At 33.1% G+C, this 72,089-nt stretch overlaps 2 protein-coding genes across 3 annotated transcripts; both read left to right on the top strand.

The window, feature by feature from the left end:
* The first annotated feature begins 17,231 nt into the window (after positions 1-17,231).
* LOC142232407 (protein white-like) lies at positions 17,232-39,362 on the top strand. The gene is made up of 7 exons (XM_075303218.1): positions 17,232-17,532; positions 33,847-34,081; positions 34,148-34,802; positions 34,875-35,006; positions 35,072-35,261; positions 38,449-38,580; positions 38,648-39,362. Exons 1-7 carry the CDS (start codon positions 17,452-17,454, stop codon positions 39,260-39,262), a joined length of 2,040 nt encoding a protein of 679 aa, XP_075159333.1. The 5' UTR covers positions 17,232-17,451; the 3' UTR covers positions 39,263-39,362.
* Positions 39,363-42,936: 3,574 nt separating this feature from the next.
* Positions 42,937-70,839, top strand: LOC142232405 (transmembrane protein 120 homolog). 2 transcript variants are annotated; one of them, XM_075303208.1, is made up of 9 exons: positions 42,937-43,090; positions 44,248-44,600; positions 44,680-44,798; positions 57,821-57,950; positions 60,805-60,944; positions 68,132-68,349; positions 68,434-68,660; positions 69,625-69,777; positions 69,843-70,839. In XM_075303208.1, exons 2-9 carry the CDS (start codon positions 44,529-44,531, stop codon positions 69,954-69,956), a joined length of 1,173 nt encoding a protein of 390 aa, XP_075159323.1. In that variant the 5' UTR covers positions 42,937-43,090; positions 44,248-44,528; the 3' UTR covers positions 69,957-70,839. The 2 variants fall into 2 exon arrangements, with proteins under 2 accessions (XP_075159323.1, XP_075159322.1); XM_075303207.1 differs by lacking the exon at positions 42,937-43,090 and adding an exon at positions 43,175-43,911.
* The last annotated feature ends 1,250 nt before the right edge of the window (positions 70,840-72,089 follow it).

Genomic DNA, 72,089 nt, shown 5'->3' with positions numbered 1-72,089 from the left:
ACATAACATGGTTGCGACAATATTACATGTTCTCCGTCTAAAAATAACATTTTGCTCTTAAAACACATTTAAAGTGATCATATTCCTCCTCTGACGTCTGTAAGTCAATTAGTTTGTGAGATAGAGCGTCTTTTGTGAAGCAACTTTTGTTATTGTGAAAAAAATGAAAAAAAAAAGGAATTTCGTGTTTTGTTTTCTGAAGGGAAAAAATACGGTGGAAGCAAAAACTTGGCTTGATAATGAGTTTCCGGACTCTGCCCCAAAGAAATCAACAATAATTGATTGGTATGCAAAATTTAAGCGTGGTGAAATGAGCACGGAGGACGGTGAACGCAGTGGACGCCCGAAATAGGTGGTTACCGACGAAAACATCAAAAAAATCCGCAAAATGATTTTGAATGACCGTAAAATTGAATTTGATCGAAATAGCAGAGGCCTTAAAGATATCAAAGGAATGTCAATATTGGGAGTTCACATTTGACCGAGTTCACATTTGACCAAAAACAACAACGTGTTGATGATTCTGAGCGGTGTTTGCAGCTGTTAACTCGTAATACACCCGAGTTTTTCCATCGATATGTGACAATGGATGAAACGTGGCTCCATCACTACACTCCTGAGTCCAATCGACAGTCGGCTGAGTGAAGAGCGACCGGTGAACCGTCTCCGAAGCGTGGAAAGACTCAAAAGTCCGCTGGCAAAGTAATGGCCTCTGTTTTTTGGGATGCGCATGGAATAGTTTTTATCGATTATCTTGAGAAGGGAAAACCATCAACAGTGACTATTATATGGCGTTATTGGAGCGTTTGAAGGTCGAAATCGCGGCAAAACGGCCCCATATGAAGAAGAAACAAGTATAAACGGCCGTAAGTTCGGCCAGGCCGAATCTTATGTACCCTCCACCATGGTTTGCGTAGAAACTTCTACGAAAGACTGTTATACACAATCGAATTACTTGGGTTGTGGTATCTTAAATCGTTTTCTAAATTGTGAGTTAGTCCACACGTGGTATATATTAGACAAAAAGGTATGTAAGTCTACAAATAATTACGAATCGATATGGACTTTTGCACGGTACGTAGGGAGCCAGAATTGAAATATGGGGGTCGCTTATATGGGGGCTATATACAATTATGAACTTGATATGGACCAATTTTTGTGTGATTGGTTATCGATTTATCTGAAGGCTATATATTACTTTAGACCGATATGGACCTAGTTAGGCATGGTTGTTAACGGAAATTTACGCCTCCAAAAGGCTCCAAAACCAAATCTCGGGATCGGCTTATATGGGGGCTATATATGATTATGGACTGATATGGACCACTTTTGGCATGGTTGTTAAATATCATATACTACCACCTCGTACAAAATTTCAACCAGATCGGATGAATTTTGCTTCTCCACAAGGCACTAACATCACGTACCAAATTTCAACCGAATCCGATGAATTTGGCTCTTCCAAGGGGCTCCGGAGGTCAAATCTGGGGATCGGTTTATATGGGGGCTATACATAATTATGGACCGATTTCGACCAAATTTTGCTTGGGTGTTTGAGGCCATATATTAACACCACGTACCAAATATCAACTGAATCAGATGAATTTTGGTCTTCCAAGAGGCTCCGGAGGTCAAATCTGGCGATCGGTTTATTTGGAGTTATATATAATTATGCACCGATGTGGACCAATTTTCGCATGGTCATTGGAGACCATATACTAACACCATGTACCAAATTTCAGCCGGATAGGATGAAATTTGCTTCTCTTAGAGGCTCCGTAAGCCAAATCTGGGGATCGGTTTATATGGGGGCTATGTATAATTATGGACCGATATGGACCAATTTTTGCATGGTTGTTAGAGACCATATACTAACACCATGTACCAAATTTCAGCCGGATCGGATGAAATTTGCTTCTCTTAGAGGCTCCGCAAGCCAAATCGGGGGATCGGTTATATGGAGGCTATATGTAATTATTGACCGATGTAGACCAATTTTTGCATAGTTGTTAGAGACCATATACTAACACAATGTACCAAATTTCAGCCGGATCGGATGAAATTTGCTTCTCTTAGAGCAATCGCAAGCCAAATTTGGGGGTCCGTTTATATGGGGGCTATACGTAAAAGTGGACCGATATTTTTGCATGGTTGTTAGAGACCATATACTAACACCATGTACCAAATTTCAGGCGGATCGGATGAAATTTGCTTCTCTTAGAGGGTCTGCAAGCCAAATTTGGGGGTCCGTTTATATGGAGGCTATACGTAAAAGTAGACCGATATGGACAAATTTTTGCATGGTTGTTAGAGACCATATACTAACACCATGTACCAAATTTCAGGCGGATCGGATGAAATTTGCTTCTCTTAGAGGGTCTGCAAGCCAAATTTGGGGGTCCGTTTATATGGGGGCTATACGTAAAAGTGGACCGATATGGCCCATTTGAAATACCGTCCGACCTACATCAATAACAACTACTTGTGCCAAGTTTCAAGTCGATAGCTTGTTTTGTTCGGAAGTTATCGTGATTTCAACAGACGGACGGACGGACGGACGGACATGCTCAGATCGACTCAGAATTTCACTACGACCCAGAATATATATACTTTATGGGGTCTTAGAGCAATATTTCGATGTGTTACAAACGGAATGACAAAGTTAATATACCCCCCATCCTATGGTGGAGGGTATAAAAAGTGTTGTTCCACCAAGACAACGCACCGTGCCACAAGTCATTGAGGACAAAAATTCATGAATTGGGCTTCGAATTGCTTCCCCACCCACCGTATTCTCCAGATCTGCCCCCAGCGACTTTTTCTTGTTCTCGGACCTCAAAAGGATGCTCGCAGCGAAAAAATTTGGTTGCAATGAAGAGGTGATCGCCGAAACTGAGGCCTATTTTGAGGCAAAACCGAAGGAGTACTACCAAAATGGTATCAAAAAATTGGAAGGTCGTTATAATTGTTGTATCGCTCTTGAAGGGAACTATGTTGAATAATAAAAACGAATTTTGACAAAAAAATGTGTCTATCTTTGTTAGACCGGGGACTTATCAGCCAACCTGTTATTTGTTTCGTTACACAAATACGAAGTATTTTTCAAATTTCTATTTTATCGAAGTCAAACCAAATATCTACGACTGCGACTTTACAGCCCTGGTTATAAGCGTGGTCGAAAAAGCATTTGATCTCCGTTTCGAAAAGAAGATGAACGGAACTACTAACTCTTTAATAATCAATTCTTTGAATTTAATTGGGAAAATGTGTGATAATTTTTGATTATACCAATTTCTGTAATACAGTACATTATAGGATAACATTAATTTTCTTTCTACCATTTGATGGTAACAATGCCACTGTGTATTACTGCATCAATGCTGTACGCAAAATACTATTGTGGATTTTTTGCAAAGAGCATTTATTACGGAAATTCAATGAAAACAAAAAATGCCTTTTTCACTCTTCTCAGTTTTAATCAATGCAGAAAACAAAACTCAAAAATTAACTTTATTTACTTGTGGAATATTAATGAACAGATACTTGAATTGACTACTGCGGCATGACATGGTACCAGCAAACTCAGCTATCGCTCTGTCAGCTGTTGGGTAACTGCAAAGAAATCTTACAAATACAGCAGATTGTGGATTAACGATGAACAGATCTGACCATACAACCTCAAGTGTTAAGGCGAAAGAAACGTTTTGTGCCGATAAATGTCATCTCATCACTATAGTGCAAAAACACTTTAATAGGCATCTCATTCAACTGGTTTAAATAACAATATGGACGTTGAAAAAAGGAAGCAGTGGATGGAAGAATGTTCTATAAAGGAAAGCGAAAGCAATCATTGAGGTATACGAATAATCGTTTATATGGTTCAATTTAACATATAAACGATTGTACATACAAGTTTTTTCCAAGGCCTCGACTTGGAATATTCCACTATGGTTAGGTTAGGTTAGGTGACAGCCCGATGTATCAGGCTCACTTATACTATTAAGTCCATTGTGATACCACATTGGTGAAGTTTTCTCTTATCACTGTGTGCTGCCCGATTCCATGTTAAGCTCAATGACAAGGGACCTCCCTTTTATAGCCGAGTCCGAACTGCGTTCCACATTGCAGTGAAACCACATAGAGAAGCTTTGAAACCCTCAGAAATGTCACCAGCATTACTGAGGTGAGATAATCCATCGCTAAAAAACTTTTTGGTATTCGGTCGAAGCAGGAATCGAACCCACGACCTTGTGTATGCAAGGCGGGCATGCTATCCATTGCACCACGGTGGCTCCCAATATTCCACTATGCAAGATTGCAAACTGATAATATGCACTAGATAATAAAGGGTGATAAGGTCAAAATTTGGTCAAGGGAATACACGCGTTTTCGGTGAAATCGTTTATTTAAAAAATCAAATTAAATTTCCTTTTCAAGTTCAATTAGTATAAAATTCAGGAAAAATATTCAGATAGGCTTTCGCTTTTCCAAATCCGAATTGCCGGGCCTCACGCTTGACACCTGCCATCAGATTTTGTACAGCCACCTTGTCCACCTTCTTCGCCGCAGAATGCCAGTTTGCCTTGAACTGTTGCTCGTCCTTAGCAGTTTTTTGGTCTTCTTTAGGTTCCGCTTGACAATAGCTCAGTATTTCTCAATTGGGCGGAGCTCTGGCGTGTTGGGAGGGTTCTTGTCCTTGGAAACCACCTGCACGTTGTTGGCGGCGTACCACTCCATGGCCTTTTTACCGTAATGGCAAGATGCCAAATCCTGCCAAAACAGTACGGAACAACCTTGTTTCTTCAGGAAAGGCAGCAGACGTTTATTCAAACACTCTTTCACGTAAATTTCTTGGTTGACAGTCCCGGAAGCTATGAAAATGCTGCTTTTCAAGCCACAGGTACAGATGGCTTGCCAAACCAGATATTTCTTTGCGAACTTTGACAGTTTTATGTGCTTCAAAATATCTGCTACCTTTCCCCTTCCTTTTGCCGTATAAAACTCCTGTCCCGGAAGCTGCTTTAGTCGGCTTTGACGTAGGTTTCGTCGCCCATTACCACGCAGTCAAACTTCGTCAGCATCGTCGTGTACAGCCTCCGGGATCGCGCTTTGGCCGTCGTATTTTGTTTATCATCGCGATTTGGAGTCACTACCTTCTTGTAAGTCGATAGTCCGGCTCGTTTTTTGGCTCGATGCACGGTTGTAGACGATACCCCCAGCTTATTTGCGGCATCTCGGAGAGAGAGGTTAGGGTTTCGCTTGAAACTACCGGCAACTCTCTTTGTCGTCTCAGCGGCTTCCGGTTTTCGATTTCCCCCGATCCAGACTTCCTGGCTGTCGACAAACGTTCCCCAAACACTTTAATTACATTTGTAACGGTTGATTTGGCAACTTTTAGCGATTTTGCCAGCTTTGCGTGCGAGTAGCTCGGATTTTCGCGATGCGCGAGCAAAATTTTGATACGCTGCTCTTCTTGCTTGGACGGCATTTTGACAACTGAAGAGTGAATTCCAAAATCAAAATAGGAGCAACATTCTACACACACACACACCTTAAAAATGAGGGGTGTTCAGGTTTTTTAAATGCATGGAATTGTCATTGACGAGGTAAATTTACACTTCAAGACACGACTTGGACTCATTCTAAAGGACATATACTTGGGACAGTTTAGTAGGTCGTCCATAAAAAGCAGGCAGTTTGGGACAAACTCTTGGCAACCTGGTTAATTTGGAGCATCCGTTAGTGGCAATTTCTACCAATTAGCGACTACGTTCATCTACAGGTGTGTTATTCCCAGGGAAATACCTCTCGTCATTTTATATTTAAAGAACATTTTAAAATAAGGCCCTACATCCCATAACCTCTGAGAATATATAGAATCCAAACCTGAACGATATTCCTGTTCCATATATGTATGTATGTACGGTAATATCATAACAATTTACCTTGGCATAAAAATAATTGAAAAATGCATATCCTTAAAATCACGTCCTTTAGAGGGTAGAGAAAATTACCTTATTATACGAGAAGATTGTATTACTACAACTACCATATATGTGGCCTGTTATGAGACATGACCACATTGATGAACATCAAACGCTAGACCACACATTCATACGTTCGTTCAATGGGCAAATATTTGATGTGATGATATATGACGGATATAAGCAATGGAGCTGTGTGATGATGAATTATAACCATCACACCACACCAGCCACATATTGAAAATTTCCATAAATTCTTCCTCCGTCTGTCTCGGCCAACAGCTCAGCGATGAAATCATTAATAAATTATCGCATTAATGGATATTTTTAAAATTTATTCTAGGAATTAATTCCACCAATGCAAATGATGCCAAAAACACAGTTGGCCACAGCGGTCAGTGGCAAACATTGAAAATTGTAGCCAACCTAGGGAATTCAATTCAGGGATAAGAGCAATAAACACTATTACGTGTAGCATTAACAACCACCTTGAACATATGAGGGAAGCCGAGATATCCCCGCATTCATGTTAAGGATTAACGGAAAAACATTTGCAAAAACCGAGAGGATGAAATGGTGGCACGCGGAAACTATTTGTATTCCATTAAAGCAAACAAAAAATGTCGTTTTTTTTATTTAAATATTCATTAAGAATTAAAATATTTACAATTCTTGGCAAAAAAAATCGTTGTTAATGGCTTCACATATATGGGCTTGCACAAAAATTTGAAATAAAATCATGGCCCTTGACTTGTTTTTTTGTAAACTCCTTATTCTACTGGGTGGCTGGGAAGGATCATCTACCAAATATAATTATTTCTCTGAAATATTTCTGGGTTATTGTCGTGCTTCATATACTAAAAAATTATTGTCTTATTAAAATTAGTGTGGGCAGAAGTGTGAAAAATTTACACATTTAAAACAAAGTAATGAAATAAATTAAATTTACATCAACTTTGTAAATGTTGTTTTCTTCAAATCTGCTAAAAAAACACAAAGAATTATTTGTAGTAAATGTACTTGAAATTCCTTACTGACCCATACATAGAGTCAGGCAAGAAAGATAAAAAATTAGAGCATTCACATTAAGATAAAGCAGATCTGTAGATTAAGGTATTATCACAATACAAACAGATATTCCCAAAGTATACAATACATGCATGTATGTTCATACTGCTATTGAATTGATACACATAGAAAAATTCACAATGCATATGAAAAGTTTGGTGCAGTGTTGCCAGTATTTTTCGGGCTCTTGTCCCCAAAATGGGACGCTTTCATATCCAAAATCCCCCAATTCAATTTAAAATTCCCCAAAAAATTCCCAATACATAGAAAATTCACAATGCAGATGAAACGTTTGGTGCAGTGTTGCCACTATTTTTCGGGCTCTTGTTCTCAAAATGCGACGCTTTCATCCCCAAAAATCCCCAATTCAATTTAAAATTCCCCACAAAAATCCCCATTATATAGAAAATTCACCATGCAGATGAAAAGTTTGGGCAGTGTTGCCAGTATTTTTCGGGCTCTTGTCCCCAAAATGGGACGCTTTCATCCCCAAAAATACCCAATTTAATTTAAAATTTCCCACAAAAATCCGCAATACTTTTTTAACAAGTTTTTTGAAAAAAGTAAAGGAATAGGCTCTGCTGTAGAAAATCCCTCATAGTTTAAAAATTGAAAAAAATTTGCAATTTTTATACCCTCCACCATAGGATGGGGAGTATATACATCGAAATATTGCTCTAAGACCCCATAAAGTATATATATTCTGGGTCGTAGTGAAATTCTGAGTCGATCTGAGCATGTCCGTCCGTCTGTTGAAATCACGCTAACTTCCGAACGAAACAAGCTATCAACTTGAAACTTGGCACAAGTAGTTGTTATTGATGTAGGATGGTATTGCAAATGGGCCATATCGGTCCACTTTTACGTATAGCCCCCATATAAACGGACCCCCAAATTTGGCTTGCGAGTCCTCTAAGAGAAGCAAATTTCATCCGATCCGGCTGAAATTTGGTACATGGTGTTAGTATATGGTCTCTAACAACCATGCAAAAATTGGTCCACATCGGTCCATAATTATATATAGCCCCCATATAAACCGATCCCCCGATTTGGCTTGCAGAGCCTCTAAGAGAAGCAAATTTCATCCGATCCGGCTGAAATTTGGTACATGGTGTTAGTATATGGTCTCTAACAACCACGCAAAAATTGGTTCACATCGGTCCATAATTATATATAGACCCCATATAAACCGATCCCCCGATTTGGCTTGCGGAGCCTCTTGGAAGACCAAAATTCATTTGATTCAGTTGAAATTTGGTACGTGATGTTAATATATGGCCTCAAACACCCGGAGCACTTTGGAAGAGCAAAATTCTTCCCATTCGGTTGAAATTTGGTACGTGATGTTAGTATATGGTATCCAACAACCATGCAGGAATTGGTTCTTATCAGTCCATAATTATATATAGCTCCCATATAAACCGATCGGCAGATTTGACCTCCGGTTTTGGAGAAGCAAAATTCATCCGATCTGGTTGAAATTTGGTACGTGGTGGTAGTATATGATATTTAACAACCATGCCAAAAGCGGTCCATATCAGTCCATAATCATTTATAGCCCCCGATCCCCAGATTTGGTTTTGGAGCCTCTTGGAGGAGCAAATTTCATCCGAGTGAGTTGAAATTTGTGGATGACAGTCTTTCGTAGAAGTTTCTACGCAATCCATGGTGGAGGGTACATAAGATTCGGCCTGGCCGAACTTACGGCCGTATATACTTGTTGTTTTTCCAGTTTGCGAGTTAAAATGAGACGAAGATTTCAAAACCTAAAACCAGAGGGACGGGTGCTCAAAACATCAATCTCTCATCAGAATTAATAACTGGTATAAAGAGTCATCGAATTTTTATAAAATGGCGTTTTTGCCCCGATTTTAACTCTTTTCTATATGTATGGTATGTACTTTCCAAATCAGTGATGTACGCAGATGAGGGGCCAAAACTTCAACCCGAGTCCTTAGGAAATAATTACACAATAGTAAAAAAATTGTAAGTAGCTCTTGGAATAAAGTGGCGTGGAGTAAAGATGATGAAAGTTTCTTTTATAGTTTGAAGATTCCTGTACTTCTTTAAGGTCTGTACTATGTTCGCTTTTCGCGTTGAAATTTTCGCGGTTACTTTATTAAAACAGTTCAATACAAAGCAGATAAATTAATTCACTTGATTCGCAGTTTCTTGTTCCTCTGGATTTCGACAGGACTTTACTGGAATATGTTTCTTTTCATTAATAATTTTGATTATTTCCGGAATAGTAATCGCACAGTATCCACCTTTAAACTCTTTTTTTAAGCATGTAGAAGTAAAGAATTTCATATAAACCATATCTCTAAACCTGATTTATTATACTGAACAGATTTTGAAAATTCCCCAAAAAATCAACAAATTTGTGGAAATTCCCCAGCAAATCCCCAAGTTCCCAACTCAAAAATTTTGTCCCCATCCACAAAAAAATATATATCACCGATTTTGGAAAAAATCCCCAATAACGGCTACATTGGTTTGGTGTGTCTTAAAAATTTACAGCTTTGAAAGTTTTTTAATCAATTGTACTCTTACATGGCTACATGCACTGAAAAACAAGCATACTCGGTTCCAAAGATTTTGTCTTTACTTTAAAAAATTTGATATTGATTTCGCTTTCTCAGATTTTTTTCTTCATATGCTATCAAAGTCCTTTAAAAACGAGTTAACGGCAACTTTATTTTTCAAATTAAGACTCGACTTCCAGTAGAAATTATGCTATGTTTGAAGTAAAAAACTTCTTTAAAATAAAGTTTTGAAAAACATGTCCTATATTTGAACGATTTTTTGCTTTGTAGTCAAGATGCAAAAAGACAACAAATTTAAAGACAATTTCATTAAATTTAAAGAATTTTTCTGAATTATTAAAGTCAAGTTGACCTTAGCCTATAAATTTTTTCTTTCATTTAAGATACCAATTTTTAAGTCAAATCACTTAATTATAAGGACAATACGACTTCATTGAAAAGTTTATCGACTTTTGGACAAGGAAAATAACTTTATTTTAGAGAAATGCGTCTTCTATGCTAAGCAAACTTTGTATTCGTATTTTAAAGACATGAAATCTTTGACCTCACGACAATATTTTTTTCAGTGTGAGTGGTAAAAGCCCAGTAAGGTTTGGTAAAGGACAGTCAAATATTTTGCATAAATTATTCGTTACATTAAAGGACCATAGCCCAACTGCGAAGGCATACATCTTTAGCCCAGGAACGAATGTTTCAAAAATGACCATCGTAAATTTAAAGATTTAAAAAATTTACAAATATTCAACGTACATTTTTTAAATCTTTAAATTTACGATGGTCATTTTTGAAACATTCGTCCCTGGGCTAAAGATACATTCTTTTAATGAAACATTCTTTGGTTTAAAGTATGTTTTCCTTAATATTTTATAAATGCTGTTCATTCGTTATTAGATCAATTTTTATAGTGTAGATATGTAGATAAGACCGCTACTTGTAATCGCATATCTTTGACTTGCTCTAATCTCTAGTCAATCTCTCTTTACCCTCTTCTAACACAATTGCTCTTATTGGACGGTCGTTGTCATTGCGACTATCTGCGATGTTAGTGGTGATGGAACACAAGTCATTCATCGTCATCATTTTCATAGAGTGCACCCATAAAAGTTCTCCATGCCACACAGTCACTAGCAGCAGCAAAAGCAGCTTGCTAACTCATAGGGCTGGCTAATAGAGGTACACGGCAAAATAAAAAAAAAAGAAACATGCATGAATTCATGAAATCGTAGTTAATGCGTTGCTATACAATATGTTTACCTACAAATTAATTATATAAAATTCGGAAGCTGAAGATTCTAGATGATGACGACTACGGCCATTGCGAAAAGGTCAAAACCGGATATTAAAAAAAATTGGCATTTTCTGCTCATTCGAAACCCTGGTTTTGAACATCGATTAATCGGTATTCTGTATTTCAATGAGATTTCTATTTACTATGTCATATGTTTACTATAGGGCTGTTTTCTTTTAGTACTGGATACCCTAAGCCGTGAAGGACTAAAAGAAAACAGAGTACTTGTTTATCCAGGACATCTCCAAAAATATGCAACACTGTCATCAGCTGTTTAAAAATAATCACAGAAAAAAGTGAAATCTTACATTTTAAAGTGGGTATTAAGTTCGAGTTTAGCCGCTAAAATCGCCATTTTTATACCCTCCACCATAGGATGGGGGGTATATTAACTTTGTCATTCCGTTTGTAACACATCGAAATATTGCTCTAAGACCCCATAAAGTATATATATTCTGGGTCGTGGTGAAATTCTGAGTCGATCTGAGCATGTCCGTCCGTCCGTCCGTCTGTTGAAATCACGCTAACTTCCGAACGAAACAAGCTATCGACTTGAAACTTGGCACAAGTAGTTGTTATTGATGTAGGTCGGATGGTATTGCAAATGGGCCATATCGGTCCACTTTTACATATAGCCCCCATATAAACGGACCCCCAAATTTGGCTTGCGAGGCCTCTAAGAGAAGCAAATTTCATCCGATCCGGCTGAAATTTGGTACATGGTGTTAGTATATGGTCTCTAACAACCATGCAAAAATTGGTCCACATCAGTCCATAATTATATATAGCCCCCATATAAACGGACCCCCAAATTTGGCTTGCGAGGCCTCTAAGAGTAGCAAATTTCATCCGATCCGGCTGAAATTTGGTACATGGTGTTAGTATATGGTCTCTAACAACCATGCAAAAATTGGTCCACATCGGTCCATAATTATATATAGCCCCCATATAAACCGATCCCCCGATTTGGCTTGCGAGGCCTCTAAGAGAAGCAAATTTCATCCGATCCGGCTGAAATTTGGTACATGGTGTTAGTATATGGTCTCTAACAACCATGCAAAAATTGGTCCACATCGGTCCATAATTATATATAGCCCCCATATAAACCGATCCCCCGATTTGGCTTGCGAGGCCTCTAAGAGAAGCAAATTTCATTCGATTCGGCTGAAATTTGGTACGTGGTGTTAGTATATAGCCTCAAACTCCCATGCAAAAATTGGTCGAAATCGGTCCATAATTATATATAGCCCCCATATAAACCGATCCCCCGATTTGACCTCCGGAGCCCCTTGGAAGAGCAAAATTCATCCGATTCGGTTGAAATTTGGTACGTGATGATAGTATATGGTATCCAACAACCATGCAGGAATTGGTTCATGTCAGTCCATAATTATATATAGCACCCATATAAACCGATCCCCAGATTTGACCTCCGGTGCCTTTTGGAGAAGCAAAATTCATCCGATCTGGTTGAAATTTTGTACGTGGTGGTAGTATATGATATTTAACAACCATGCCAAAAGTGGTCCATATCAGTCCACAATTATATATAGCCCCCATATAAACCGATCCCGAGATTTGCTTTTGGAGCCTCTTGGAGGAGCAAATTTCATCCGAGTCAGTTGAAATTTGGTACATTGTGGTAGTATATGGCCGTTAACAACCATGCCTAACTAGGTCCATATCGGTCTATAGTTATATATAGCCCTCAGATAAATCGATCCCCAATCACACAAAAATTGGTCCATATAAGCGACCCCCATATTTCAATTCTGGCTCCCTACGTACCGTGCAAAAGTCCATATCGATTCGTAATTATTTGTAGACTTACTTACACATATTTTTTTTGTCTAATGTATGGACTAACTCACAAGTTAGAAAACGATTTAAGATACCACAACCCAAGTAATTCGATTGTGGATGACAGTCTTTCGTAGAAGTTTCTACGCAATCCATGGAGGGTACATAAGATTCGGCCTGGCCGAACTTACGGCCGTTTATACTTGTTTCATGATTACTTTTCTTAATTAATCCACTTTAAGGAGTACAAACTTTGTGAAAATTTGCTTTGGTCTATTCCTCATAAAGTTACAATGAAATTTGCAACAAATATGTATAATTTTATGCATTTTTTTACCGATTTAGTTTTAACTTTAGTGAAAAAATGACGATTTTAGCGGTTAAACTGGAACTTAATACCCACCTTTAATGTATGAAATGCTCCAATTAGTAATAAATATTTACTGCTGCGATTATTTGTGACACTGCACCACTTTGAACTTCATGTTTTTCGATAAATTAGTCCCAATAAATTGCTATTGTTAATCGAATAAGCGTCACTTTATCAAAATACAACTGATGAGATGTTCTGGATAGCCCATACAAATGTTGCTTTGTTCAGAGACGTACTTAACTCAATAATTGACTTGTCAAAAATTTCAAAATGTCTATAAGTCGTCTTCTCCGTATTTGAGAAATGTTGAAAGGTTGACAATATTGCTCAGGTCGGCCCCTGATCACGGTTTCGACACTTGGCAGAATTGTACCAAAAATGGTATTTTTTTACAGTTTGATAGATTGGTACAATGATTTATGTTTTTCAAAATATTCTTCTCCAACTAAAACTTACTTCAACAATTTTCCGCAAAAAAAAATTTTGGCAAAAACATTACAAAAATTCTTCTTTTTTTTTTGGAAATAGAATGTTGACAACATTTTCTATAGAAGGAGAATTCTGACTTCTATAGAAATAAAAATTGATTTGAATTAAATTTTCTATAAAAATAAAATTTAGACAAAATTTTCCATAGAAATAAAATGTTAAACTATTAAGTCAATATCTTTCAAAATCTTAATTGTGTGTTAGGTAATTTTTTTACAGCCAGAGGCTATCACATTTCATTGAAGGTCCCCCATTTTTTTGTAGGAGTAACAATTTTCCCTTGTTGATGGAAGGTAAAATCGTTAAAACATGTAAAACTTCGATATATTTACACGCACAGAAAAAACATGTTTGGACATGGTTACCGCATCCATTTAATGCTTATCTAGAGTATGTAATTGTCGCGAAAATCATGTATTTTGCCATTGTAAAAATAGTTTTCGAGCTTTGAAAAACATATGTTGGCAATAAGCATTTATATGGTTCTCAAATGCCGCAAACATGTTCTATTATTTAAATGATATCATTTGAGACCGTTACATGGTCGCGAAAATACAGGTACATGATTTTCGCGATTTCAATTTTTTTCCTTTCTTTCAGGGAAAAAAGTATTTTTATAGGTTACGTATAGACATGCCTGGCCATAATGACCATGTACATTGTTTTCGTGACCATTTAATTTTTTGCAGCGAAAAGAATTTTATAAAAACATTGAGCAGGTACACACGATTTTCATTTTGCGCGTCAGTCGTGTGTTGATTGTTTCTTGGAATGGACAGAGAATACTTAATTACTGTGTTTTGTGTTTATTTATTTATTCAAAAGTGACACGTGGTTTTATGTGAATACAAAAAAGGAAAGTGTAATTGAAACAAGTATATACGGCCGTAATTTCGGCCAGGCCGAAGCTTATGTACCCTCCACCATGGATTGCATAGAAACTAGAGGTGTGCGCGTGAGTGAAATTTCACTCACGCACATTCACGAAGTCAAATATTTATTCACGCACGATAAGTGTCGCAGCCACTCACAGTCACGCACATTCACGAAATGAAAAACAGTAATCACGCACGAAGTACTATTACAAGCTCACGCTGACGCACGATTCACGACAATTCACGTGACTCACGACAAATTCACGAGACATACGACATTTTCCCATCGGGAATGAGCAAGGATAACATTCACATTCATAAATAAAATATAGTTCGACAGCTATATCAATTTCAGTTAACATACGAGTAAGAATTAAATCTTGATTTTTTTCGAGAGCGTGATTTTGCAGAAATTTTATTCACGCACATTACGAACCGATTTTATTACTCACGCACGCTCACACACGACATATTTGTTTTTGTCCCATTCACGCACAGTCACTAGGGTTTCTTCAGATTTCATTCACGCGTGAATCACGTGTGTCACGATAATTTCGTGTCACGCGCACACCTCTAGTGGAAACTTCTTTTAAACACTGCCATCCACAATCGAATTACTTGAGTTGCGGTAACGCTTGCCGATGGCAAGGTATCTTAAAACCTCCTAACACCGTCTTCGAAATTGTAAGTAAGTCCATACGTGGACTTACTCTGTCCCAAGAAACGTCCCTATGCCAAATTTGAGGACGATCGGACTTAAATTGCGAGCTGTACTTTGTGCACAAAATTACATATACAGACAGACGGACGGACAGACAGACAGACAGACAGACATAGCTAAATCGACTCAGAATTTGATTCTAAGCCGATCGGTATACTAAAAGATGGGTCTATGACCACTATTTGTTGGCGTTACATACAAATGCCCAAACTTATTATACCCTGTACCACAGTAGTGGTGAAGGGTATAAAAAAGTTGACAGAATTTTCTATAGAAATAAAATTTTGGTAGATTATTTTTGGCTCGAGTGGCAACCATGATTATGAACCGATATGGACCAATTGTTGTGTGATTGGGGATCGGCTATATAACTACAGACCGATATGGACCAATTTTGGTATGGTTGTTAACGGCCATATACTAACACCACGTTCCATGTTTGAACCGGATCGGATGAATTTTGCTTCTCTTAGAGGCTCCGCAACCCAAATCTGGGGATCGGTTTATATGGGAGCTATATATAATTATGGACCGATGTGGATATATATAATTATGGACCGATGTGGACCAATTTTTGCATGTTTGGTAGAGATCATATACCAAAACCATGTACCAAAGTTCAGTCGGATCGGATGAAATTTGCTTGTCTTTGAGGCTTCGCAAGCCTAATCTAGGGATCGGTTTATATGGGGGCTATATATAATTATGGACCGATGTGGACCAATTTTTGCATGGTTAATAGAGACCATATACTATCGAATGAAATTTGCTTCTCTTTGAGGCTCCGCAAGCCAAATCTGGGGATCGGTTTATATGGGGGCTATACGTAAAAGTGGACCGCTATGGCCCATTTGCAATACCATCCGACCTACAGCAATAACAACTTCAAGTCGATAGCTTGTTTCGTTCGGAAGTTAGCGTGATTTCAACAGACGTACGGACGGGCATGCTTAGATCGACTCAGAATTTCACCACGATCCAGAATATATATACCTTATGGTCTTAGAGCAATATTGCGATGTGTTACAAACGGAATGACAAAGTTAATATACCCCCATCATATGGTGGATGGCATAAAAATGTACCTGTTTTTTGTTCTGCATTTTGATATATGGTATAATTTATTTTTATTTGTAGTTACATGATGTCTGCGTTGGTACATTTGATGGGCACAAGTAAATATTGAATGATTTCTTATTATTGAAATTGAACCAAAATAGAGTGTGTAAAAATATATGATGTTTGCTTGCACGACATTATAAATACAAATAAACAATGATTTGATTTATAAATAAATAAAAACCAATAAATAAAATTAATTTTCTGTTTTCTTTTATCAAGTGGCGTCCTTTTTTCGACGACGAAAAAAGTTTTTTTCATAAAGATCAAAATATTTTAGATTGTGACCATGTTCATTTAACTGGAAGAAATCCACTTTTGACGAATACCATAACATTTTAGATCGTGACCATTTTCTTTTGATTGAAACAAAATTATTTGTATCAATATAATAACATTTTAGATGAGGACAATTTTATTTTTCTTAGAACCATGTTCACTGACCCAACATGGTTGCAGATGAAAATGTTACATGGTCGCCGCAAAAATAGCTCCTATCATATTATTTTGCTCTTCGAATAGGATTGTGACAATCATGTTTCTTCTCTGCGTGTATAGCTCGCATATACTTTTTGCCCGACTTACACTGATGTGACCATAGAAGCCCAAGTTTTACTCCAATTTACGTGAAGTTTTACAAAGGGATTAGAATTAACATTCTAGGTAAAGTGGTGCGGCTCTAATATTGCCGACCAGCTCGAGTTTAGCATTTCCTTACTTTTATGATTCTGATTGCAATCTCGAATTCTAAAGAACTTTTCCAGAAGTGGAACAATCCATTCTAGTATCTCTGGAAAAAACTTAAACAGTCATGATTACGAAGAAATATCCAATTGTTTGGAGTAGTAGTGAACGTTAAATGTTTGTAGTTGCATTACATTTTGTCTCAGTGTATTAGTATTTGCCATCTAAATTTATTCATCTCATTTATTTAACCAACCAACCAACAAGTCAGTCAGAGAGAAACCGTTGCATTAGAAAAATCAGTCTGGGTGCGTCGTTACTTCAGTTAACATAGAAAAGAAAAAGAAAAATATAAAATCTAAAATGAAATAAAATATTTTGTTTTTGCATTAAAAAATAAAAATAAAATAAAATATTAACCTGTTTCAGTAATCATAGTGAACCACTTGTGAAATTTTAAGATTATTTTTGTTTTGCAAAACCATAATTTAGAATTGCTCTAAAATGGGCCAAGAAGACCAAGATTTGTTAATTGACGAAACATCAAGAAAACGCACAGCCACTTCAGTGGAAAATCTTAATCATGTGAGTAGAAATGCTAAAGTTTCACTGCAGCATAACCAAGTACAATATCAATCTTCAAGTCGAACATAAATGGAACTAAAATAAATAAGAATGGATTATAAAAGTAAAACGTCAGTCAGATACAATAATTCAAAATTCCAAACAAAATAGACATTAATAATTCAAGTGTTATCAAAGCAAGTTGGTATGTATACCGAGGAATTTCAAATCAAATCACTAGGAAATGTGGAAGAGATAAAATTTTGCGGTTTGCAAATGCGATTAGCGGAACAGACCTTAGCCGCCTCGATAAAATTTCATTTTGCAAAATTTATTCTAAATAAGTTATACACTTTTGTCTTTTTGTTATGAGGCTAATATTTTTTTATTTAGATAACTACCTTTTTACGTTTCTCTTCTGTTTACATATTTCGGACTCTGTTATTTTTAGGTGTTCACTGTTGCATCTAACCCGAGGGTTTGCGGTTGTTTGTTTTACGAGTACATGTCTTAAATGAACGGTAGAGGCGCCCTTTATTCGATTGCGGTTATTGATATCGAATTACAACATGTATACCAGATATGTACATTAGGGTAGCGACTAAGAAGAAGAAACAATTAGTATAGCAACTACGGCAAAATATTCCTCTCCAACTAAGAGGTACTTAAAATTTCTATAGAAATAAAATTTTTACAAAATTTTCATAGAAATAAAATTTTGACCAACTTTTCAATAGAAATAAAATTTTGATAAAATTTTTTTAAGAAATAAAATTTTAACAAATTTTTTTACAGAAATTAAATTGTAGCTTAACCACCCAGCAAAAAAAGAGCTTCCAAAAAGTAGTTTGGATCCCCAATCTGTGATCCGGAAGTAGTGCAAACTTGGATCATCTCCAATGAATTTTACATGGGCTTGTCATAGGACGAAAGTACCCACTTTTTGGATCCTTTGAATTACTTTAGAAGTTGTGCCCTGGAAGTTAATTTGAATGAAGAAATTTAAAAAGCGAAAAAAAAACAATTTTTTTCAACCAATTTCACTTTTTTTCATCAATATGTTTTATTACACAATTATTTTCCTATTATCTAATTTTTACAATTTGAAAAACTTTTTCGCTCCTACCAGGGGTTGAACCTGGGTTTGCTGGCACCATAACAGAACGCCTTAGTACACTCAGCCACAAACGCCATTGAACATAAAGCGTCGAAAGGTCAATTCAAATGTTTGTGATATGATCGTAATACGACACCAAGGAATAACATTCTAATTGCTTCTCGAGATGTTCTTTATTAGTATGAACGAAAAAATAAGAAACGCAGGTTCAAATCTCACCAGCGGCATTTTTTTATCAAATATTTTTCAAAAAAAATTTTTTTTTATGTCAAGCAAATTACGAGAATTTTTATTTTTTTTTAATGGAAAAAAATATATTTGTATGAAAATAATATATGCCGAAAATAAAATATAAAAACGATTATATTTTATTTTCGGCATATATTATTTTCATACAAATATATTTTTTTCCATTAAAAAAAAAATAAAAATTCTCGTAATTTGCAAAACCTTCTCAAAAGAACTTCCATGGAAGCGAAAAAGTCAAACGCCACAGGTTCAAATCCCAGCGGGGATGAAATTTATTTATTTTAATTATTTTTTTACATTTTTTATTAATTTCTATTTTTTTTTTTAGTTTTCTATTTTTTGTAAAATTTGATTGTACACAATTTGCAATTAAAATAGCCTGATTGCTTTCTTTTTAATACTTGTCCACAAGGACTGCATCGAAATTAAAAAAAAATCATTGGGGGATCCCACGATGTGCTTTAGAAGAAGTGTTTGTGCACTTGTCCAAAAGGACTGCTTTGGAAGTTGAAAAAACTCGATGGGGGATTCTGGGATGGGCTTTAAAAGAAATGTTTGTGGAACAACTTCCAATTTTTTTTTTTGCTGGGCAACAGAGGAAAGAATGTTTGTCAAATTTATTTGGCCAACCACACATTCCTCATCAGCATCCTCTACTTGCAGCAAAACTATCAACCAATTATCAGAATAAATTCAGGCAGTTCATTAAACCCAACAATGAACCACACTTGAACCCTCTGAAAAAAGGTAGCAAAACTATCAACCAATTATCAGAATAAATTCAGGCAGTTCACTAAACCCATGGTGAACCACACTTGAACCTTCCGAAAAAAGGTTTATGATAGCCGAAAATAAATAAATAGAAATAAAATTTTGACAAAATTTTCTATAGAAATAAAATGTTGACAAACTCTTCTATAGAAATAAAATTATTACAAAATTTTCGATAGAAATAAAATTTTGTCAAAATTTTCTATAGAAATAAAATTTTAACTAAATGTTCTCTGGAAATAAAATTTCGACAAAATTTTCTATATCAATAAAATTTTGAAAAAAAAATCTATACAAATACAATTTTGACAAAATTTTTTCAAGACATTAAATTTTGACTAAATTCTATAGAAATAAAATTTTGACAAAATTTTTTATAGAAATAAATTTTTGACAAATTTTTATAAAAATAATTTTTTTCTATTTCTATATAAATAAAATTTTGACAAAATTTTCTATAGAAATAAAATTTTGACAAAATTTTCTATAGAAATAAAATTTAGACAAAATTTTCTATAGAAATAAAATTTTTACAAAATTTTCTATAGAAATAAAATATTAACAAAATTTTCTACAGATATAAAATGTTGATACAATATGTTGATACAATATAGAAATAAAATTTTGACAAAATCTTCTATAGAAATATAATTTCGACAAAATTTTCTATAGAAATAAAATGTTGACAACATTTTTTATCAAAATACAATTTTGACAAAATTTTCTATAGAAATAAAAACTTGACAAAATTTTCTATAGAAATAAAATTTTAACAAAAATTTTGTATAGAAATAAAATTTTCACAAAACTTTCTATAGAAATAAAATTTTCTGTAGAAATAAAATTTTGACAAAATTTTCTATAAAAATAAAATGTTTACAAAATTTTCTATAAAAATAAAATTTTTACAAAATTTTCTATAAAAATAAAATTTTTACAAAATTTTCTATGGAAATAAAATTTTTACAAAATTTTCTATAGAAATAACATTTTGACAAATTTTCTATAGAAATACAATTTTGACAAAATTTTCTATAGAAATAAAATACTAACAACATTTTCTATAGAAATACAATTTTGACAAAATTTTCTATAGAAATAAAATACTAACAACATTTTCTATAGAAATAAAATGTTGACAAAATTTTCTATGAAAATACAATTTTGACACAATTTTCTATAGAAATAAAAATTTGAAAAAAATTTCTATAGAAATAAAATTTTTACAAAATTTTCTATAGAAATAAAATTTTGAAAAAATTTTCTATAGAAATACAATTTTGACAACATTTTCTATAGAAATAAACTTTTGACAAAATTTTCTATAGAAATATAATTTTAACAAAAATAATTCTATAAAAATAAATTTTTGACAAAATTTTCTATGCAAATAAAATGTTTACAAAATTTTCTATAGAAATAAAATTTTGACAAAATTTTCTATAGAAATAAAAATTTGACAAAATTTTCTATAAAAATACAATTTTGACAAAATTTTCTATAGAAATAAAGTTTTGACAAAATTTTCTATAGAAATAAAATTTTGACAAAATTTTCTACAGAAATAAAATTTTGACAAAATTTTCTATGGAAATAAAATTTTAACTAAAGTTTCTATAAAAATAAAATTTTTACAAAATTTTCTATGCAGATAAAATTTTCACAAAATTTTCTATAGAAATAAAATTTTGACAAAATTTTCTATAGAAATAAAATTTTGACAAAATTTTCTACAGAAATAAAATTTTGGCAAAATTTTCTATAGAAATAAAATATTAACAAATTTTCTATAGAAATACAATTTTGGCAAAATTTCTACAAATATCAAATGGTGCTACAATTTTCTATAGAAATAAACTGTTGACAAAATCTTGCAAAGAAATATAATTTCGACAAAATTTTCTATGGAAATAAAATGTTGAAAAAATTTTCTATAAAATACAATTTTGACAAAATTTTCTATAGAAATAAAATTTATACAAACATTTTCTATAGAAATAAAATTCGTTTTGTTTGTTATTGTTGGCTTCTCTTCAATCGTTATTGTTGTTTTTGATCTCAGCCTTAAGCCATGCATTGACTAAACTACAAGTGTAGCTTAACCAACAGAGGAAAAGTAGGCTTGTCAAATTTATTTGGGTAAAGCCCTATAGACTGCAAGATGGTTGGATGTACAGCTGTTTCGGAATTACCACATTCCTCATCAGCATCCTCTACTTGCAGCAAAACTATCAACCAATTATCAGAATAAATTTTGGTAATTCACTCAACCCAAAGTGAAATACACTTGAACCTTCCGAAAAAAGGTTTAATAGTCGGCTACTACCAAAACAAATTTTCAATCATATCTCTTTTCCTTTGCCAAACTCAAATCATCGATTTGTATTTAATTTTGACAAAATTTTCTAAGGATTTAAATTTTCCAAAAAAATTTTTCAAATAAAAACTCGTTTTACATATTCTATAGAAATAAATATTCCTCTCCAACTAAGAGGTACTACACAAATTTTCTATAGAAATAAAATTTTGACAAAATTTTCTATAGCAATAAAATATTGACAAAATTTTCTATAGCAATAAAATATTGACAAAGTTTTCTATAGAAATAAAAATTTAACTAAATTTTCTATAGAAATAAAATTTTGACAATATTTGCTATAGAAATAAAATTTCAATAAACTCTTCTATAGAAATAAAATTTTAACAAACTCTTCTACAGATAAAATTTTGACAAATATTCTACAGAAATAAAATTTTTATAAAATATTCTATAGAAATATAATTTGAACAAACTCTTCTATAGAAATAAAATTTTGCCAACATTTTCTATGAAAATAAAATTTTGACAAAATTTTCTATAGAAATAAAATTTTGCCAACATTTTCTATAGAAATAAAACTTTGCCAACATTTTCTTTAGATATATAATTTTGACAAAATTTTCTATAGAAATAAAATTTTGACAAAATCAAAATTTTCTATAGCAATAAAATATTGACAAAATTTTCTATAGAAATAAAATTTTAACTAAATTTTCTATAGAAATAAAATTTTGACAAAATTTTCTATAGAAATAATATTTCAATAAACTCTTCTATAGAAATAAAATTTCAAGAAACTCTTCTATAGAAATAAAATTTCATCGAACTCTTCTATAGATAAAATTTTGACAAAATATTCTATAGAAATATAATTTGAACAAACTCTTCTATAGAAATAAAATTTTGACAAAATTTTCTATAGAAATAAAATTTTGCCAATATTTTCTATAGGAATAAAATTTTGCCAACATTTTCTATAGAAATAAAATTTTGACAATAATTTCTAAAGAAATAACATTTCGACAAAATTTTCTATAGAAATAAAATATAATATACATAGAAATAATATATACTAATATAATATAAATACTAAACTAATATAATAAACTAATATATACTAAACTAATATAATATAAAATATAAATATTTTCAAAAACATTAATTTTCGTGTAATTTTCTATAGAAATAAAATTTTGTCAACATTTTCTATAGAAATAAAATTTTGACAATAATTTCTAAAGAAATAATATTTCGACAAAATTTTCTATAGAAATAAAATTTTTACAAAAATTTCTATGGAAAGAAAATTTTAACAAAATTTTTTATAGAAATAAAATATAATATACATAGAAATAATATATACTAATATAATATATAAATATTTTCAAAAACATTAATTTTCGTGTAAGATCATACTACAAAGTCTTTTTTGCGTAAGTTCTCCCTTTTTGTAGAAGTAGTAACTTTACATTCCCGGCAAACTTCAAAACAATTTTCAAAATATCGCTAAAGTCGGAATTCCACCCTCTTCCACCAGATATCAAACAATCAAATGAAATTATTTTCCCTCCACTTTCATTAACATTCTTCAAATTTATCGGCTCATTTTTCCTTAATTTAAATGGCAGACAAAATGCTAAAATGCTGTTAATTGCCCAGCCAGACTTTCATTAGGAATTTTATGCCATTCAATAGCCAAATATTTTTTTGTCATTTAAAAATAAAAGAGTGAATGTCACACCCCAAAATACTAACAATTTTTGAATTTTGTTCATACTAGAATTGAGGTCCTTATCAAAGAACACAGAAATGTAGCAATTCTCCTCTGGGAGATAAGCCCTCACAATAAATTGATGTGTGGTGGTAAGAACTAAATTTTTCTCACTTGGCTATGGATTTAAGTAGGACATCGAAATATCCATCGAAATAGCCAGCCAGCAATGCAACGAGGAAAATCTATATATGCCCAGCCAGTCGATGACCAGCATTCTTTTGTCCATGTTTATTATAGAGCCATTGCAATTTGGGCGGATATGTCTTTTGGGTCTACACCAACACAGGCGACCCTCGCCATCAAGCCCAGGCTAACATTTTTCACAAACACTAAGTAGAGGAGCGCGGCAAGTGTTCCAATTTGACCACAAAAATGTCTGACAATTGTATTAGATTATTCCAGGCGGACGAAGGACAAGCAATATTTGTCAACCTACCAAAATGGTGTAGGTGTAGAGATGGGGCAAAATAATGCATAGAGTTGCCTAGGGAGGAAAAAAAAGACACAAATCTATGTTGTTTTCCTTTTTTGTTTTTTTTTTTTTTTTGTTCTGGTTGTTCATAAATTTCATTTGACCATCTTTAGTGCAGCATCAGACCGAGTGCCGCAATCATTTGTTACCAAACAATATGTCCGAGGACCAACGGCCATCCTGGTCTCATAAGTTTTTTTATTTTGCAGATATTCTCATACAGTCATAGATAAATACAAACATCTACACATACTCACACACGCACACACGGGTTCTTATCGTTGCAAACATTTTCTATTGAAAATGTGATAAAACCTTTTGGCCGTTGAAGAAAATCTTTTCTCCGGTCACATAATATTTCCATTGAGCTAATGACCCCAATCAGGAGAAAAATATCCATCCAGGAATTTTTCTAAATTCTATGGCTTTCGACTTTATGCTAAGAATCTTCATAAAGATCGTATAGGAATTTTAAAAATTAATTAGTTTTTTATTTGATTCAACTTGGGTTTTAAATAAAAAATAAAAAGTTTACTTGAATTCAAAGATTTTGACCTCACGTTCGGATTTTAGTATTGATTCCGAGCCAAAAATTCGGCATCTTTAAAATAAAGAGATTGTTTAAAGAGCTATCTAGCTTTAAATCAACCCTCTATAAAATTTTAATTTGGTTACACATCTTACTTATCGAATTTTGCGAAAACTTTTTGTGATAAAATCCAAAATTAAGCAGATACTTCAAAGCAAACAATTTTTTGTTAATTTCCAAAAAACTTTAAATCAAAGATTCAAAATCATCAAAATAAGTATTAATCTAGTTTGAAGTTTTTTTATCCTTAATCCAAAGAGTATGGTTTCTTAAAATAAAACAATGTTTTTCTGTACTTTACGGGACACAAATTTCCAAAATTTGTGTTCTAAATTTAAAGAAAACAATCCTAAAATTTGGGTTGAATAATCTTTCATATTAAGTCAATATTTTTTCCAATGCAGAAAAAATCTCCTACCTTATTTTCAATTCTTGGGTGAGGTGGGGAACCTCCCCATTGCAGTGTTGCCAGTATTGGAGATTTTTCTCCAAATTGGGAATATTTGTTTTAGGTGGGGTTAGGTTAGGTTAGGTTATGTGGCAGACCGATGTATCTGGCTCACTTAGACTATTCAGTCCATTGTGATACCACAGTGGTGAACTTCTCCCTTATCACTGAGTGCTGCCCGATTCCATGTTAAGCTCAATGACAAGGGACCTCCTTTTTATAGCCGAGTCCGAACGGCGTTCCACATTGCAGTGAAACCACTTAGAGAAGCTTTGAAACCCTCAGATATGTCACCAGCATTACTGAGGTGGGATAATCCACCGCTGAAAAACTTTTTGGTGTTCGGTCGTAGCAGGAATCGAACCCACGACCTTGAATATTCAAGGCGGGCATGCTAACCATTGCACCACGGTGGCTCCCTAGATGGGGTTAAAATTGTTGAAATTTTTGAGTTTGGGACTTGGGTATTCGGTGGAAATTTCAATAAATTCCGGGATTTTTTCGATCGATAATGGTTCAGTATATTAAATCAGGTTTCCATGAAGACCTTAAATTTCTACCTTAATTTAAAATAGAAATGTTGCTCCTCTTTATTCCACGACATACAATAGGGCATTTGGACTAGAAAGGGACACATGATTTTATTATGGGCACCCAGGGCTAATTTATAATTTTACTCGTTTCGTAAGGACTTAGTCCTAATTTCTTTTATCTCTCGAGCATTTGAATGCATACCAGAAAAATACTGGCAACACTGTCCCCTTGGCCGACGTTTGGAAATTTGAAGAAAAGTTCCCCCATTTTCTTGAAATTTCCAGGGATAGTTAACATTAGCTCCGTTCGAGAACCCATAATTTTTGAAATGTTTACTGGATGTCGTTCGTTTACAACAAAAAGCCAGCAAAATAGAGCCGGAGGGAGTTTTTGCTAATGATTTTTTCCCAGTAAAATCTTGCAAACCATAGCATACGTTATCAGTTGGTTGTTGATAACAAAAACAAGTAAGGAAAGTCTAAAGTCGGGCGGGCCGACTATATTATACCCTGATCCACTTTGTAGATCTAAATTTTCGATACCATATCACATCCGTCAAATGTGTTGGGGGCTATATATAAAGGTTTGTCCCAAATACATACATTTAAATATCACTCGATCTGGACAGAATTTGATAGACTTCTACAAAATCTATAGACTCAAAATTTAAGTCGGCTAATGCACTAGGGTGGAACACAATGTTAGTAAAAAAATATGGGAAACATTTAAATCTGAAGCGATTTTAAGGAAACTTCGCTAAAGTTTATTTATGATTTATCGCTCGATATATATGTATTAGAGTTTAGGAAAATTAGAGTCATTTTTACAACTTTTCGACTAAGCAGTGGCGATTTTACAAGGAAAATGTTGGAATTTTGACCATTTTTGCCGAAATCAGAAAAACATATATATAGGAGCTATATCTAACTCTGAACCGGTTTCAACCAAATTTGGCACGCATAGCTACTATGGCAATTCTATTCCCTGTGCAAAAAATTGGCCTCTGTGGTCATATGAGTATAAATCGGGCGAAAGCTATATATGGGTGATATATCTAAATCTGAACCGATTCCAACCAAATTTGGCACGCATAGCTACAAAGCTAATTCTACTGTCTGTGCAAAATGTCAACTAAATCGGAGCAAAAAATTGGCCTCTGTGGTCATATGAGTGTAAATCGGGCGAACGATATATATGGGAGCTATATCTAAATCTGAACCGATTTCAATAAAATTTGGATCACTCGTCTATAGTACTAGTTGTTCTTCTTGTGCAAAATTTTAAGTAAATTGCGTAAAATTGGGTAAGTAAATTGGGGTAAAACTCTGGCTTCTGGGGCCATACAAGTCCATATCGGGCGAAATATATATATGGGAGCTATATCTAAATCTGAACCAATTTCTTCAAAATCAACAGGGTTCTATTCTGAGCCAAAACACATACTTGTGCCAAATTTGAAGTCGATTGGACTAAAACTGCGACCTAGACTTTGATTACAAAAATGTGTTCACGGACAGACGGACAGACGGACATGGCTATATCGACTCAGGAGCCCATCCTGAGCATTTTTGCCAAAGACACCATGTGTCTATCTCGTATCCTTCTGGGTGTTGCAAACATATGCACTAACTTATAATACCCTGTTGCACAGTGTGGCGCAGGGTATAAAAAGCACCAGTACAATGTACATGTTCCACAACTACAGCTGGAAATTAATAAAAAACACTGAAAAAAAAACATACTTGGTTCCAAAGATTTTGTCTTTACTTTAAGAAATTTGGTATTGATTCCGAGCCAAAGAAGCGGAGAATACAAGTAAGAATACTTTTAAGACACAATTCTCTTTTAAATTTAGGTTTTGTGTACTTGCTTCTAGGAAGCAAATTTTTATTTTTAGCTTTCTCAGCTTTTTTTTCTTCATATGCTATCAAAGTCCTTTAAAAACGAGTTAACGGCAACTTTACTTTCCAAATTAGGACTCGGCTTCCAGTAGAAATTATGCTATGTTTCAAGTAAAAAACTTCTTTAAAATAAAGTTTTGAAAAACATGTCCTATATTTGAACGATTTTTTGCTTTGTAGTCAAGATGCAAAAAGACAACAAATTTAAAGACAATTTCATTAAATTTAAAGAATTTTTCTGAATTATTAAAGTCAAATTGACCTTAGCCCATAAATTTTTTCTTTCATGTTAAGATACCCATTCTTAAGTCAAATCACTTAATTATAAGGACAATACGACTTCATTGAAAAGTTTATCGACTTTTGGACAAGGAAAATAACTTTATTTTAGAGAAATGCTTCTTCTATGCTAAGCAAAATTTGTATTCGTATTTTAAAGACATGTAATCTTTGACCTCACGACAATATTTTTTTCAGTGAAGGATCTGTTTTTTGTTTTTAATATTTTAGAAGCTAAAAAATATGAATGTGCCAATAACATAGTTACTGGATGCCGTTCGTGTACTTTTCAGCAATTTTATGCAAAGAGAGTAAAATATACTTTTACTTTCTTGCTAGTTTTTACTGGATATTTTTACTGGAAAAGTACGCGAACAGACCTATTATTTCTCGATATTTGATTGGAGAAAGGGGCGTCCCTTTTTAGAAGTATAGTGCAAAATCTAAAAAAGAAATCTTGACAAAACTATTTTTTTTTTTGTTTTCACTTGTTAAAATAATTTGAAGTTTGAAGGAAAAAAATGGAGTTCAAAATTGCTTTGTATGAACTTTGTACACTCAAAAAAAAGTGAACTCTCTATTTCACTAAAGCCAATTTAACTTTATTTTAGTTCATGGAATTATTATGTTTGGAGAAAGTTTCTTTTACTCTAATATTTTTTTGTGTACGTTAGTTAAATTAACTAAAACCGAGGAAAAAAATAGACTCAAATGAAGCACAAAGATAAACTAAATTCGTGTCTTCCACAAAATAGTTCAGAATTTCTTTAAATTTGTAAATTTTACCAAAAGTGCGTCCATCATGAACTTCGTATGTCACTAAAGACATTCTTGCAATTTTAAACTCCAAGTTTTTCCTTCAAACTACAAAATTTTCTTTAACAAGTGAAAAAACTTAGTTATGTCTATTAATTTTTTTGAATTTGTGGAAAAATATTTACTTATTTTTAGGACATTGGCGTGATGCCAATGTTTGTAATACTGTTTAGTTAAAATTTTCTACAAATATTCAAAATTTTCTAAAATTAACGGAAAGTTTTCTTCCTGGTGGGTTCACTGTTTTTTCAGTGTATGCCTTTACACAGAAAAAAAAGCATCCCCGGTTCCAAAGATTTTGTCTTTCCACTAATGATTTTGGTATTGATTCTGAGCCAAATTTTATTTAATCGTCTTTTCTGTTTTTCTTTTTTTTTTTTGTCTTCATATGCAATTAAAGTCCTTTAAAAACGGGTTAACGACAACTTAAATTTTCAAATTCAGACACTTTGTTTTAAAGACGATTTTTACTTGAAACATAGCATAATTTCTACTTGAAGTTAGAAATTATGCTATGTTTCAAGTAAAAATCGTCTTTAAAACAAAGTGTTGAAAAACATCTCCTATACAAAAAGACTACAAATTTAAAGACAATTTCATTAATTTTTAAGAATTATTAAAGTCAAGTAGACCTCACTCAAACACAATTTTCTTTCATTTAAGATACCGATTTTTAATTTGAATCCCTTAAATATAAAGAAAAAAACGACTTTATAGAAAAGTTGATCATTTTTTGGACAAGGAAAAAACTTTATTTCAGAGAAATGCGTCTTCTATGCTAAGCAAAAAACGCATTCGTATGAAATCTTTGGCCTCACGAGAATATTTTTTCAATGTAGAACCATACGAAGTTCATGATGGGCGCATAATTAGTATAAATTCTGAACCTATTTGTGGGAGACATGAATTTAGTAAATCTTTATGCTCCATTTGTGCATAATTTTCCCCTTTTTTGGTTCACTTTACAAACGTATACTCAAAAAAAAAAGTTTACTTGGATCCAAAGATTTTTACCTTCCCTTAAACATTTTGGGGTTCACTTACAAACAAATACGAATTTAAAATCCACATTATAATAGATGCTTTAATGTAAAAAGTGTTTTTTTTTTAATTCCAAAAAAAAAAAACTAAACCAAAGGTATAAAAAGCCTTAGTCCAAAATTGAAGCTTTTTTATCTTAAATCTAAGGATTCTATATTTCAATTAATCTAAGAACGATTTCTTTCAATGAAAACTGCGTTTCTTTACATTAAGGAAAATTTGCGACATTAACGGTGGTAGGCAAAATTCCAAAATTTCTGTCCAAAATTTAATGAAAAAAATTTTTTTGAAGCAATGATTTTAAACTTTCTTTTAATTAAAATTTCATTATTTAAAAAACCCTTGTTCTTAATATCGTGTAAATTGAGTGTTCTAAAATTTAGGTCGTATAATCTTTAATATCACATAAATATTTTTTCAGTGTACACAAAAAATTTTACAGTCAAGAAAACTTTCTCAAATCATAGTAATTCCATGAACTAAAATTTAACTAAATTGGTTTTAGTGCCATATAATTTTTTTTTTTTGAGTTTAGTGTACGAGTATCTCATATTGAACTTATGTGTACGGTCATGGAATTTTATGTCCACGTTTAATTAATAAAATGATTGAGACATAAGATCAATGCAGAACTCCCTCATTGGAGATTCTCTGGATTTTCTCTTATGGATAAAATGTGTTGGACCTAGACCTAAAGATGTCTTAGAAAAGTAAAACACAAATACATTCCCAAATGTTTACTAGGTTTTCATTCATGCCCATATGGATATGAATTCAAAAGGAGCGGCTCAATGAGCGAACAAATGAATGAATGGATTCATCTATGCATGAATGAATGAACGAATAAGGATGGTCTTCAAATAGAATACAAGTATTGTGCTGTGACCAATGTCCCATGAATGGTCAACACATACATGCATATTTGTTGGTCAATATGCTGTTCGGTTTGTATGTATGTATGTATGTGTCCTGCTCATGAATGCACAAAAGGACGATAATGCAATTGAATTGGGCGTGTGAGAAAAAAAATCCACAACAATAATAGCAAAAAAAAAGTGTGCAACAAATAATCGTTACCGGACCATTAGACAGAATATCGGTCGTATGGACTTATTTGAATGACTCATTCAAAAACATTGTAAGTCTTTGGAGAGAGAGATATTTTTTTACATTTACCTAATGGTATTGGTAAATTGATCCTTAAACTCACACATCATCTGTATACATGTAAATGTAATTGAGTTTTAGAAAACAAATATTTTAATAGATTTTCAATAAAAGTTTTACTTGCTACTATAATTGCTGTGATTGAAAACATTTCAATTAAAAAAAATTAATTGGATCAATTAATTTCGGGATTAAATCAGAAACATTTTTTTGTGTGTAGAATATTCTCTACAATATTAGTTACAGTGTGATGGCCACCGTGGTGCAATGGTTTCCATGTCGGCCTTGCATACACAGGGTCGTGGGTTCGAACCAAACATCAAAAAGTTTGTCAGCGGTGGATTATCCCCTGGTGATATTTCTGAGGGTTTCAAATCTTCTCTAAGTGGTTTCACTGCAATGTGGATGGCCGTTCGGACTCAACTATAAAAAGGAGGTTCCTTGTCATTGAGCTTAACATAGAATCGGGCAGCACTCAGTGATAAGAGAGAAGTTCACCACTGTGGTATCACATTGGACTGAATAGTCTAAAAGAGCCTAAAATATCGGCTCACTGTGCGATTTTTTATACCGTAAACCACATAGTGGTCAGGGTATAATAAGTTTGATCGGCCAAAAAATGTGCCTACCAGAAATATTGATTTTAGACCCCATAAAATAATACAGATCGACTCAGAATCACCTCCTGAGTCGATCTAGCACATGGTGTCCGCCCGTCCGTCCGTCCGTCTGTCTGTCCATGTATTTGTTGTTCACAGGATTCCGGTCGCAATTATTAACCGATTTTGATGAAATTTGGTACAGGAAGTTTTTTGGGCACAAGGACGAAACGCTATTGAATTTGAAAGAAATCGGATCAAATTTAGATATAGCTCCCATATATATGTGTCACCCGATTTCGACAAATGGGGTCACGTTGCGCGTTTCTTCAAACGGATCGTCACCAAATTTGGCAAAAGGTAATCTTTTCCATCGCCCTTCAAGTCTGCAAAATTTCATCCAAATCGGTTCAGATTTAGATATAGCTCTCATATATATGCATCGCCCGATTTTCCCAAATTTGGCCACAAAACCTTTATTTATCAACCGATCTTACTCAGAGTTGGCTAATTATAATATTCTACAGCACTAACTATATGTGCAAAAAATCATCGAAATCGGTTCAGATTTAGCTATAGCTCCCATATATATGTACCGCCCGATTTTTCTAAATTTGGCCATAAAACCCTTATTTATCAACCGATCTTACCCAAATTTGGCTAAATGTAGTCTTCTATAGCACTAACTATATGTGGAAAAAATCATCGAAATCGGTTCAGATTTAGATATAGCTCCCATATATATGTATAGCCCGATTTTCCCAAATTTGGTCATAGAACCCTTATTTGTTAACCGATCTTACTAAAAGTTGGCTAGATCCAGTCATCTATAGTACTAACTATATGTGCAAAATTTCATCGAAATCGGTTCAGATGTAGATTTAGCTCCCATATATGTATCAGCCGATTTTGAAAAATTCGCCCCTAATAACCTTATGTTTGACCATACAGGCCTCATTTCTTAACTGATCTTACTCAAATCTTGCACAAGGTAACCTTTTGTGGTATTAATCAAACCCGCAAAATATTATGCAAATTGGTTCAGATTTACATATAGCTTCCATATATATGCATCGCTCGATTTTCCCAAATTTGGCCATAGTACTCTTATTTATTAACAAATGTTACTCAAATTTCAAATTTTGATGTACTAGCCGATCGTACTTATACGTACTTGTAGCTCTTACATAAGAATATTGCTCGATTTTTACAATTTTGTAGTTATTACTCACACTAATTTAACGATTTCCTCTTTTTTAATAATGGGCTCAATATTAGTGGCATACTAGCTCCGTAGGCGCAATATCAACACAGCCAGTGTTGCTAGAAGTAGGGGAAATTCCCTATATGTAGGGTTTTTCTGATATTTAGCGTCTTGTAAGGACGTAGGGCCACAATGTAGGACATTTTCACTCAACACAATTTGTAATAATTTTTACATTTTGGTGGCTCTAGAGGAGGAAATTAGAAGCCGGCAAGGCTTCATCTTTAACAATGTGTGGTAAACTTTATTCCTGTAGAAAATTTTGTCAACATTTTATTTCTATAGAACATTTTGTCAAAGTTGTATATCTATAGAAATTTTTTTCAAAATATTATATCTATAAAAAATTTTCTCAAAATTTTATTTCTGTGGAATTTTTTCTCAAAATTGTATTTCTATAGAACTTATTGTCAAAATTTTATTTCTATAGAAAAATTTCTCACAAAAATTTGTTTATAGAAACTTTTTCCAAAATTTTATTTTTATAGAGATTTAACAAAAAAGATTACTAATTTGGGTAGAATTCTACCAACTTTGGCAACCTTGGTGGTAATACAAAATTTATATTCTAAGTTATATACGTTGCATATTCATGTTTTACTTAGAACCATTTTTGTTTTGTAAATTTTTTTTAAATTTAACGAAAAATATAGTAGGGAAAATTGTTTGGGAATGTATGGGAAAGTAGGGAACTTGTTTTGTCCTTGTAGGGTAAACCGAACATTTTCCGTGGCAACATTGACTATGAGCTATATTCAGATTGACACAAAGCACCCATAGACATATACCCCTTAGTTTTCTTAAATATGCAACTGCGGTTTATCTCCCAGACCTATATGTTACCCTACAAATGCTTATAATTACTAATTCTGTAATGGTGGTTTAGGGTATGATATAGTCGGCCCCGCCCAACTATCTACTTTACTTACTTGTTTTTAATAAAAAATTGTCAATCTTTCACTTTTTTAAAAATCTCTATTTTTTTCCTCTATAGCCTCCAAGAACATTAGAACAATCAGCCATTAATGCAGGCTTCAATAAGAGCTACGGATCCTTGGCCTCAAATGAATCTATATCGGAAAAACTGACCTATTCATGGTATAATCTTGATGTTTTCGGTGAAGTCCATCAGCCAGGATCAAATTGGAAACAATTTACCAATCGCGTAAGAGGAGTTTTTTGTAATGAGAGGCATATACCTAAACCCAGGAAACATTTAATCAAAAATGGTATGAGATAATTAATTTTCCCGACAATTGTTCCATCCATATATAGTGAAAATGTATTTCTTTCAGTTTGTGGTATTGCTTATCCAGGAGAACTGTTAGCTGTTATGGGTAGCTCTGGAGCTGGCAAAACAACTCTACTTAATGCTTTAGCCTTTCGCTCGGCTCGAGGAGTACAAGTATCCCCCTCCAGTATGCGCATGCTTAATGGTCTTCCCGTAGATGCTAAGGAAATGCAGGCACGATGTGCCTATGTTCAACAGGATGATTTATTCATAGGTTCGCTGACTGCAAGAGAACATCTCATATTCCAGGCTACCGTACGCATGCCACGTACCTTGACACAGAAACAGAAAATGCAAAGAGTTGATCAGGTCATACAAGATCTGTCATTGGGGAAATGTCAGAATACCATTATTGGAGTTCCAGGCAGAGTGAAGGGATTGTCTGGAGGAGAACGTAAACGTTTGGCTTTCGCCTCGGAAGCCTTAACCGACCCACCACTTTTGATTTGTGATGAACCCACATCTGGTTTGGATTCATTCATGGCTCATAGTGTGGTCCAGGTTTTAAAGAAACTATCGGAGCGTGGTAAAACCGTAATATTGACTATACATCAACCGTCTTCGGAATTATTTGAACTCTTCGATAAAATACTATTAATGGCCGAAGGAAGAGTTGCTTTTCTGGGAACACCCAATGAAGCTGTCGATTTCTTTTCATTGTAAGTTTGGAAAGTCTATATTTTCGGGCGATATCTAATGAAATTTGTTTTTTTTTTTTTTGTAAAAATTAGTATTGGTGCCCAATGTCCTACCAATTATAATCCAGCTGATTTCTATGTTCAAGTCTTGGCTGTGGTCCCCGGTCGTGAAGTTCAGTCTCGAGATCGCATATCAAAAATTTGTGATAATTTTGCTGTTGGAAAGTAAGAAGAATTTTTTGTCTAAAACATATGGAAAAATCCAATAACCAGGCAATCTTCTATTACAGAGTTGCTCGAGAAATGGAACAAAGTGTACAGAAAATTGTAGCTAAATCGGATAGTACACCCAAAGATGAAGATATCGGTTATACCTATAAGGCTTCTTGGCTTACACAATTTCGTGCTATTGTATGGCGATCATGGATTTCTACATTAAAGGAACCTTTGCTTGTCAAAGTTCGACTAATACAAACTACGGTAGGTTTGACTCCGTCTGGGGTTTAATTCGAAGTCCTCTTATATTGTAGTTGCATTAGTGTGTAAATGTAACCATACCCTGTAGGAAATGTCAATAGTGAAACAGTACTGATTTACTATTGACTGTGTCGCCAGTACTACTGACCAAATATACCCCAGACAATGTAAAATTCTATTGACATTTAACATGTACTTGTCATTGAGAATGAAGTACTGACACAAGAACTACTGACTAGGTGGTACTTTTGGAACCATATGGAGACATTGGAACACTGAATCAGTAGTCCATTGTCAACACTTTTTTACCAAATAAAAAGGCGTAAAATTAGATATTAAAATTATATTTATTATATATATTAAATTAAATTAATTATGTATATTTAATTAAATAAATTAAACGTCTAGGCCTTCCTCCTGCAATATACTGAGCAGCTTCTCCAAACACTTTCTGGAAGGCGATGTTTCGATGTACCACTGCTTCAGTTTTTCCCTCAAATTCAGAGTTGGAGTGGGCAAATTAGCTAACTCAAAATCTTCAAAAGTTTCACAATTTTCTTCTGGCAGCACAAAATCACTGAAAGTGCTCTCTCTAGAAATTAACTCTTCTTCAGCATTTGCTCTATCCTTGTACAATTTTAATTGCTTTTTCACAAGTCTTTTGTAATTTCTTTTATTCATTTTTTAATTCGCTTATAAAACGCACTTTTCTTTTTAAACTATTGTCCAGTTATTGCGATATCACGTTTTTTTTTCACAACCAAAAAAGCGAAACAATGAAAAGGAAGAAGAAGCATTGACTCTCATTTGTCATAAATTTCTCTACACATTAAAGGCAGAGAAATATTTGTAGACAAGTTGTAGACAAATTATCGACAATGTCACCATAATAGTTGACAAAAGTGGTGACATAGAGACACATGTCCCCAGACTTCCTACATGGTAGCGATAGGCGGTAGGCGAACACTTGTTTATGTGTATTTCTTATAGGAAGCTCAAAATCCGCAACGGAATACCGTGACAGATAGCGGCGTGTCGCCAAATTAATATCTCTTCTAATTCCTCGGCGGAAAATTGCACAGTGTTGCCATCGCTTATCAAGTTTTTTTCACCACTAGGAATTGTTGCCAGACATTCCACGTGGATATCCTTGGACATAAAAGAATGTCCACATGGCCATAAAAGAATGCCCACATGGCCGTAAAAGAACCCTACGGGAAATGGATCAACCACAGAATCGGTACAGGACTAGTCCCTGGTGTGTATGGACCAGTCCCAAATTTTCAGAATTTTACTTTGCATATGTTAAAACACAATAAGGACAAGTAATTGAAACTTCAAAATAAAATTTGACGAATACCGATCCATTTCTGCACCTCGACCCAGAATATTTACACTTAGCGGGATCTGAGACCAATATTGCGATATGTTGCAAATAGAATGCCAACATCTTTTGAATTTGGTGCCATTTCTGAAAATCCCCATCACGTCGAAAACAGTCGTATACGATATCCACAACTCGTCACAAAAGTGCCGTCACTAATGCGCTAAATTATTCCAGGTATTATACGAATAAAAACACATTGAACATAATGCCTTAAAAAAGGAAATATGTTGATTTATAAGTTGCAATTCTGCTATATTCGGCTAATGTTACAGCGTCTATCAGTGTTTATTCTTCATGGAAGCAGCGTGTAGTAAAAAGGTGCTAATTTGAGCAAAAGCAGAATACCCCTTTCTTGTTGACTTGCAAATTTGAACATATCTAATGCGCCGTCCAGACTATAAGATTATACAGTGCTCGTGTCAAACATATTCCAGATATTGGCCACATTATAATTTATGTTAGACGGTATAATCGATCCTGCTGCTTGTTAATGTGATCGATAACACATTTATCGATTATTTAGTAATCACCGACAATTCTTAGCGATTGGCCCCTCTCCAAGATTCTTTACAAACACAGACATTCCGTCCGGATAAACGTATAGACTGGACGGAGCATAATGCATGCAGAACCATGGAAACACCATTAACTGTACACGCAAAGAAAAAAAGTTTGGAAAACGTGTACCGAAAACGTTTTTCTTTTGTTAGAGTTTTTTGAATTGCATCGAAAATTTTAAACTTTTATCACCAAAAAATTTCGTTTGTTACAAAAATTTTCTTTTTTCAATAAAAAAAGTTATTTTTGAAACAACAACACAGTCCATTTCGTTTATATCAAACACTATTCTTTTCTGACTTTAGGTCTTTAATAAGACACATTTTACAGTTCAAAATTTAATATACTACAATGTAATGTTGAACATTTTTTCGGAATCTTCCGCACATATCTGGAATATATTTAAAAACAAAAAAAACAAAAAAAAACGTTGGCCGAAGCAGGGATCGAACCCACGACCCTTGGCATGCAAGTCGGACGTAGCAACCACTGCTCCACGGTGCCAAACTAAATGTGTGTTTCTGTTAAATAAACTTTGTTTATTCGGTTCGTGGACGCCGCAAGCTATGCTATATAAATATAACTTATATGGATATTTATCTATTGATGACCATAACAGGTACATAGCTCAGTGGTTAGTGTGTTGGCTTACAAAGTGCATGGTCCGCGGTTCGATTCTCCGTCCAGGCGAAAGGTAAAAAAATTTTAAAAATTTATAAAATCGTATAAGTTCTTCTACATTGTTGGTATTACAAGAAAAAGGTGTTAAGAACTAAAAAACCTCGTGGATGTGAGAAAGATGTGAGGGAAAATGCAATTAGCAAGAAAACAAGTTTTTTTTTTGAGTTTGTCTTTATGAAATTGTTTTTACATCCTGGAAAAGAATAAACGTTTATCACAAAAAGTATATACTTTTCTTCCAAATACACTTCCTTACAGCGAAAAGCAAATGAGAAACGAACTTTGCTTGTCTAAAATTTCGTTTGGGAGGACAGAATTATTTTTTTGCGTGTAGTAGGAATGTTTCAATCTTCCGTTTAGTACTGGAGGATAAACACCAATTTGTGAAATTCTTCTATGAAGTCAGCTGTTTTGAGAAACATCCTCTAATGTTATTTTCATAGACGCATCCCTACTTTTCTTATTTTATTTTATTTCTATTAATCTTTACATTCTTTTTAATTTGCTCCTTATATTTTTTTCAGATCAAGTTGTAATAATTTTTACACTTCCATTGTATTTCAGATGGTTGCCATATTGATCGGTTTGATTTTCTTACAACAGCCACTAACACAGGTGGGCGTAATGAATATCAATGGAGCTATATTTTTATTCCTCACCAATATGACATTTCAGAACGTGTTCGCTGTCATCAATGTAGGTTTGAAGAGAAAAGAAAAACACAGTTTTAGAACAACAATTTTATATATGTATCTTCTCACAGGTTTTCACATCGGAGTTACCGGTATTTATGAGGGAAACTCGAAGTCGACTGTATCGCTGCGATACATATTTTCTGGGCAAGACTATAGCGGAACTGCCATTGTTTTTGGTAGTACCTTTCCTATTTACCGCCATAGCATATCCCATGATTGGCCTACGGCCTGGACTTACACATTTTCTCAGCGCCATGGCTTTGGTTACTTTGGTGGCCAATGTAGCCACCTCATTTGGTTATCTGATATCATGCGCCAGTTCATCCACATCAATGGCTTTATCCGTTGGACCACCCGTGACTATACCTTTCTTGCTATTTGGTGGATTTTTCCTTAATTCTGGTTCAGTACCAGTTTATTTTAAATGGCTTTCATACTTCTCTTGGTTTCGTTATGCCAATGAGGGATTACTTATCAATCAATGGGCCGATGTTCAATCTGGAGAAATTGTTTGCACTTCAACGAATACTACTTGTCCCAGTTCCGGCAAAGTTATTTTGGAAACATTGAACTTTTCCGAAAGCAATTTCCCCTTAGATTTCTTGGGTTTGATTGTGCTCATATTGATTTTTAGAATTTCCGCCTATCTGGCATTAAGATGGCGTGCCAGTCGTAAGGAATAATATATTATTGTTTATACAGAGTTGTTGTAAATAAGTATTTCATTTTTTATTTCGGCAAAATAAATATTTAAAATGATAAACGCATTTAAAATAGCTTTAATTTTGATAATATTTCGTTTTTTATTTGCGCTTTATACTACGTTCGCACTAGACACGAAATCCTCGTAAACGAGGATTTTGGCCGAAATCCTCCTAGATCTCAGAAGATTAGCAATAGGCAAATATCAGCTGGCTCGTAGAGGATTTCAACAAAATCACTTTCAAAATCCTATACTGCCTTTTACAACTGTGGTTTTAGTACTAAAAATGCTCTTTTTGCAATCCTGATCCAATTATCCTTGTAGATGAATGTGTGTTTGCGTGTCTACATACGGGTTTATATATAGATATATTTACAAACAGCTGTTAAATGCTCAAATCTACGAAATCTCGTAATTTTGCCAGTTAGAACACTTGAGATTTGTAAAGAAAATTTGGTTCTAAATAGCGAGATTTCGCGTCCAGTGCGAACGTAGTATTAGAATCTTGTTTATGTTTTTGGGTAGAGTGAAGTCATTCGTAATTTATAAAATAATATATCCAATGAACATTTGAATCGCATAGGCAACGCGTAAAGCAATATTATTTAGTATTGGTAACGTTAGACTTATCAAAGACACAATCCCAATGGGGATTGCCAAAAACTATGCTTTAAAATTTTATTATTATAAAAAAAGCCGGTTGGTAAAACTGACGGCGGTAAGTTTAATAGCCTGTTTCTGTATGTCGAACGAGCTCTATCGATCGACTGAAATGGAAACAAACAGCTGAATTTATAACAAAAAATCAGCTGTTTCTATTCATTTCAGTCGATCGATAGAGCTCGTTCGATATACAGAAACAGGTTATAAGTTTGCGGAAAAGCGCTCCAATGGCTTTTCTAAGAATTATAGTGGCGGTTGCCCGACATTGAAATGCTGGCAGGTTTGTTTTTCCGGACCGAAACCCTGACGAAAAGCTGAAGTTCGTAATTAGAGCGTTTAAAATCTCCCTGCCAACATTTTTTGAATTTGACGGCAATTCTGAAAATCTCCACCACGTCGAAAACAGTCATATACAATATCCAAAACTAGTCGCAAAAGCGCCGTCACCATACCAATTTACTACAAAAAAGTATCGCATGAGTGCAATTATTAGGTGCCTTTTTAGATAAATTTAGAACGACGTCAATAAGAGCCCCTTCAAACTATTAGAAAAAGTGAATTTTAAGATAGTTGTTTAAGAATCATTGTGGTCAAGTAAAATAGATGTTTATTAATTTGAATAAAAATTTATAAATTATTCCAGGCATTTATACGAATAAAAACACATTGAACAAAATGCCTTAAAAAAGAAATTATGTTGATTTATATGTTGCGATTCTCCTATATTCGGCTGATGTTCCAGCGTCTATCAGTGTTTATTCTTGATGGAGGTAGCGTGTCTGGAAAAATATCTGAAAAACTATCACTTTATTCCCTTTGGAAAGTCGAAAATTGTACACCAATATACCTTTCACAATTTTAATCGTAATAACTGTATTTTCAGCACTTAATTTTCGATTTGCTAGCGATGAGGATGAAATGGAACTTGGAAATGCTGGCAGGGAATGATTCTTTTACAATACTAATAGTTTGGAAGGGCTCTTATTGGCGTCGTTCTAAACTTATCTAAAAAGGCGATATTTTTTTCAGTAAATTGGCGTGGAACAACATCTCAATAGTGAAGGCACTTTTGCGACGAGTTTTGGATATCGTATACAACTGTTTTCGACGTGGTGGGGATTCTCAGAAGTGCCGTTAAATTCAAAAAATGTTGGCAGGGTAGTAATGTATAGAATAGCACCCACCTTTTAATGCGAAAACATAACATAGACTCGGCCTTATCGTCATTACTCTCCGTTATGCGCTTTACAGAATATCAGATATTCCGGACGGAATGTCGGTGTTTGTAAAGAATCTTACAGTGTGTCTAACCGATACAGAATATCAGATATTCCGGACGGAATGTCGGTGTTTGTAAAGAATCTTACAGTGTGTCTAACCGATACGACTTGTCGGCGGTGACTAAATAATCGGTAAATGTGTTATCGATCCCATAAACATGCAGCAGTATCGATTATGCCTTCGGACGTATATTATAATGTGGCCGATATATGGGATATGTTCGAAATGAGCACTGTCGTCCGGAATAACTAAAAATCTGTAATGCTATGTTCCCAGTGACTCGTTTTTCCAAAACATTTCACCGTTCACACCGGGTTGAGATGTTTTAGTTTGACTGTTACCATGGAAACTAGAAATTCACATTTACTCGAAATTCACATATATGCAACCTACGTCCAAATAATTACCGCGAGCGCAAAGGGAAAAAATGTTTTATATTATTTTCACATGTCCATGTTCTTAAAAGCATTTATTTATTCTTTTTTCCTATGAAACTTATTTCAATATTTTGACATATATTTTGAATAGGGTATCTTATTCAGGGTATATTCCAAATAAGGTGGGTTCACATTCTAAAATTTTTGGAGGAAAAATTGTGTTTTGAACTTGTTTTTTAGTATGGGGAACATAGCATAAGGTGCATTCATGGCTGAACAAGAAGGTTAAATCATGGGCCCATATGATTACAATTTTTTCGACAAAGTTTTAATATGCCAAAATCATATGTTTACGGTGGTTGCAGCTCTCCAAATGACACTGCATACCAAATGCATCTAAAACCAACTCACACATTCAAAGCTGGAGAATTATTCCAAGATGACTTTAGTATAACATATTCCAGTCCCAAAATATCACGCACATCAGTTTTTTAAACAGCATCATGAACTGTTTTTATTAATAGCTGGCGAAGAGCCATTTGACTGACCCATTCTTAACTTTGGTGGGTATTATAGTCTTATTTGTCTCATAACGGCGTACATCCGACGAATTATACACTTCACAATAACTCATAGGTGACGCAATTAAATCTGAACCTTCACTTTTCTCTGGATTTGAATTATTTTTTTTTTTTTCAGAACAATTGAAAGAATAAATAATTGCCACTTTTAGGGCCAGTTTCTCAATGTTGTTTTATTATTTATCATCCCATACAAAAATTTTACTAACCGGAGGTCTACCCTCCGGTTAAAATTAATCGGAGGATGAGAAACTGGCCATTACCAATGCCATAAGATTCTTTTATCAGCTGATTTTGACTTCTTAAAATTGTAAACAACATATTGAAATTTTTATTTTTGTAGTCGTGATTCAACCTCTTTATTCCCTGTCTCTCATACGAGGTTAACGGCGTTTGCAACCGCCTTTGGCTTCTTCCAACGAACAGCTGTTACCAGCTTTCTCATAGCCGGCAATTCGGGTAAAATAAAAAATTACGAGAAAAATTAATAATTCGATATGGGAAGAATCGTCAAGTGATTTGCTTCAAGCCCAATTTAAACACTAGGGCACTAAGAGATTTAAGAGGAAAATATTTACGGTGTTGTTTGTTTATATCTTCTGCTCAAATCGAAACGTCATCGTCGTTGTTGATGCAAGGCTTTGTTGTTGCGTTCCTCTATAGCATAGCTGCGTTTTATTTTAAACAAATAACCAACAACAAAAACGCCACATATCGCAATAGGTGAGAGGACAGACATAGCCACAAAATGCTATTGTTTTATCAATCTACGAACATTTTAATCTAATCAAGCAACGCAAAAGTCATAAAGATTGCTCGGCTCTCTCTTCAGTTTCTTCTCTACATATTGTTTTCATTTGCAAATCAACAGGGCGAAAGCAGCATTTTTCGCAGCAGCAGAATTTGGTAGGTACAATACTATTTCATTTGCTTAAAGGTATGCTTCACTCGTCTGTAGTCTTGTGTCGTTCCGGAACGAACTAGTTCCAATGAACGGTTCACTAAAAGGAACGACAGTCACTAGTTCCATCTCTTTCGTTCTCATCGTTCCTTTTGTCATTTAGTTTTATTTTCAATTTACGCTCCATCGTTCCTCGGATCGCAGTTTGATTTTTTTACTTCTGTTTGAGCCATTTGCCAATTCATACATTTTGGCGCGTATGTATTTAAACCATTGATTGATATGCTGCTATTTAATAGAATCTTTAATTCCATCTCGGGCTCTTCACAAACGACAAAAAAATCGTAATTTCTTGCAATGAATAATTTTGCATAGAGTATAGTATTATTCAATTCAAAAATCCATCCAAAGAGCTTGGCTTCCTGAATTTAGTTACTAACTTAAGTTTTTTTATATTACTATAAACTATTTGAAGTAATTTCACTCAATTTTTCCATATTTTTGTATCTTTCAATTGACCACGAACTTCGTTACACAAAATAAACAAACAATGTAATGTCTGTATTTAGTAGATGACAGTGATGACAAATATACAAGTCCGGAACGAAAAGGAACGATGGAACGATTTGAAGGAACTAGTTCCTTTGTACTAAAGGAACGATGAGTCCGAATCACTACGGTGAACGATTTTGCCCAAGACTACTCGTCTGGCAGTTAGTCAAAAATTGTACTGGAGAAATACAACGTCGCGTCAATAGAAACGCAAAAATAGTTTGTCGATGATATTAAGACGTGTAGACGACGTATGCGGTGCCGGATAGAGAAGGTAAAATACAAAGTGGGTGACCATCAATATGTGGTGTAATGACAAATAGATTCTCGTAAAATTGCTATTCGATCGAAAATATAGAGAAAAGTCCACGTTTTAGTAGTCTACTTAATCCTACACGTGTTGTAACATTACGTAGGTCTACAAGACCAACATCGCGCGAGTGTGCCTTTGTTTGTGTTTAATGGTTTACTTTTGTCTCTCTTGTTTTTCTTTCACCCTCACCCCCCACCCACTACATTGGACACCATTAAATCGGATTGTCGGTTTTCAACCAACAATTGTTTTAACATTTGTATGTCTGTCTGAAACACATCTACTGCTAAAATATAGATTATTCAACAAGCTACAACGTCCAGTTAACTGTCATCTCCCAACAACGCAAAAAATAAAATTATAAAAAAATTGTTCACCAAAAAAAAAAAAAACAGCACCGACTGAGCTTGGAGTGTGTGTGTGATTGTGAAGCGGCGAGATTTTAACCCTCTCTGTTTCTGGGTACAACAGAGGGTATTTTAGATAGGATTTCTTACCTTGACTTGCTTTTGAAATTGGGATTGAGACCTGCATTGACAAGGTCAATTATAGTCGTCGTATTACGGGACAGCAAAAACATGACCACAAATAATATTGACACCCTGGTCAATGAATGGGACGAACTCAATCGTGAGTTTGTCGATTTAGAGGTAAGTTGCTAAGTCAACAATCATGATTAATTGATACACCGATACTTTGAAATTAATTTTGTCAATTTTCTCCTTGTAGGAGTGTAATCGTAAATACATTGAGCTCTTGGAACAACTACATTCCCATCAACACAAATGTTTCAATGAAATTAAACATCAACGATATCGCATGAATCAAATCAGTGCATCTCTAAAACAGTAAGTGACAAATTTTACAAATCGCATTTAGTACACATTGTATTTTAGGGATCCATATTTGATCAAAATCTTGATTTCTCAAAAGCCGCTTTATTCCAGTTTCATAAACCATTTAGTTTTGTACACTGATGATAACCCCCATGGCAGATCAGAGATCAATTACTACTCAACCGTATTTCTCTTTGCTACAAATTTCCCTCATCTGGGTGTGGAATTCTATACAAAACGTGTAAATAATTCCAAATCCGATTATAGAAAATGTTTGAAGTTCAAAATAGATTAGCACAATATGATCCATTTAATGTAAACAATGTAATGTCGAGTCTATCTGCGGAAAGCAATAATTACGAATTATCGCAAGATGAAAGAGAAATGGTTTAATAGATACAAAATGAGTTAATTAATATCTACCAAAATGTTAGGTGCATAAAGAGTATCGGTCATTGCCACCATATAGCTAATAAGATCGAACATTGAATTTGTAAGACACAATGCGATACCGGTATACTTTTGGCTTATCTATGAATGTGTAACCACATGTGCAGCACAACATTGATGTGGTGTATTATTGAAAGTAGGTAAAAACAGCTAAAAAATTTCTTGATATTTGTCTGAAATGTGAATAGAACAAATACCCAGCAAAAAAGCGTCGCCGAAAAAGTAATGAAAATGTTCTTTTTGGATCCGGAAGTGGTGCAAAATTGACGCAGAAGCGATGAATTTAACATGGGCTTGTCATAGGACGGAGGTCCTCCATTTCAACGGCCGTTGCACTGAATTTGCATCACTTCTTTAGGTGTGATCCCAATTCCATGTTTTGGATGTAAATTAAAAAATTTTGCGATATTTTGTCAAATAAATAATTTTTATAATTTTTAATGGATTATAACGCTTGTCGGAAACGTTTGACCTCAAATATTTTCAAAAATTCGCAATTTTTTCAGATTGGATTTAGCATTTTTTTCGACAAAATTTAAATGATTTGTACCATTTTATGAATTCTTACTCTGTTTTTAACCTATTTGAAACAAAAAAGTTAAAGTTACCCATTAAAAGTATGAAAAACCCAAGTTTATGTTTATTAAAAGAACATTCTGCGTAGTTAAAATAAAGAACATCATTGGGAGTACATCTTCTGGAAGTGCTTTTAAAGTTGTGCCTTTGGAAGAACTTCCAATTTTTTTTTGCTGTGTAACTATTTCTGTGCAAAGCGAACATGCTAAGACAGTGTTACCGTTGGAAATTTTCAAAAGTAACATTTACATAAAAAGGTCGCTTAAAAAATTTGCTTTTATTGGAGAAACTTTTTAGAACTTTTGTGCTACTTAAAAAAATTCCATGAAAAAAAACAAACAATTTATTACCGTAATGACACATTATTATAACATAAAATTCAGTAAAACATTAATACATTTGATTACGTTTCTAATTTGTAAGTTTAATTTCTTTGAAACTTCATTTCATAACTTAGAATACAATCTCCTACAGCCATATCGAGTAAATGTAAGTATGATAACATGGATTCGCAGGTTTCAACTTTAAACCTTTTGCGAAAATTATTGATTGACGCGAGTAGGCAAAAATTGTAAAAGCTTTTCATTTCCTGAAAAATGATTCACGTTTTCAATATGTTTCCTTGATTTTGTGTGACGGCGATTTTTTAAATGTAAAAATTACGTTTGCATACAATGCAAGATGAACGTTTTGTCTTTTTTTAACCCATTTATATTGGAGCTGTCTTTTCGCAGGGGCATTCCAATTATTATTATTATTATTATTATTATTATTATTATTATTATTATTATTATTATTATTATTATTATTATTATTATTATTATTATTATTATTATTATTATTATTATTATTATTATTATTATTATTATTATTATTATTATTATTATTATTATTATTATTATTATTATTATTATTATTATTATTATTATTATTATTATTATTATTATTATTATTATTATTATTATTATTATTATTATTATTATTATTATTATTATTATTATTATTATTATTATTATTATTATTATTATTATTATTATTATTATTATTATTATTATTATTATTATTATTATTATTATTATTATTATTATTATTATTATTATTATTATTATTATTATTATTATTATTATTATTATTATTATTATTATTATTATTATTATTATTATTATTATTATTATTATTATTATTATTATTATTATTATTATTATTATTATTATTATTATTATTATTATTATTATTATTATTATTATTATTATTATTATTATTATTATTATTATTATTATTATTATTATTATTATTATTATAATTATGATTATTATTATTATTATTATTATTATTATTATTATTATTATTATTATTATTATTATTATTATTATTATTATTATTATTATTATTATTATTATTATTATTATTATTATTATTATTATTATTGTTATTATTATTATTATTATTATTATTATTATTATTATTATTATTATTATTATTATTATTATTATTATTATCATTATTATTATTATTATTATTATTATTATTATTATTATTATTATTATTATTATTATTATTATTATTATTATTATTATTATTATTATTATTATTATTATTATTATTATTATTATGATTATTATTATTATTATTATTATTATTATTATTATTATTATTATTATTATTACTATTATTATTATTATTATTATTATTATTATTATTATTATTATTATTATTATTATTTTTATACAACATTTAAAGATTCTAGTATGCATATGGAAACAAATTATTTCCCATTTAATTATAATTTTAATTGGGAGAATTAATATTTTAATTAAATAAGCAAATATTTTTAATCACTTTTTAATTGATTTTATTTTTGAAATTGATAAAATAGTTAATTTCATAATTTAATTTATTAATTAATTACGTTTTCAAATACAATAAACATTTTAATTCGAAATATATCGGTGATATTTTTTTCTGTGTAGGTGTAATAATCACTTTGTCAATAATCGTTATCTAGATATTCCAGTTCTTTAAAATATTTAGAGTAAAGCATAAGTTATATTTTTTTAACTGAACATTTTAATCTAATTTTTTTCTATTGCATCGATTAATACTTTCGCTACTCGAAGCTAACTAAATGATTAGTACTTTCAATTGTTGAATCATTACTACCTTATCAGTGTTTAATGCTCATGAGAGCTCATATTCTTAGAAATAGTTGCCAAATAGTTTTATTTAAAAAATTGTGATAAGTAACTGTTAATAAGTATCTTATAAATAAAAACACATTTTTTTTGCGAAAGTTAAATCGAAAATTGTTGATTAGACAGAAATTGATCTATTTGTCTAATCATTGAATTAGTTCCAGAAATATTGGGGAATTGTTAATAATAACTTTTCAAATACTTTTAAATGTATTTTATTATTATGGTTTGAATTTGAAATCACTTGTTTGTATAGTGGGAACTGTTTCCTTTTTATATATATTTGATACGTTAAAAAAAAAAAAACTTTTATTTTGCCAGTTTATACCTGATTCACATTACACTTCCAAAATCCACTTAAACTAAATTTCAACAGTCATTTGCATTAATAATAAGATATTTCAAAAGCAATTGTAATAGATTTCCAGCCTAATGCGTATGTGGTATTAGACTAAATCTTTAATTGATTTTGCTGCTTCTTTCCAAAGAAATGATTTAAACAATCGTATACTTTTTGTTGGTTTTCCCATAAATTACAACTATGTACGTAGTTTCATACGTCACTTTATATCCACAAATATTCTATATGAGATATTTTGATTTATCCCAAATATGATTTATGATGTATGACGTCGATATGTTTATTCTATTGCTCACACTATGTTTTGCTTTTAGCATCCAATTTTAATCAGCATTATCATTTTAATACACATTTGCTTTGTCATGCTATTAAAAAAACATTTGTTGTCGAAGCATTATTAGAAAAACTTTTGAAAGACATTTTGGATTTTTCATTTTTTATTATAAAACATACATATACTTGTTTGTATATATGTATGTGGAATTGCATCAACATTTCGTATTGCATAATTTATGACAAATGCTATAAAAAATCGTATGATAATGAATGAAAATATTTCATAATGTATGTATGTGTGGGAACCCTGCACACATGTATATTATACCGGCCCTTATTTCTAACAACATATGTATTTATTTACAAACAGAAGGAGAAAGTGAGTCTAACGTAGCCGACTATATTATATGCTATAGAGCACCAAATTAAATGTTTCTTTGTTATATATTTCATTTAATCGAACATTATATTAAGGATCTATAGTGCAAACCAATAATCGATTTTCGACTTTTCGATTTTTTGACTTTTAATCAAAAATCAATTTTCGATTATTTTACCAATCGATTTTATGAAATCTATTTGACTTTTTGTGAGTGTTATCAACAATAGTTGGAGAGAAATGCCAAAACATAGTGATCCAGTCAAACATATATTTGTTTAATATATTTTTAAAATATTCAATATAAAATTTTTAACATGTACGAATAATTTTCCCAAATAATTTTTTATTTTTATATATCATTTTCCCAAATAATTTTTTTTATTTCCCAAATAATAACCCCTATAAGTTCAAGGAAATTAAAAACACAAAGGATTCACTTCCACCAATTTGATATTTTATTTAATCAAAACAGAATTTTTATTCCTATTGGTAATAGAATTCTATAAATAAAAATTAAGAAATATGTGCTCGTTTCCTTACATCTAGGTACATTTCAATTCAATTGAAACCAATGAATAAAACATTAAAGTCGATTTTTGATAGTGAAAATTAAAAAATAGTTCAAAATCTAAAATCGATTTTACGATTATTTTTAGGTTAATAATCGATTTCGATTATTTTAGATTTTTATGCCAAAATTCGAATAGTCGATTTTCGATTTACCGATCCCTACATTATATATGTTTTCAAATCGATCTGATTTCTTTCCCCACTAACTATTCCAAACTCGTTCCCTTGGCTGTGGTTTCGCTAGATAGTAGATAGGGACAGTAGGAATCTCGTTAATCCAGATCGCATGCGATATACTTGGATGATGTTGAATTTTCCCTCGTTTGCTTGGCTGCAAAGAATAATGGTTCATATGTATCTATAGTTAAAGTTAGCGTCAGTCATCTTCAAAGTTTCATATTGCCTGGTAAAATTCAAAAGTTTCTTAAATTTGATTAAATATTTTTGTTTTCTTTTGTTATATACACATGGTTATGTACTTTGGGAATAAATACTGCATGTAATGACTAAAAGGACAATAAAAGCAACACAATCTTACAAGCAGGGCTGTCGGAAGATTTTGCTGGAGTCGGAGCCGGAGTCGTAGAAATTTTGCTCGACTCCGACTCCGGCGAAACAAAATTTAAAAAACACTTCATATCTTTGTAACCAAAGAAATATTTCGATAAATTAGATTCCATTGGGTTTTTAATCGAACAACGAAAAACGAAGTACTGGATTTCATGCCATTCAAAGTGTAGAAATTTTGCTCGACTCCGACTCCGGCGAAACAAAATTTTAAAAACACTTCATATCTTTGTAACCAAAGAAATATTTCGATAAATTAGATTCCATTGGGGTTTTTAATCGAACAACGAAAAACGAAGTACTGGAAATTTCACGGTGATATAAAAATTAGGTTTTACTAGAATATGGGCTTAATTGATCAATTGTATTGTCAATTTTTAACATATTAAAATATAGATTTTTGACCCTGTATATATTCTTGATAAAGGTATAATGTTAAGGCAATAAAGCAGGAGAACCAAAAGTTCTGAATTTTTGGCAGGCATGTCGAGTTCAAAGATGGGCCATACCGGACAATTTTGTGATATAGCACCTACATATAAACCCAACTTCCGATTTGTTTTAAGAATATTTTCCCAGTCTAAGATTTGTCAGAAATTACGAATTTAGAGTCATTTGAGATCCATAAATAAATGCGGAAATTTCCAAGATTTTGAGATAGCCCTACATAATTACTTGAGAAATCTCCTTATACACCCGATGTCCTTGGAAGCTGTAATTTTAAATTAAACCTCTGCCAATCTGATTAGCCCGACACTTTGTGTATCTTTTTGTTCGTGTTTCTATTTTATATAGATTTATTTTTTATAAAATGTCCATATAGGCCAATACCAGGATTTTACTTCTTAAACTTCTGGAAGCCTAATTTTTTTTTGAAATTTTGTGGTTTTATAAATATATATTCTAGAGATGGTTGTTATACCCATATTTTGATGTGGTCTCTATATAGTATTGTGTCGTATTTTAATTTATTGGCCTGAAATTAAAATGTAGAGTTCTATACATTCCTAAAATGATGAGGTTTGTCGTGGAGTCGTATCAAAATTTAAAATTAGAGTTCTTTTGGACATATAAACACATATGGCAAAATAGAGTAAATTAAAATTACAATTGGAATACTGTTAAAATGAGATTCAGGTACACCACCTGGAGTCGAGTCCGGAGTCGGAGTCGAGGCTAATAAGAAATGCTGGAGTCGGAGCCGGAGTCGAGCAAACTTGACTCGACTCCACAGCCCTGCTTACAAGAACAATTTTTTTCAGGTATCTCCGAAATAATAAGGGCATGTCTAATACACATATATACATACATTCTTAATTTAATTCAGATTTGAGATAATTCGACGTAGATCATTTTTTAAGTAATCTCAATGTTTTAGTTTATCTTATGTTTTTCCTTATCTGATCCTTAACTTTCATTGCTTAATGATACGGGTAACTGAACCTATATGTTTGTCATCACTTAAGAGGGAAAATTGCTACAAGTGGCCTCTGTAGGCTCAAATTCGACCATTTTGAAAGTTGTCTCGTTATAAAAAGAAAATATCTGTCGGAAATTCAACAAGTTCGTCGAAGCTCGTGTCGTAACTTTATTTTCTTTTTTGGAAGATGATTTACCTTTTGGAAATTTGGAATGCCTTGAGCTTATTTTTCATCTTGTTTTACAAAAAATATTTTCACATATTTATTTATTTGATTGCAACTATGACGGAGAGTTCTTTGGATCCATTATACGTCAAACCTTTTCAAATGTTTCTACAGTTTTATTTTTATTATTATTATATTTTGTAGTATGATAAACAAACACTTTGACTTGTTAGAGGTCCCCAACAATAGTCAGTTGCGAATAACATTTTTATAATTATAAAATTATAATTAAGTCTACTCCTACGGCTTTTTGCGATTTATAAACAATATAATGAGTTAGTAAACCGAATATAATGAATCTGTGATCTCTTTTTGACAGAAATATCAATATGAACTTAGTAACACTTCGTGTGAGTCACGCTGTATGTCTTCCAGCAATACAGGAGATGTTTCTGTGTAGAGTTTACTGTTATTTAATAGAATAATCATACGATTATTTGACTCTTCCTAAATCCGTCTTGTTGTCTAAGTCTGTCTAAGTTAGTCCTGTATGAAAATGATTTCCGATTTTGTATACAATGAAATTAAGACTGGCTGACAATTAATCCAAACGTTTTATGTTTTAATTCCGTTTTTTTTTTACATAAAAATGGGAAGAGCTTTTGGTGGAATGAACGAAATGTTGAGATTTCGGTATTACAGTTACCAAATGGTTGAACACAACATATGCTATCATTTAAGAATTGCTCCCAACGTCTTTCTATGTTTGCATATTATTCACTATAACATATGTCTTCTATCTGTTTTATCTGTTATGACGATTACTAATTTTTTATTTGTTTTGAATTTTGTTTTACTTCAAATTCAATATTTGATAAAAGCGAACACATTTCTAACATGTACTTAAAGTGTGCTATCAACTATTGGCACCTTATCATTTTTATGGACAGAACATTTAATGGATAGCTTTTGATATTTCCACATTCTGGATGGATACACATTTAATTATTTTAACCAAGTCATTTTTATGGTCGAATGCTTTAATTTTTTTTTTTATTTTGTTATTTTTATGGCCCCTTCAATAGAATCTTATCTTAAGAAACAAATACAAAAAATACAAGAATTAATTATATGTGCTTTCATATATACAAAAAAAAAAATGAAAACAACTTCAATGTTCAAAAAATAATATGTGACGGAGAAAGAACAGAACAACAGCTTTATATGTTATGGTCAATTAGTTAGCGTTTTGGGGGCAAAAGTTCACTACGATACAAAAAGTTTCCAAAAACAATTAAGTTTCTATGACACACAATACAACACACAGTCAATGAATTGTATAGCTGTGGCGGCAAGTTGCCTGCACTTAACACCTCATATAACAAATGTAATAAATGTGCTAACTAAAAAGCGATTGATAAAGATACCCAAGTGTACATCGACCCTCAAATATATGGGGGGACATACCTGTGTTTGTTATGTTAGTGTAATTGGCACAAACTCAAAAGATAAATTCAGTAGTGCGATAGTGGGTCTCTTGCAGAACTCCGCCTGGATTACATTCATGTGGTGATCAAGATCCTTAGCGTTCGAAGATCCAACTACATTGTGTCAAAGCTAAATTTCTTTCCAAACCTTCAGACCAGTCAATACGAATCTCTTTAGAGATTCCCTTATGCTCCAAAACGTGCCACTCACTACCTTTGTAAGGCATTGTCAAGCCTTATAGTTAATTAAATCCACATTACAAAAATTGAACAGAAAAAATGTCAGGAAAATTATTCCAATTAAAGTCTTAATTGAGTTTTAAAAAATATTCAATTAAAAATTTAATTGATTCAACAAATGTTTTAATTAAAACAAAAATCAATCACAAAAAAAGTATCAATTAATTTTTTAATTGACGTTCAATTATTTGTTTCATTGATACTATCAGTTCTGTTATTGAAGACATTTCAATTAAAAAATTAATTGGATCAATTAATTTCATGGTTGAATCAGAAAAAATGTTGTGTGTGTCTCTAGCGAGATTATTTGATTATGAGAAACTTCAAATCATATGCGTGTTACTTAATAAAATAAACTCAAAACTTTATTGCCATGTTTAAACCCTAAACCACATAGTGGTCAGGGTATAATAACTTTGATCTGCCAAAAAAATGTGCCTGCCAGAAATATTGAGTTTAGACCCCATGAAATATATACCGATCGACTCAGAATCACCTCCTGAGTCGATCTAGCGCTTGGTGCCCGTCCGTCCGTCTGTCCATGTATTCATTGTTCGCAGGATTCCAGTCGCAATTATTAACCGATTTTGATGAAATTTGGTACAGGGTGTTTTTTGGGTACAAGGACGAACGCTATTGAATTTGGAAGAAATCAGATCAAACTTAGATATAGCTCCCATAAAGGGTGATACGGTCAAAATTTGGTCAAGGGAAAACGCGTGTAAATCGGTGAAATCGTTTATTGAAAAAATCAAATTAAATTTATTTTTCAAGTTCAATTAGTACAAAATTCATGAAAAATATTCAGTTAGGCTTTCGCTTTTCCAAGTCCGAATTGCCGGGCCTCACGCTTGACAACTGCCATCAGATTTTATACAGCCACCTTGTCCACCTTCTTCGGCGCAGAAAGCCAGTTTGCCTTGAACTGCTGTTCGTCCTTAGCAGTTTTTTTTGGTCTTCTTTAGGTTCCGCTTGACAATAGCCCAGTATTTCTCAATTGGGCGGAGCTCTGGCGTGTTGGGAGGGTTCTTCTCCTTGGGAACCACCTGCACGTTGTTGGCGGCGTACCACTCCATGACCTTTTTACCGTAATGGCAAGATGCCAAATCCGGCCAAAACAGTACGGAACAAAGCGAACACATTTCTAACATGTACTTAAAGTGTGCTATCAACTATTGGCACCTTATCATTTTTATGGACAGAACATTTAATGGATAGCTTTTGATATTTCCACATTCTGGATGGATACACATTTAATTATTTTAACCAAGTCATTTTTATGGTCGAATGCTTTAATTTTTTTTTTTATTTTGTTATTTTTATGGCCCCTTCAATAGAATCTTATCTTAAGAAACAAATACAAAAAATACAAGAATTAATTATATGTGCTTTCATATATACAAAAAAAAAAATGAAAACAACTTCAATGTTCAAAAAATAATATGTGACGGAGAAAGAACAGAACAACAGCTTTATATGTTATGGTCAATTAGTTAGCGTTTTGGGGGCAAAAGTTCACTACGATACAAAAAGTTTCCAAAAACAATTAAGTTTCTATGACACACAATACAACACACAGTCAATGAATTGTATAGCTGTGGCGGCAAGTTGCCTGCACTTAACACCTCATATAACAAATGTAATAAATGTGCTAACTAAAAAGCGATTGATAAAGATACCCAAGTGTACATCGACCCTCAAATATATGGGGGGACATACCTGTGTTTGTTATGTTAGTGTAATTGGCACAAACTCAAAAGATAAATTCAGTAGTGCGATAGTGGGTCTCTTGCAGAACTCCGCCTGGATTACATTCATGTGGTGATCAAGATCCTTAGCGTTCGAAGATCCAACTACATTGTGTCAAAGCTAAATTTCTTTCCAAACCTTCAGACCAGTCAATACGAATCTCTTTAGAGATTCCCTTATGCTCCAAAACGTGCCACTCACTACCTTTGTAAGGCATTGTCAAGCCTTATAGTTAATTAAATCCACATTACAAAAATTGAACAGAAAAAATGTCAGGAAAATTATTCCAATTAAAGTCTTAATTGAGTTTTAAAAAATATTCAATTAAAAATTTAATTGATTCAACAAATGTTTTAATTAAAACAAAAATCAATCACAAAAAAAGTATCAATTAATTTTTTAATTGACGTTCAATTATTTGTTTCATTGATACTATCAGTTCTGTTATTGAAGACATTTCAATTAAAAAATTAATTGGATCAATTAATTTCATGGTTGAATCAGAAAAAATGTTGTGTGTGTCTCTAGCGAGATTATTTGATTATGAGAAACTTCAAATCATATGCGTGTTACTTAATAAAATAAACTCAAAACTTTATTGCCATGTTTAAACCCTAAACCACATAGTGGTCAGGGTATAATAACTTTGATCTGCCAAAAAAATGTGCCTGCCAGAAATATTGAGTTTAGACCCCATGAAATATATACCGATCGACTCAGAATCACCTCCTGAGTCGATCTAGCGCTTGGTGCCCGTCCGTCCGTCTGTCCATGTATTCATTGTTCGCAGGATTCCAGTCGCAATTATTAACCGATTTTGATGAAATTTGGTACAGGGTGTTTTTTGGGTACAAGGACGAACGCTATTGAATTTGGAAGAAATCAGATCAAACTTAGATATAGCTCCCATAAAGGGTGATACGGTCAAAATTTGGTCAAGGGAAAACGCGTGTAAATCGGTGAAATCGTTTATTGAAAAAATCAAATTAAATTTATTTTTCAAGTTCAATTAGTACAAAATTCATGAAAAATATTCAGTTAGGCTTTCGCTTTTCCAAGTCCGAATTGCCGGGCCTCACGCTTGACAACTGCCATCAGATTTTATACAGCCACCTTGTCCACCTTCTTCGGCGCAGAAAGCCAGTTTGCCTTGAACTGCTGTTCGTCCTTAGCAGTTTTTTTTGGTCTTCTTTAGGTTCCGCTTGACAATAGCCCAGTATTTCTCAATTGGGCGGAGCTCTGGCGTGTTGGGAGGGTTCTTCTCCTTGGGAACCACCTGCACGTTGTTGGCGGCGTACCACTCCATGACCTTTTTACCGTAATGGCAAGATGCCAAATCCGGCCAAAACAGTACGGAACAACCGTGTTTCTTCAGGAAAGGCAGCTGACGTTTATTCAAACACTCTTTCACGTAAATTTCTTGGTTGACAGTCCCGGAAGCTATGAAAATGCTGCTTTTCAAGCCACAGGTACAGATGGCTTGCCAACCCAGATATTTCATTGCGAACTTTGACAGTTTTATGTGCTTGAAAATATCTGCTACCTTTCCCCTTCCTTTTGCCGTATAAAACTCCTGTCCCGGAAGCTGCTTGTAGTCGGCTTTGACGTTGGTTTCGTCGTCCATTACCACGCAGTCAAACTTCGTCAGCATCGTCGTGTACAGCCTCCGGGATCGCGCTTTGGCCGTCGTATTTTATTTATCATCGCGATTTGGAGTCACCACCTTCTTGTAAGTCGATAGTCCGGCTCGTTTTTTGGCTCGATGCACGGTTGTAGACGATACACCCAGCTTATTTGCGGCATCTCGGAGAGAGAGGTTAGGGTTTCGCTTGAAACTACCGGCAACTCTCTTTGTCGTCTCAGCGGCTTCCGGTTTTCGATTTCTCCCCGATCCAGACTTCCTGGCTGTCGACAAACGTTCCCCAAACACTTTAATTACATTTGTAACGGTTGATTTGGCAACTTTTAGCGATTTTGCCAGCTTTGCGTGCGAGTAGCTATGACATCGAAGGTCTTAAGCTTATTATTTATTTTATTTTTGTCAGTAACTATCCTATCACTTGTATATGCTCCCAATTATTTCCTTTAGGTTTTATTACAAGTCAGGCCTTTGTTTTTTTTTTTTGTTATTTCATCACCCTTTGCACTTACACTAAATTTTTTCATTTACTTTGGCATTGTGGATTTTTTTGTTTTGCGTTCCACGTAATGCATTTAAGCTTATACCCAATGGCATAATCCCAATTATGCGGATGTTATTTAATTTTTGTAATATTGTGTTTTATTAAAACCGGTATGTGTTAAGGTGAATAGGTTTGTCTTCATCAAAACAAAACCTATACTGTGGGTTGATGAACTCAAACGTAAACAAAAAAATACAAATTTAACTGCTTGATAATTTGCGAACAATTTTGTTTACTTATACATATTAATTATTTTGCAAAAATGGTAAATAATTTTTCCATCACTGCACTGAGTATTACAAAATAAAATTAATTAAGACGTATAGTTTTATATTTTAAAATATCTAAATTTAAATATTTTTTATTTTTGTTTTGCTATGCAATTAATATCATTTACACTTTCATTTAATTGCAGATTTAAAAACAGCCAATCAGAAGAAGAAAAACAAAAAGTAGCTGAATTGCAAAAAAATACTCTGAAACGAAAAGCACAATTATATGAAATTGAACAGTCATTACCCGCAAAATCTGGACGTTACCTAAGAGTATGTATGGTTAATTTCTTTTTTAAATTAATAAATGTATTTATAAATTAGGGTATGTTAGGTTAGGTGACAGCCCGATGTATCAGCTTACTTAGACTATTCAGTCCATTGTGATACCACATTGGTGAACTTCTCTCTTAGCACTGAGTGCTGCCCGATTTCATGTTAAGCTCAATGACAAGGGACCTCCTTTTTATAGCCGAGTCCGAACGGCGTTCCACATTGCAGTGAAACCACTTAGAGAAGCTTTGAAACCCTCAGAAATGTTACCAGCATTACTGAAACACTTCTTTGGTGTTCGGTCGAAGGAGGAATCGAACGCACGACCTTGCTTATGCAAGGCGGGCATGCTAACCATTGCACCACGGTAGCTCCCAATTGGTGTATGGATCGGTCGAAACCGTTGTTGGAATTGTAATACTTCACAATATAATGGAGCTTTTTTTCTCAGGAAAACTTAAAATCAAGAGACTTAAGTAAAAAGTATTGTGAACTTTTGAATGCCATTAGTAATTTCAGGAAAACTTAAAATCAAGAGACTTAAGTAAAAAGTATTATGAACTTTTGAATGCCATTAGTATTCTAAATTTAATAGTTTAGTATTATAACGACAAGCAAACTTGAACTTTGTTCGAAGTGAGCCATACAAAAACACGAAATAATTGGTAGCTTGCTTTAATAGCCAGTGTATTGAAATGATCATTAAATTCTGTATGCAGTTAAGATTTGCATATGGCTTATATAAATGCATTTATGATATAGCCCCAATATAGGTTCCACGACAGCCATTTCGAATTCCTTTAAGCAAGAGAACTTGTCGATTTCAGAGAAAGAGTAATTCAAAGTGTATTTCTATAAAAATATTTATTTTATTCATTCTCATACTACAAGATATACAAAATCTTTTATCCGTAGTTTTAATCCAATTTACCTGAAATTTGAAATCTAGAGTTACTCTAGGACCCTAAATACGTGTACCGAAAATGGTGAGTACCGGTCCATGTTTTGATATAGCCACCATATATACCGATCTCCCGATTTTACTTCTTGGTCTGCTAGAATCCATAATTTTTACCCAATGAGCCTCAGATCGGAAATCTAGAGGTATTCTAGGACCTTGAAGAGGTGTGCCGAAAATGGTGAGAATCGGTCCATGTTTTGATATAGCCCCCATATATACCGATATCCCGATTTTACTTCTTGGGCTTTTAGAATCCGTAGTTTTTATCCATTTTGCCTGAAATTTCAAATCTAGAGATATTCTAAGACCATAAAGACGTGTGTCGAAAATGGTGAGTACCGGTCCATGTTTTGATATAGGCCACATATAGACTGATCTCCTGATTTTACTTCTTGGGCTTCTAGAATATGTAGTTTTTACCCAATTTGCCTGAAATTGGAAATCTAGAGGTATTTTAGGACCATACACAGTTTTTGATGTAGCCCCCTTATAAACCGGCCCTCCGATTTGGGGTCTAGATTCTAGAACTACAATTAAATGAGCTGAATGCTGTGTGTATCCTTCCATGTTTTGGTATAGTCCCCATTACACCGAACTCCGTATTTAACTCCTAGGGTTTCTGGAAATTGTAGTTTTTATCCGATTTACCACAAATTGAAAATATACTGGAATTTTAGACCCATAACAAAGTGTATATGATTTAGTTTTATCGGTCCATTTGGTAAGGCCTCCATATATACCGATTTCACTTATTGAGGGTATAAAAGGCGCACTGATCATGAAAACTGTTTGAAACTGAATGCAAAATTTCCCGATTTTACTTCTGGTAGTCATTTAAATAATTGGGATGAAAATTCACAGATTTTAGGTTATAAATCAAGGCGTTATTTCATCATTTTCTTTCACTTACAAGAGATGATTATGATTCCTCTAAAACTCAAACAAAAAATGGTTGTTATAAATTCAGAATATGATCTAGTCTTTATAGGTAAAATCTTTACATTTACATTCGTGGGAAGCGTATTGGTTGAACTGACCTCCTTGGGAAAATATCTGTCATCAAACTCCCCTGAAATTTTCAAAGGAAACTATTATATTTGATTCATGGTTGTGGATATTTAAGATTCGGCCCAGCCGTACTTACTACTGTATATACTTGATACATTTTTGGGGGGCGCGAAGCAAATTGGGTTGGGAAGCTCTGTTTAGAGATATAGGAAAATTTGATTTCTATTAATTTTTACAATTTTTCGGCAGTGGCGATTTTACAAGGAAAATGTGGGTATGTTGGCTATATTATCCCAATCTAAATCTGAACCGATTTCAATAAAACTTAGCACACTTGACAATACTACTAATTGTACTCCTTGTGCAAAATTTGGAGAAAATCATAATACAACTCTGGCTTCTGGGGCCATATAAGCCCATATCGGTCGAAGGATATGTATGGGAGCTATATCTAAATCTGAAACGATTTCTTCCAAAATATATAGGGTTCTCTTCTGACCCAAAACATAAGCTTGTGCCAAATTTGAAGTCGATTGGACTAAAACTGCGATCTGGACTTTGACTACAAAAATGTGTTCACAGACCCTGTTCCGCTTTCCTCCGAAACGAAATTTTAGACAGGGACTAGAGTAAAGCAAAACAAATATCATGTTTTTGGTTTACCAAGAAGTACTTATAGCTCTAATTAAAAATTAAAAGTATAAATAAAAAACAGAAAACACACACTTTTTTAGACGCTCACTGTATATATTTATTTTGCCTTTTCTAATATATTGATTATTTTACTTCTATAATTGTTATTGCATAAAAATAAAATTTATTTAATAATAAATATATAGTTTATAGTTTTAATTAATTCAATTCCCTTTTTTTTCTTTCTTTTAGATTATACTCGGAGATGTAAATGTATCGATTCTAAACAGAAATGACAAAGTACGGTACAAAGATGAATATGAAAAATTCAAATTGATTCTCAATGTTATTGGACTACTGTTGGCATTTTTGAATTTAATATTTAACTACAGGTATGAATTTAGTTTGTAATTTATTTAAAATTTAAATATTCTTTGTCAATGTAAAATTTTAAAACAATCTTGCCCTGCCTTCCAAATTGAGGGCTTTTTTCACATATGAATTTTGAACTGATTTAAGGCCTGAAAGCGAACATATTTTTGATATATGTTTGTTGCAAAATTTATTATTTGTGAACAGTGTTGCCAGTATTGGGGATTTTCCCCCAAATTGGGGATATTTTTTCGTGAATGTGGACGAAATTTCTGAGTTGGGGACATGGGGATTTGGTGGGGAATTTCCATAAATTTGGGGATTTTTGGTATTTTTGGGTATTTTTTTCGAGAAATAGTTTTAATCTTTTTAAACAAAATTTTATTTTTATAGAAAATTTTGTCAAAATTTTATTACTATAGAAAGTTTTGGCAAAATTTTATTTCTATAGAAAATTTTGTCAAATTTAGTTTTTTTAGAAAAATTTGTCAAAATGTTAGTTTTATAGAAAGTTTTGTCAAAATTTTGTTTCTATAGAAAATTTTGTCAAAATTTTATTTCTATAGAAACTTTTGCCAAAATTTCATTTCTATAGAAACTTTTGCCAAAATTTCATTTCTATAGAAAATTTTGTCAAAATTTTATTTCTATAGAAAATTTTGTCAAAATTTTGTTTATATAGAAAATTTTCTCAAAAATGTTATTTCTATATAAAATTTTGTCAAAATTTTATTTCTATAAAAATGTGGTCAAAATTTTATTTCTATAGAAAATTTTTTCAACATTTTATTTCTATAGAAAATTTTGTCAACATTTTATTTATATAGAAAATTATGTCAAAATTTTATTTCTATAGTAAGATTTGTAAAAAATTTATTTTATAGAAAAATTTGTCAAAATTTTATTTTTATAGAAAATTTTGTCAAAATTTTATTTCTATAGAAAATTTTGTCAAAATTTTATTTCTATAGAAGCTTTTGCCAAAATTTCATTTCTATAGAAAATTTTGTCCAAATTTTATTTTTATAGAAAGTTTTGTCAAAATTTTATTCTTATAGAAAGTTTTTGTCAAAATTTTATTTCTATAGAAAATTTTGTCAAAATTATATATACGTGGTATTCGTCGTTTCCCTGTGAAGATTTCTGTCGTTGTTTTTTTATATCAGCTTATAAATTTGACAATATCGTTGGATTTAATTTCACACAACGAAGTCAATACCAGCATACACTTCACATACCCAATGGAGAATTATAGAGAGAGTGACAACCAACATCAAATTCTCTCAGAAATAAATCATAACAACAACAAGTTACACGAAGAGAAATTAACGGCATCGTCTAAAAGGGAGAGAGAAGAACAAAATCTATTGCAGAAAACCAGTGCTGCCGCTACTACTTCAATCGAAGTATTTTGCTTCATTTTCACAAAATTTACTTCGTCACTCCTTCTTCCAAAAATCTGCTTCACTTTTTGTTCTGCTTCAAATTTTAAAATTTTTCCTCATATACGATGAACATAGCGGTTTTAATCATTGAACATATGCAAACCCTATTTTTCATCGCTGGAATGGCAACCCTTTATTTTTGCTTTGTACAAGTGTCAATGCGTGAACTGTGAAATTATGAGTAAATAACGTGTGGATATGTGATGTGCAAGATGAATCGGTAAGTATGAGGGCTATATACAATTATGAACTTGATATGGACCAATTTTGTTTGATTGGGGATCGATTTATCTGAGGGCTATATATAACTATAGACCTATATGGACCTAGTTAGACATGGTTGTTAACGGCCATATAATAGCACAATGTACCAAATTTCAACTGACTCGGATGAAATTTGCTCCTCCAAGAGGCTCCAAAACCAAATCTCGGGATCGGTTTATATGGGGGCTACATATGATTATGAACTGATATGGACCACTTTTGGCATGGTTGTTAAATATCATATACTACCACCACGTAACAAATTTCAACCGAATCGGATGAATTTTGCATCTCCATAAGGCACCGGAGGTCAAATCTGGGGATCGGTTTATAAGGGAGCTATATATAATTATGGACTGATATGAACCAATTCCTGCATGGTTGTTGGATACAATATATTAACACCACGTACCAAATTTCAACCGAATCAGATGAATTTTGCTCTTCCAAGGGGCTCCGGAGATCAAATCTGGGGATCGGTTTATATGGGGGCTATATAAAATTATTAACCGATGTGGACCAATTTTTGCATAGTTGTTAGAGACCATATACCAAATTTCTATAATATTTCTAATATTTCGATGTGTTACAAACGGAATAACAAAGTTAATATACCCCCATCCTATTGTGGAGGGTATAATAAAATGAATTCTATTGCTTTGTTTTCAAAAATGAATGCTACTTCAATTTTATTCAATCTACTCCACTTTTTTCCAAAATCTACTTCACTCAATTTTTCACTAGCGGCAGCACTGCAGAAAACCTCTAAGACACCACGATTAACAATGCCCACATCTCAGGAGAGTTTGTTACAACAAATAAAACTGATGATACAAGAAAGCGATGAGAGGCTCATCTCATACTTTAACAGCAGATTGGATGAAGTGGAATCAAAGCTGTTAAATAAACTTAACAGCCAAATTCAACAATTAGATGAAAACATTCGCTCTTTGCAAGAGCGAATCTCTGTTGTGGAAGAAGAACATAAACAAATAATATGCATGCGAGATGAAATCTGTGTAATACAGTCACATATACAAAGACAGGAAAATCTATCTGTTGCCTGTGATCTACGAATTAATGGGATTCCTTATTCTAACCCCCATTTTCATAAAGCTCCGTTAGTGTTCCGTTAACTAACCAACTTTTGAACCGTATAATGAACGAAGCTGCCATCTTGCATATATATTCCATATGCCAGTTAGGAACTTAACTGACGAAAATGTTTTAGTTAAAGTGAACTGGAGAGAAGATATTTGCAATTTACTTTCTGTTAACTGGCAGTTAAAGCCTAACGGAGCTACATGAAAATGGCCGTAAATCTGAGAACCTAAATAAAATCTTCGATAGTATCTGCACTGCTTTAGGTATACCAACACCACTATGCAAAGGAATGTATCGCATGAAAAGCAAAGATAATAGATATATGGACACTACATTATTAATTCAAACATTCACTCCCTCTGATAGAAACAATATATTGCGAATGCTTGCCCACTGCAGAAAAACAAACAGATCTCAGCTATGTTTGAAGCACATTGGCTTTGACTCCAACCAAGCCATATATATAAAAGAGAATCTTACACACTCGAACTTTAAAATACTAAGTTAAATACTAAGTTAAGTTAAAGAAACAAAATTATATTGCATCTACATTTTCATACCGGGGGCAAATATATGTTAAGGCAATAACTGGTACTGAACCAATACAAATACAAAATCTTAAAAACTTGGAACAATTTTTTCGTCCAAATTGCGATTGATTATTACAATCTTCGAATCTTCATAAAACGTCTCAACCCATGTATTTATTATTTTTTCGACTTATGTGTTAACAACTTTTTCACTTCTTTTATACTTATATTGTGCCCTAAATGCATACTATTGGCGTTGCCAAACTCATCATCCTCTGTTCATGATAAATAACACATTGAGTTCTAATGACGGGGTTAAATGCATGCTGCGAGTTCTGACTAAACAGAAATTGGGATTGAATGTCTGTCATATTAATGCTCAAAGCCTAACGAGGAAAATAGACGAATTCAGATTTATATTCGAGCAATCTGGAATTGATATTATTTGTATCTCGGAGACATGGTTTAACGACTCCACGCCGGACGCACTGGTTGAAATGATTGGGTACAATATTATTAGAAATGACAGAGTATCTCTTGGGGGAGGTGTTGCCATTTATATTAAAAACTATTTAAAATACAAGATTATAAGGAAGTCGGAAGCTAATGATAGACTGGAATATCTTTATCGAATTAAATATGAACATGCATAAACTTCTCATTAGCTGCATCTACCGCCCTAATAAGCTTATTCCCTATTTTGATCTCTTGAATGTATTGGAACATATGGTTGTGGACTACAGTGATGTAATAATTGCTGGCGATGTAAACTCTAATATCCTGAAAGAGTCAACTTTGATCGATTCGTTTAGTGCTATTGGATTACATAACCTTAACATGTCTACCCCGACGCACTTCACCTCTAATAGTAGTAGTCTGCTCGACATTTTCATAGTTGATGACGTCAATAAAGCTCTATTGTACGATCAGATTTCGGTACCTTGCTTCTCAAAGCACGACTTGATATTTCTGACTTACGATGTTAAACCATCACCCAAATATAAGTCTGCTGAATTTTACAACTTCGCTAAAACAAACTATGAATATTTTCAACGAGAGTTCTTCAAAATAAACTGGAATCAACTTTACTCTATGCAAAGCCCTGATGATAAACTCATGTTCTTAAACAATAATCTGGAGTCAATGTTGAAACGTTCAGTGCCACTTAAAATTTCTCGCTCTTGTGAACCTCGTAAATGTTGGTTCAATTCCACTATCAAAGCATTAATTAACCAAAGGGATATGACTTACAAACGCTGGAAAAGATTTAAAACGACACAACTTCATGAGGAATTCCGTTCACTCAGAACGGAAGTAAACAAATCTATTCAGAGAGCCATAAATAATTACTTAAAAAAACGTTTTGAGTCGGCGATAGATTCTCGCAAAAAGTGGAAAACTATTCGCGAAATTGGGATTGGATCTGTAAGACAGCAACAAATAAATGCAGATCCCAACGAACTCAATGAAAAATTCTTAAGCTTACCAATTCGTACTGCACCTACAATTACCTGTCGAACAATCAATACACATATATTTCCTTCCTACTCCGACTTCGAATTTGCGTGCATTAGACAAGTTGATGTTTTTAACAGCTGTTCATCTGTAAAATCTAATGCTGTGGGTATGAATTGCATTCCACCAAAATTTATAAAAATGTGTTTGGCACTGCTACTTCCATTTTTTACTGATATTTTCAATCAAATCATAACAACAAGCATTTTTCCAAATTGTTGGAAGCATGCGAAAATCGTGCCTATACCGAAGAATAAAGACGGAACTGAATATCGCCCAATCTCTATTTTGCCCTACCTTTCTAAGGCATTTGAAAAACTGATACACTCTCAAATGTCAGATTATATCTCAAGACATAATTTGTTGTACTCTAAGCAATCTGGATTCAGAGCAAAATATAGCTGTATTACTGCGCTTGTTGATGTGGCTGATGATGTACGAGCGGCGATGGATGATGGCCTATTTACATGTCTTACACTATTGGATCACTCTAAAGCCTTTGACTGCGTAAACCATGATATACTGTGTTCAAAACTAAAACACCAATTCAATTTTTCTCCTACTGCTCTATCTTTAATTCGGTCGTATTTATGGAAACGTACTAAATCAGTTAATATAAATAATTTAACTTTTAGACCATTGCTAGTTAGCTCGGGGGTGCCTCAAGGATCCATTTTGGGGCCCCTTCTCTTCTGCCTGTATATAAACGATCTACCACTCTGCTTGAAATATTCTAATCTTCACATTTATGCTGATGACGTGCAGGTCTATCTAAGTTGTAAAAGAGACGAGCTTACCTCTGGAATTGACAAACTCCATCTGGATCTTTATAATATTAGTGTATGGGCGAACGAAAACAATCTCCATATTAATCCGAAGAAATCTAAAATGATGATTGTGTGTAACCGCACACAAGTTGTATCTGACGGTGTGCGAGTAAAAATTGACGGTGAATATATTGAACGCGTTAAGAACTCCAAAAATCTGGGCGTCATCTTCAACGAATCACTAACGTGGAAGGACAATATTTGTGCTATTGCTGGAAAAGTATTTGGTATGCTACGCACTCTTCGTCAAACTCAGTTTTATACACCTCAATATATACGTATGCTTCTAGCAAAGTCTTACTTGATGCCAATTCTTCTCTACGGCTGTGAATTATTTTGCAACACTGATACGGTTAGTAAACGTCGCCTTGAAAATGCATTTAGTGCCATAATAAGATATGTCTATGGAATCAAACGTTTTGAGAGCTGCTCTAATTTCAAAAGTAACTTATATGGCGTTGACTTCTCCCAACTCTTGAAAATAAGAACTTTAATCCTCCTGCGCAAAATTGTTTATCTGTACAGCAAATTACGATTCGGAAGAACAAACAGAAGAATGTTGATTATACCACAACAGTACCAACTCTTAGTGTCTGAATGGCATTTCTTTAATACTGCTACCCGTCTTTGGAACTCATTACCTCCATCAATCCAATTCATTGGCGACGCTAATACCTTTAAAAAATAAATTTTTAACTATTTTTCAAACTTATCGTAGCTTTTTATTGTCTTTTTTGAGTTCTTAAATTTAACTTTGTTTTTTAAATTTATTCTTATTTAATTTTTATTTTTAATTTAAAATTCTTGTTTTTATTATTATAAATATTTTTTTTCTTGTTTTTACTTTCATTTATTTACTTTTTTGGTTTTTGCCCATAAATTTTGTATCAATTGTTTTTTATTTTAATTAAATATTTATTTTGTCTATTATTATTATTTTTATAATTATTTTTTATTCCTTGTTTATTATCATCGTGTTAACTAGCATTCAACTTGACTCACATACTGTAATTATAAGATTATTAATATCTTGTTGTATGTGAAACTTGAAAATTCAATAAATTCAAATTCAAATTGAAAAATTTTGCCAACATTTTATTTCTATAGAAAATTTTGTCAAAATTTTATTTCTATAGAAAATTTTATCAAAATTTAATTTCTCAATCGAAAAATCTACAAATTCTGGTAGAATTCTACCAACTTTGGCATGGTGTCTACCACGCAATCTTACTACTTGAACATTTAAAAGTAAATTTTCGTTCCTAAACATGTATAGAACATTTTCTAACAATTTTATTTCGATATAGAAAATGTTGTCAGAAGTTTATGTCTATAGAAAATGAAGTAGGATTTTTGGGGACGAAAATACCATAATTTGGGGACAAGAGCAAGAAAAACACTGGCAACACTGCTTGTAAAATGGCAGATAGCACTCACTGCTCTTCAATGCCCCATTTTTCCTATTTTCACAGTTTTTGAGTATAAAAAAGTGAACATTTATTTTTCTTTTATTAAAATTTAGGGCTTTGGAGTTGTCATACATTTTCTTATTGGTATGGTATTATTGCACACTAACCATTCGGGAATCGATATTAAAGGTAAATGGTTCACGTATTAAAGGATGGTGGCGGGCCCACCACTTCATATCAACCGTGGCTGCTGGTGTATTATTGGTATGGCCACAAGGCGAACACTGGCAAATGTTCCGAAATCAATTTATGTACTTCAATGCATATATCAGTAAGTTTTCTTGTTTCTTTGATTTCTTAATAAAGCAGCAATGCGAGATTGATTTATTTTAATTTCTGTCTTCTTGTTTTTAAGGTATGGTCCAATATCTACAATTCGGTTATCAGAAAGGTCTCCTATATCGTTTAAAGGCTTTAGGCGAACGCCATAATATGGACATTACCATTGAGGGTTTCCATTCATGGATGTGGAGAGGTTTAAGCTTTCTTTTACCTTTCCTATTCTTGGGTTATGCCTTCCAGGCCTATAATGCATGGACATTATACAAATTAGCTTTTGATCCACCGGATGCTCCATGGCATGTAAGTACAATAACAGCACATTCAATTATAGCAAATTAATTATTATAAATTTGAAATTTAAAAGTGTTTTTCGTTCAGAATTGGTTGTTTGCTACAACTTGAAATTTACTTTAGATTTTCGCAGAGAAGAACAGTTATAGTGGCGGTCATAGAATATTGTTGTCATCGAATATAATATCATTTAAACCGATCAAATTTTGCGGATAAGGGGAGAAAAAACATTTATGCACCTGACAGTGCGTCCACTAAAAACCAATCCCTCTTCATTATAGTTTCCACCTCGGCACCGCCTTCATATTATATCGAGGTGGGCCCCACGTAGACGGCGACTCTTTTAATCTGCGCCCATAATTAAGCATGTTAGCCATCATCCGTGACCTCTTCCTCTTCGTAAATGCAGTTACCAGGAGTAGTCCATACGGTACAGATACTTTCGAAAGTAACCGTGGCCGGAGAACACCTGAGTATGCAGAATGTCACTTCACTCTTTCGCCATATTGTATGTGTCTACCTGCCCTTGGCCTCGTTCCTCCATCGTTTCAGTCATTTATTTCGGGATATTCGGTATCAAGTTGTCGAGCCTTGTTGTTACTTTTTTCCGCTCAATATTGGGATTGTTCCTGCGCGGAAGCTTCAGTTCTTGCCTCAATTCTATGTGGATAAAACCTTGTGAATACCAAAACTATGTAATGATACGCGTTTTAGGGGGACCTCGTTGATCAAAATTCGACATGCGACACGCTTTAACTCGTTAACGAAGACTCTGTTTCAAAGCCCACAAACTGCAACGAAAAATGAATGTAATCCTTTTTTATGGCCCTTCCTTGCCTCTCGGCGAAATATTTTTTTACGACCAATTTTGTTTTAGATCATAAACAAAACATGTCCAAATTATATTTATATTTCTTTTCCTGTTGTGAAAACCAGTCTCTCTAAATTATTTAAATTATTTTTTATGTATCAGGTATCGGTTATGAGCGGATTATTCTCTATGTTGTTCATTGGAAACATTACAACAACACTATTGGTGGTACCCGAAAAGATCCGTGAACGTGCCAAAGAACGTTACCGCTTATTGAGTATGGGCAAATCCATGAAGCTAAGAAAACAAATGAGGGTAAGATGATCGATTTGACTTTCTGTTAATACTCAAATACTCAATCCAACAATTTCGTATTACAGAACAGCATGAGCGAATCGGAAAACTCTTCAACGCATACAAGTCCAGCTTCATCCCCTGTTTCAGAAAAGGTCGACAAATCTCCAAGTACTCCCGAGGAAAAGAAATCAATCTAAAGGCATTAAAAGACAAACACAATTTTCAGGATATCTTAATATATTCCACATGAAAAGGAATTAAAAGCTTACCAAGAGATAACTGAAGAAGGAGAAAATTTATGAATTTCTAGACTAGAAACTATCCTACCGAAAACTAGCAACAAATAACCAACATTTTCAGAACAATCCTAAACCAAGAAAATGCATACAAACAGACACACAATCAAACACAAAGACAAAACTGTGACATGATTTCAATGTGAAAAACAAAAACATTTTCACACTTTAATTTTTGGGAAATGTTCGTTAAATGTTTCTTTGATCTTTTATTATTAATTTATTTTTGTATAAATTAGTAAGGGTGACCATATATGTCTTTTTATATCTTAAGCCGGCTCAGGAATATTCCATTCCACTCGTACACAAACTAATTCAAACAAAAAGGAAATCCATGTTTTTTATTGCATTTTCGGGCAATTTCAATCATAATCTTATCTTGGACTTTTCATTTTTATTTAGTTAGCATGAATGATCTTGTATCAAATATTTATATTAATTTATTTTTCAATGTTTGTATTATTTCCTTTCATTTTATTACAACAATTTTAGCATTTAATTAAATTAATTTCTTCTCTAAGTTATTTACACCATTTAAACCCAAAGCTAGCCCCATGTACACCTCAATCCACCACTCCCTTTAGTGTAATGAAAGAAAAATTTATGTAGATTTTGTTTTTATTTCCACCTTTTTGGATTGTAAGCAAATTTTTTCGAAACTGGCATAATTACAAAAAAAAAACAAAAAATTAAGGATTTACTACTACCAAATGAAGAAACCTTTTTATGTAATTTATGGAACAAACTAATGAAATAAAACGAGGAGTTGTAAAACTAAACACAATTTTTTAATCCATTTTAAAATAAAAACTATTACTAGGTTCTTATACCCTGAAATCTTCCTAAACTCCAGAAAAATTTTAATCATCCAAAAGAAACTACGCCATTGCTAAGAATAGAAGAATACATGCAAAATTGTTGCAGCATTTATTAATTCAATTATTGAATCGGAATATATGTTTAAAGTCTATTGCTGAATTAAAATAAGATTTAGGGGTTTGGAATTCAAATTGAGTTACTTTCCCCAGCCAGATCTCCACTGGAGACTATGGAAATACCAAGTAGGCCAGGCTGAAATATGTGTAGTCAGGATTCTTTGTCCAAAAAAGCTTAAAAAAACATCAAGCATGTTGAAGGTTGCTGCTAAGTTCAAGTATAGCCGCTAAAACCAAAAATAAAACTTCAAAAGAATAAAATTATTACACCCTCTAATGCAACAATTTAAGTTTATTTCCTTCAACATTTATTAAAGAAAAATAACCGTGAAAAATGACTGTTGCGCGATATTGCGAAATTAATACCGGCCTTATAGCAAAAAAATGTTTCTGCTGAAATAGCAAACAAATACTGTGTTTGCTAAAAGTTTTTGCTAAACATCACTGCTGAAATTACAAACTTTATTAATTGCAATAGCTTAACTTTTTCTGATATAATAATTATGTTGTTGTAACAGTTTTTAACGTAGCTTCATCCATTTTGTTCTATGCTTGTGTAGTTCAGCTGGCAGCCAGATCAAGGAACTCTGCGACAAGGATGGGGTGTGTCCAGAGTGATCTGGTAGTGAGACGGGTAGGCTTAGCTGGGCAAACAAAAAGGTGACGAGTGTCATGTGGCCCTTGATTAATATGGGGCACACGTCAGCTACGCTGCTATCAATCACTGATAAGTATGAATTGAGACGGCTGCACTTGCCTGATCTTAGTTAGGCCAAAACTACCCTTGTCTGCCGTGGGAGGTCTCTCTCCTCCGGTGCAATGGGCGGCGGTCGGACTCCGAGCGCAGGATTAACCTTGTAGCTTCTCACCGCTTCAGCTACAGTATCCTCATGAATCCTGTTCAGACCTGTCTGGTATGCTGCCTGATCTAGTGGCCCTATTTTTTAACGCTGGATCTCGCTCTCTAGAAGGTGAAGATCAACCCTTAGATTCCTGCATAGAGGTTGTATATCCACAAGATGGTGATTCGGTTGACAACTTCGATGGCAACCCAAGAGGTACTGCTTTGGCAACATGTAATTGTGTCGACGCACTGGGA

This window comes from Haematobia irritans, chromosome 3 (assembly GCF_050003625.1).
Source record: "Haematobia irritans isolate KBUSLIRL chromosome 3, ASM5000362v1, whole genome shotgun sequence".
Classification (NCBI taxonomy): Eukaryota; Metazoa; Arthropoda; class Insecta; order Diptera; family Muscidae; genus Haematobia; species Haematobia irritans.
This window is presented reverse-complemented; position numbering and strand designations above follow the sequence as displayed.

Bases quoted from the DNA above. Each gene is read 5' to 3' on its own strand.
- LOC142232407 (XM_075303218.1), top strand. From the start codon at position 17,452: ATGGGCCAAGAAGACCAAGATTTGTTAATTGACGAAACATCAAGAAAA. The intron at 17,533-33,846 runs GTGAGTAGAAAT...TTTCCTCTATAG, and splicing joins CAGTGGAAAATCTTAATCAT to CCTCCAAGAACATTAGAACA. The intron at 38,581-38,647 runs GTAGGTTTGAAG...ATCTTCTCACAG, and splicing joins ACGTGTTCGCTGTCATCAAT to GTTTTCACATCGGAGTTACC.
- LOC142232405 (XM_075303208.1), top strand. From the start codon at position 44,529: ATGACCACAAATAATATTGACACCCTGGTCAATGAATGGGACGAACTC. The intron at 60,945-68,131 runs GTATGAATTTAG...ATTAAAATTTAG, and splicing joins AATTTAATATTTAACTACAG to GGCTTTGGAGTTGTCATACA. The intron at 68,350-68,433 runs GTAAGTTTTCTT...CTTGTTTTTAAG, and splicing joins GTACTTCAATGCATATATCA to GTATGGTCCAATATCTACAA.